Genomic DNA, 72,089 nt, shown 5'->3' with positions numbered 1-72,089 from the left:
TGGAGAGACTACAACAAACCCAAGTGTGCTAATGGCGGACAGGATGTTTTCAGAAATGTTCACAATGTTTAATTTATTTCATTTATACTGCTGACACTAGTGCAAGAAAGGAGCTTATTTTAGAAATTAAAATAAAATATAAAAATTAGTAAGGGGCTTAACTTACTACTTAACATTTCACACTGTTCGTCTGTTCCTTCAAAATGGCGTCTGATCACTGCTGTTGTTGAGATTCAAATGAAGGTGACTCAATCAAACCCGGATAATTGGGCCAATTCTCTTAAAATAAATCTTCTTCGTCTTTCGGCTGTTCCCTTTCAGGGGTCGCCACAGCGAATCATTTGCCTCCATCTAACCCTATCCTCTGCATCCTCTTCTCTCACACCAACTAACCTTATGTCCTCTCACTGCATCCATAAATCTCCTCTTCCAACCTCAGCATTCTTCTACCAATATATTCACAATCTCTTCTCTGAACATGTCCAAACCACCTCAATCTGGCCTCTCTGACTTTATCTCCAAAACATCTAATGTGGGTTGTCCCTCTGATGAACTCATTCTTGATCCTATTCATCCTTGTCACTCCCAAAGAGAACTCCTGTCTTCTTCAGCGCCACTGTCTCTAAGCCATAGAGCATTGCTGGTCTCACCACTGTCATGTACACCTTTCCTTTCATTCTCGCTGATATTCTTTTATCGCACAACACACCTGACACTTTCCACTCTTCATCCTCTTCAACGCCCTTCTCACCTCACTTCTACTAATATTTGCTACTTCCTGTTCCACAACAGTCACCTCTTCTACTCTTCGTTCTCTTTTGTTTTCCTCATTCATCAATTCCTTAAAGTACTCCTTCCATCTTCCCATCACCCTCCTGGCATCTGTCAGTACATTTCCATCTCTATTTTTAATCACTCTAACCTGCTGCACCGCTAGGGTTATTTTACACACCACCATTCTGTCTTGTCTGGCTACACTCTCCCCTATCAACACTTTGCAGTCACTGATCTCTTTCAGATTACAACGTCAACACAAGATGTAGTCGACCTGAGTGCTTCTGCCTCCACTCTTATGTCACCCTATGTTCCTGCCTCTTCTGGAAGAAAGTATTTACTACTGCCATGTCCATCCTCTTTGCAAAGTCCACCACCATCTGCCCTTCTACATTTCTGTCCTGAAGACCAAACCTGCCCATCACATTTTCATCACGTCTGTTCCCTTCCCCAACATGTCCATTGAAGCCTGCACCAATCACCACTCTCTCACCTCTAGGAAAGCTCTGCGTCACTTCATTTAACTCACTCCAGAATTTCTCCTTTTCTTTTAACTCACATCCTACCTGTGGGGCATAACCACTAACGACATTGAACATTATCCCTTCAATTTCCAGCTTCAGACTCATCACCCTATCTGATACTCTCTTCACCTCTAGAACATTCCTTACAAACTCCTCTTTCAGAATAACTCCTACTCCATTTCTTTTACTATCCACACCATGGTAAAACAATTTGAACCCTGATCCTAAGCTTCTGGCCTTGCTACCTTTCCACCTGGTCTCCTGGACACACAGTATATCCACCTTCCTTCTCTGCATCATATCAACCAACTCTCTTCCATTCCCTGTCATGGTCCCAACATTCAAAGTCCCTACTATCACTCCTAAATGCTTGCCTTTTCTCTTCTCTCTCTGCTTTCGAACACGCCTTCCTCCTCTACTTCTTTGACCAACAGTAGCCCAATTTCCACCAGCACCCTGTAGGTCAACAACACCAGTGGCGGTCGTTGTTAACCCGGGTTACGACCGATCCGGTATGGGAATTATATTTGTGATTCGCATCATTGATTTGGCAAATGTTTTACGTCGGATGCCTTTCCTAACACAACCCTCTGCATTTATCCAGACTTGGGACTGGCACAAGAAGACACTGGATTGCGCCGCCCCGCTCTTAAGATACATATGAAGCCTTTTTTCCTCAAAATTTTTGACTAAATGGTCCCTCAAATTAAGCCTAAAAATTGCACTTGTTTCCTTAATTTTATTAGTGAAATGTTCTCAATATATTATAAGAAACACAGAAAACCATTTTTAAAAATGAAATATGCACATTATTTTTAATGATTACATCAATTCTTTAAATGAAAATTACATTTTTACACTGTAAAAATTTTTTTTCAGTGTAAGTACCTTGTAAATGGCTTTAGCAGACTTCTAATGGATTTCTGGAAACTGAGTGTTAGCTGTTAGCTTAAATTAGGTATGTCTACTTGTTGCCAGCTAATTACACTAAGGTAACTTGGAGCCTAATTAATTAAACTGTGCACGATGTGTAGGTATCGTTAACTTGAAGTTTTCCATATTTATAATTTAGTTGTTAATAAACAGGCATGTCTGGGTGTTGGGTAAAGTATGTTTGGGTCACAAAGTTATCTCTAATTAAAAAAAAATACATGCTTGCAAACTTTGTTTAAAATCCAGCAGGCCGGTTTGCAGAAGGTATATAAAGTAAATTAACTGAACCTATTAGACTCTCTTCCCGTGAACCTGGATAAAAAATAAAAATAAATTTGGCTGGAGCAAGAAGAGAAAAAAATGTGTTTCTCTAAAAATCCTAATTTTGTATTTCAGCCATATTTTTTTTTAGCTTGATTTGTAAGAATTCAAACGGTTGTCAGAATCCCTTGGGGAATTCAGGAAATACTGTTAACTTTACCTTGATTGTAAACTTTACCTTGAAGGTAAAAGTTATTTTTATTTTTTTAAAGGAGTGTTAGGTAATGTTTTGGTCGTTTTAGATGTGTTTTTGTAACTTGCATGTAATTTACTTACAGGGTAAATTACTCATGAGTAACTTTGATTAGCATTGTGTATGGAAATTACATAATAATAAATAAGCATATCTGAGTCCTTAATGTGTCACTTGATCATTTAAAATTATAATTGTTTTAAATAATGTAGGATTAAGTGGGCAAGAAGCTTAAAAACATATCCGCCATGATGCTAAAAATTTTGTAAATACTTAACTATATATTAAATATTTTACTGAGTTAAAAGGGCAAATGTTTAAGTATCCATTTAAGATCTAATGGGCGATCTTCTCTTATGCAGGTTGTGGTTGGTTAGGGTATATTAGTGTGTGTGTGTGTGTGTATGTATGTATGTAATCATATTCTAGCACATGATAATTCCATCATTTCATTATTTAAGATGCACTGTAATCCAAAAAGTAATTAAATGAAAATTCCATTAATTTCATTTGGACTTAAACTGAGGTTTTAAAATGTCTTAAACAATAATGCCCCTGAACCTAATTTACAACTTGCTAATCAGTGCAGCAGGTGAACAAAATGATCCGATCATGATCTGTTCACTGTTACTCAGCATTGGCCAAATCAAGTATAAATTAATGAGGCAATTGGTTTTACAGTCACATAAGGCAACAACAGAAAAGGTTCTTTTTTTTCTGTCAGTTTTCCATTGGTGAACAGAGAGCAGACACATTTTATATGGGTTTCAGATTGTTTCTATAGATGCAGACCTCACAAGTTAACTCTTCTAGAACAGTTTTGGGTTTATTTTGTATATACTTTTTTCCCTCCTGCTACTGAAAATTTCACTCGTTCTTTTCTTTGTTGTACTGCTTGAGGATGTCAGATGCTATCATGAAATGTGTCATAAAAGGACTCTGGCACAAACTCACCACATACTCATGCAATAGATCATCAAGATCCTTCTTGAGGAAGATACCATGTAAGATGTGCTAGATTAAAAAAAAGGTAATTAATCTGTTTATTTTTTTATGTAAAAACTAGACTTAGCGAAGTTAATCAGGATTAAGGCTGTAAGTTATACTACACTGAAAAAATGAATCAGATGTTGTAAATGTAGCATAATTAAATCTGTGTATTCAACAATAAATAATCAAGTTTGCACGTTTACATAAATATATCTAAGTTAGAACTTAATCTGCATTTGTTTAGAATACAAGACAATGTGCATTTTTTCCTAAACATATATTTTTTACGTAATCCCTGACAATCTTTTTAAGTGGACACACACAACAAGCAATAATCTTGTTCATTTTACTCTGTTTAAATAAAACTGCCTCCCCATGGAAAACATCATATCAAATTAAAAGTGTACCAAAGCCTCATTGCAGTCGGAAACAACTCTTTGAAGCATTCTGTTCACCTCGTGTGCAAAAAGTTTTAACGGGTTGTTTTTTCTACCCAAACGCTGGGTTGCCTCTGTTGGGTCATTTTTCTGGGTTATTTACAGAGAGTTGGGCAGTTTTTGTGTAACCCAGCTGCTGGGTTGAAGTTTGCTTGGCCCCCCCCCACCCAAAGTTCACCGGTGGATTCAGCGGCTGTCAGTCAGAGCTTCGTGTCTCTCTTGAGCTCCCATACCGCTGATGACGGTTCATTCCTTCTCGGGCATTTAAGGGAAAATGGCGTTAAATACAAGGTCTGTATACACATGTTCACTCACCTAAGTCACATATGACTGAAAAATGATTATATAATTATTAATTATATTATATAATTATATATATGTGACATTTATTACTGTTACCGTGTTAAGGTTACACTTAAACTTTCAGGCTGGTCTGAGGTAAGATAATTTAGCTGACAATAGCTGCTATAGTTAGCCAAAGAACTCCACCTGTGTATGAAGGAAACGGCTAAGATGTCTGAGCTTTTTATCTTTCTCTGTAGAATGTTTGCGGAGTGACGAAGATGCTGAAGTGATGAATGAACGCTAAACTGTTAACTGTAGTGCTAGCATGACGCAGGCATTTAGTTTGGTTACTAGTGTTACAAACACATTAAGATTAGAACTTTACTAATCTCACTGCTTGAGAGAATAAAATGCTGGGGTGTTACAAAACACTGATCGTCTCACAAATATACACACCTGTTAGTAGTTTCACTAATTAGTAATTTACTCCGCGGTCAAATTTCTCCCGAGGTATAACAATATTTTACACCTTTCCCCATTTGATAAGTATGCAAATGTATCAACAGTAATTGCATGTAAGCTAACCAGGTAGCCCTCTTTAACCAAAGTTGCTTGTGACTCAGGCTAAATTAACTAGTCAACGCGCCAACTACAGGAAAAAGTACCACAGCTGAACAGGTAACTACTAGATGGAAGTATTAATATTTGGGTGACTGTAATGTGCCAGTATGACCCCAGCTATGACATTTTTTCGGTAATTAGCTTAAAATCAACGCAGACCACAAGATCAACTAGTCTGACATAAAAAAAAAAAAACTTTATCCTAAAAGCCATGCTTATTTTGCCGTTTTATTTTTGGTAGTAGCTGTCTCCATGTTTTTGTTTCAGGTTACCTATACCCTATCTTATTGGACAGCTTTGTTATTTTTTATTTAGTATCAATTCTATTACACACTAAATTAATAGTTTTATTCAGTTTAATCCTTGCTATTCAACAAAATAAGATTGTCTAAGATTGTGACCAACATGGTGGAATACCTCCAGCAGGCTGAAGTGTCAAGGCCGTACCCCTACATCCTGATGTTGGGAGATAATGACCAGCGCTGCTCTTAGGCATTCGTTATTCTGGTGGGACAGGCTCTGGAGCAATGCACACTACTTGGGGCGGTTGATGTGTGCTTAAAGGCATTTTATATTTTTGACATTAACTATCAAAAGCAGTGTGCTCCTGTATAGGACTTTTTGTAATGTTGCTATGAAATAGCGAGGCCTACTTGAAAAGTCATAGACAGTGTTTGTATGTTAAAATGAGACCAGGGCTGGATAGTTTTGTTCTGCAGAAAAGATATTTGGAGTCACAGAGAGATCCTGCTCTGTAGAAGCTGCCTCAGCCTATTTGTGCAATTACTCCATTCTGCCCTTGTGAGTAATAGTATGGTAATGATGTTGCTGTTGATTATCTGTTCTTGTGCTTTTGAAAAATAAATATTTTTTTCTAAGAACATTTAATATTATGATGTTTATTGCATATATGTATGGTTTGCAAAAGTTTTTTTGTAATAGACCAGTATATCAAAGTAATTTAACTGTTTAATAGACATTTTTTTATTCATAAATATATATATTTTTTTTTACAGATTCACTATAAACAAATAACCCATTTTGCTGGGTAAAATTAACCCAGCATTATAGTTAAATGTGACTTATCATTTGGGTTGAATATTTAACCCATCTTGCTGGGTTAAACAAATAACCAATTTTGCTGGGTTAAATTAACCCAGCAATATTTACCCAGTATTTTTTAGGGTGGTTCTTACTTCAAGTTTTGTGCTGGATGAAGTTGCAAGTACAAAATTACACAACTGGTATTTTAACTATAATATATAAGAAATGCCTAACTAGATAATGTGAGTATATATAACTTTAAAATGAGACTAGGACTTTTAAAAATAAAACAAAGTAGGCCCCACTCCAAGTAATATGGAAACTTAAAAAAAAATAGTTAAATTTCAATTAAAAATACATATTTGAAACTCTTAAAGTTAAGTAGAGCATGGACACAAAAGAATGACTAGGGAAATTATTAAATTAAGTAGGGTTTACTTGCGAAATTAAATAGACTTAACTAGAAAAAAATTAAGTAGACTTTACTAGCAAAAAATATTTGTACATAAAGAAATGTAAGTAGTAAATACAAAGAATAGTCTTGTTTGAACTACATAATTATCTAATGCAAAAAGTTACCTTAATTTTTTTAAGTAGATCAGGCTGGATATTTTTTTTCAGTGGAACATTCCTACACAGCTGCATAATAAAAAGCGAAAAAATAACTTGCTCCTAAATGAACTATTTTTATTTTATCAGGACATGACTGATATCAACACACTGAAGGCCACAGTGGGCACAACAATGGGGATCTACTATATGTTGCCAGGTGGACTTCCAGCAGTGACTGTCCTGATGCTGGAGTATCAGGGTGATTCTTGATTCGCTGTTCCTTCAGATGTCATGAGCAAAATTCTTTTACCTGTACATTCCTGGACTTGAGTGGTTTGACTGGTTCTCTCACCAAATTTAAGTTTACTGATGTTGTGCAGTTGTAATTACTGTCAAATCATTTGCATATGTAATTAATATTCCATATGCTGTTTTACCATTGTAATCCCTACAGTTATCTGCATGTTTGTTGTTGTTTATATTTTGTTTGGCTATATTCTATATATTGCAGAATAATCTTTGCATTGTTGCATAGCGCCTTAACGTAAACTTGTTCAGTGCATTTCTTGTTGTAACTTATATTTTCAAAACTTAAAAACACTAAAATGCAGTGTTTCAGCTAGGTGACATCAATTTGCTACATTTTTGTGTCATTTTAACTTTGCCCTTTTAATGTGCAGACACCTGCTGTTGATGAAGGATCTTAATTAAAGGTTTTGAAACAAAACTGTCATTGTTTTACATGGTGTGAAAAGTTTAAGTTGCTATGTTATGATCGATCAGAAAAATAATACTTTCAAATTAGACAACAAAATGAATACTTGCTGAAAATGTAATAAGAATCTATTTCATTCATATAAGATTTTATTTTAAATATGAGCATATAAAGTTTTATAGATTAATTTTAATAATTATAATTCATTAATTCAATTTGATATTTCTTTTAAAGTTTTGAAAACATTGGACTAACAAATGAGCTCAAATAAGTGATCAAATTATGTTGTAATAAAACCCTACCCTATATCTGTATATTTGCACACCTACAGTTTTTGGTGTTTCACCATCCAAGGGGCCATGTCCTTTTTAACACCTCAACATGTAAACATCAGTAAATGAAAAATTAAATTCCTATCTCTTAGTCATGTTTTGATATCAAATGCAAACATTCTGTGTATTAAAAAAATCTGCCTTGCTGTTCCAGTGATTTTGCAACCACCAATTCTTCTATTTCTTCATTATTAGACAAGGAAACAATATAGCATGTTTTCTGCATCTACATTTGTTTTTACATTTATAATTATTGCTATTTATCATATCTATAGTTGTAACACATTAATGGTTAGGAATGAAATCTACAGTGAAATCTACCATTTCTAGTTTGTGCTGTAAATGGGACACTGGGATGAATCTTTTATTCTACATCAGCCAGACCGGTCTTCTCTCCTACAGTACAAGCACATCACATGTTAAACTTGATATTTTTTGAGCTACCTAAACAAATGATCTTTGTATTCATCTTAGCAATAATCTCATTTGAACAGTTGATATTGAGATGTATCTGCTGCTCTATAAATCCTTCATAATGGCTCTAATTTGAGGTGCTGTTTGTTAATCAGTGATTTCTGAAGCTGGTGACTGTAAATGAACTTCTTTGCAGCAGAGGTAAGTTTTGGTCTTGCTTTCCTGGGAAGGTCTTCATGAGAGACAGTTTCATTATGAAGCTTGATGGGTTTTGCAAACACACTTGACAGTACTGTTTGTGCAAGAACTTCCAGAACAGCTGACCTTCATGTCTTAAAATAACTTAATGCCATATGTGTTATTTTCTTTTTTCTTTTTTTATCTCCAGTATTGTTAAAAATTATATTTTATATTATATTAAACTTTCTTGGCTAATGGATGACAAAATTGTAGATGCAGGGGAACACACTTTTAAAAGAATATTCAGAATCAGTCCTTTAAATAAACAAATTGGAATAACTGTGCTTATTACAATGTCTTTTGGTGCTGTGGTATTGCAAGAGAATGTAAGAGTCAAAAGACAAATATAGACACAAACAGACTGGAAGTAAAAAAAGAAAAATTATAGTATTTGACACCACAGGACTATAGTATATTTAGTAATCAGGAGTGTGGGTTAGAAAGACCACATGAAATAAATATTTCATTTCATTATCTAAATTACTAACTAAAATATTTTCCAGGGCATGTTTAATATTAACTTAATCCATATTTCATAATGAACAAAGTGGTGACATCATAAGTATCATATAAGATTATGAGATAACATTTATAGTGTATGATTTTATATTTTGATTGTTCTCCATACATACACAGAGAGGAACCCTTATTATTACTTCCCAGGCTCTATGGCAGGAACAAAATTCACCTACTTAGGATAAGCTACCCAGCTGGATAAAACCTACTGTATGGCAACTAATTAGGGAAGGCTATGCTGATTTAATATGATTTAAATATTGAGGTTACACTTGCAACACTCATTAATCAGAACAGAGAGTTAAGAAAATTCACTAATATATTATTAGTCACTCAAAATTTACACTAACAGAACAGAGGTTTCATGTGAGAGATTTTGCATCATACATCAAATAACCTTGTGGTCTAAATAAGCATTCCATCAACACAAGCAACAAGAAAATAAAAGCAAAAGCCAACACTGAAACGATGATCAAACAGTAGGCATCAGCACATCTGATCTTTCACCCGTTTTTCATGGCAGAAACTTTATCATATGTTGCAACGAGAAATCAGCTTTCACTCCCTACATCTCTGGTTTATTAGAAAATTGTTTCTCTGACCTACCTGACTATCTCCTTTTCCAGTGCTAAACCACACATGTGTAGTTGTGTTTCTCCTCCGCTGGGACTTTGAGTATGCTTCTTTTCTGGAAGCTTAGTAATGTCTCACTGAGCTCCACATCCTCATAAACATCCTCTCCATTCTTCCGCCAGGTCATATTTAATGGTTTGAAAAAGAAACCTGTAGCGTGACATACCACCTCTGGAGAAGACGAGTATTTCAGCCTTAACACTACAAAATTTTGGTTTTAGCATTCTAAAATATCTAGCAAAGTTTTCTAGCAAATACTAATCTGGATCACCTATTTTTGAGTGAGCATTATCAGCATTTTAACCAGAGTTGGGTATAACGCATAACTGTGTAAAAAGTAACAAAATTGCGTGTCGCAGAATTATTAGGCAAATTAGGAGCGATTTCCTACTCTGAGACGAATAGTAAATATGTTCCCTGATGTCTTTATGAGTGATATATTCTAAAATTGATCTAATAAAATGTTGACCGTAATCTGAATAAATGTGTTTCATTACTTGTATTTGTTTACAATTCAAGCCTGTTAGCAGTAACAGAGCAGATCATACACTTTTCTTCAAGAGGACTGCAGAGTACTTAAGAGAGAAACATACGCCTTCAAGCTCTGCTTTCTCATTAGCTACATGTCAGCTGAAAGTGCTCATAATAAGAAAGGGGAAATCTGTTCCATCATAACTGTACAGATTGTATCCTGTGGTGGTACCATTATCATGAAGTTTACAGCCATACATCCACTGCATTGTGTGATCTCCTGTCCATGGAAACACACACGCATGCACGCACGCACGCACACACACACACACACACACACACACACACACACACACACACACACAGAATGGTTCTTGTTATAATTTGGTAAATGGCTAGAACTTTGTTTATTAGTAACTGTTGTTTGCTATTCAATTACATCATGTGCACCAGTAAAGACACTTCATGCGATTATTAATTTCACTCTCTTATAGTAAAGTGTATAGCCTGTGTACAAAAATGAAAAAGCAAACCTAGTTCATCAGTTCCTCTTACTGTTTTGGAGACATTTTGATCCACTCGTCTTTACAAAATTGCCTCAGTTTGTTTGTTTGATGGCATTTGTTTTTGCGCAGCTTTTATGATCCCACCAACAGCATCCCGGTTGGGTTGAATTCTGAGCTTTGACTTTGACATTCAAACTCATACTTCTTAAGCCATTTAAATTTGTTGGTATGTTTGGGGACATTGTCCTGCTCCATGACCCAGTTTGCTACAATAATGTAGCATCAACTCAATGACTTACAACATTTTACCCTTCTCTGAAGCAGTGTTTCCCAACCTTTCTAGAGCCACAACACATATTTTACATGAGAAAAATGTCACACCACCAAAAATATGTCATAAAAAGTATATATATTAAAATATAATGATAATCCATTCTCAATTTACTCATTATGTACTTACTTAGTGAGAAGTATATATATATGAGCCACTATACCTCCGAATTTCGTACCCTTGCTGTGCAGACTTCCTGGGGGGAAGTCTGCACCATCATATGCACCATCATATGCACCATCATATTACGAGGGACTGGCTTCACGAATTAAGGACGAACTTGCCGGGCAAGAGCTCCCCGCCACACTGTAAGGGCTGATCCAGCTCACGCTCCGTATTGATCAGCTCTTTCTCTCTCGTCGAAGCCAGCCCCGAGGACCCTGCCGCCTGCACCCACCTTCTCCTACGCTGCACCTCGACCACCTACCGCCTTCACCACCGCCACCCCCGGACATGTCAGATCTCCACCTCCTGCTGCGGTTGACACCGGAGCCGGGGAACCCATGCAATTAGGACGCGCCTCCCTGACCGTGGCTGAACGCGAATGCGATTTCAAAAGGGATTGTGTACCTACTGTGGGTCGGCGGCACACCAACCGGGCGATCTGCCCACTCCGCCTGGGAAACGCGCAGCCCTGGTGAGTAAGAGGGGAGACTCACTGGGCCCTCTCCAAATCTCCACCACTATCAGCACCACCATCTCTCGCCTTACGGTTCAGGTATTCCTCCAATTTGGCCACAACCGGGTCCAAATCACTGCGTTTATCCATTCTGGTGCCGCAGGTAGCTTCATTGACTCTACTCAACTTTTACTCAAATTGACTGATGGTCTGTCGACGGTCGGCCCCTTATATCCAGCCCCATCACTCACCAGACCCAACCCACCACTCTCTCCATCGACCAACATCATGCTCCAGTTTCACCTCACCCCCATCTCTTCACCTCCCATCATACTCGGATATCCCTGGCTGCTGCAACGCGACCCCCTCATCTCATGGACTCGGAACCGGATCCTTCAGTGGGGGCCGACCTGCACCGAACTTTGCCTGCGGGCCCAGGCTGGGACATGTTCCAAGGAGTCCGAGGCCCCCGACGTCGACACCAACGCCATCCCTCCTGCCTATCGGGACCTGGCTGAAGCTATATGCAAAAGATGCGCTACCCACCTTCCACCTCATCGCCCATATGACCTGACGATAGAGCTTCAGCCACCTCTCTATCTTACTATCGGCCACCGAGACGCAGGCTATGGAGAAATATGTCGCTAGCGCCGTTTGCCATGGGACCATCCGGCCCTCCTCCTCACCAGCGGCCGTGGGATTCTTCTTCGTGAAGAAAAAAGGGGGCGAACTTCACCCGTGTGTCGACTATAGGGAGTTAAATAAGATCACTATTAAGAACCGACACCTGTTGCCGCTTACCAACTCAGCCCTGGACGTGTTCACAAACTTGGACCTCCGGAGCACCTACAACTTGGTGCTACGAGAGGGCGATGAGAGGAAGACAGCATTCATCACCCCAACCGGACATTATGAGAGCCTGGCCATCCCATTTGGACCATCGGCCTTCCAACAATTCATCAGTTCTGTCCTAAAAGACATGTTAGGCCAATGGGTGTTTGTCTATCTAGACGACGTCTTTATCTATTCTCACACCACCGAAGAACACATCCAACATGTCCGGGCTGTTCTAAAGAGATTGCTCGCTCACCAACTGTACTGCAAGCTGGAAAAATGTGCTATTCACAAGCACTCCACCACGTTCCTGGGTTTTGTTATCTCGCCCCAGGGTGTGGCCATGGACCCGCAGAAGCTAGGAGTTGTGCGTCATTGGCCCCTACCCAAACCTCTCAAACAGCTTCAATGGTTTCTCGGGTTTGTGAACTTCTATCGCCGCTTTATCCAGGGCTACAGTACAGTTGCAGCACCACTAACCACCTTGACCAGGCCCTCCTCTCACCCATTTCAACTCACTCCAGCTGCCATTTTTGCATTTCAAGAACTTTATCATCGTTTTACTATCGCTCCTATTCTATATATATCCGATATGGGGTAAGGGACCGCAATCTGTTGGGCATAAAGTGAGCCTTGGAGGAATGGCATCACTGGCTCCAGGGCGCCAGTGAGCCGTTCATCGCCTGAATGGATCACCAGAACCTCATAACTATCAGAAACGTAAAAAAAACTCAACCTACGACAGGCATGGTGGACAATATTTTTCAAACAGTACAACTTTCACCTGTCATACCGCCCGGGATCCAAAAACACCAAGGCCGATGCCCTGTCCAGACCACATGAGGAAGACTTTTCCCAGGCAGACCCTGTGCCTGTCATTCCCTCCTCCTGGATCATCGCACCCCTCCACTGGGACTTAGAGATGAGGGTTCGCCAGGCACAGGCTGCAGAGGCTGGAGCGGCAGGCGTGCCGCCTGGACGACTCTACGTGCCCTAGTGCCTAAGATCAGAGGTCCTTCAGTGGGTCCTCGCCCATCGCCGGACATCCTGGAACCCGATAACCCTTCTGTTCTCAAACGGGCGTTCTGGTGGCCCGCCATGAGAAAGGACATCACTACGTTTTTTCAGGCGTGCCCGGTGTGCGCCAGGGCCAGGCATGTAAACCAACCAGCACCTGGAGAACTGCAGCAACTTCCCGTTCCTCGATGGCCCTGGACGCACATCGCCTTGGATTTCATCACGGGCCTGCCGGTTTCCGAAGGAAAAAACACCATCTTAACCATCGTTGACCCAGTTCTCCAAGGCCTTGCACCTGGTGGCCCGCACCGGACTCCCATCACCTAAAAACACTGCTGAGCTGATACTGGAACATGTTTTGGAGATAAAGTCAGAGAGGCTAGATTAAGGTGGTTTGGAGATGGTGAATATATCGGTAGAAGGATGCTGAGGTTGGAACTGCCAGACAGGGGGTCTAGAGCAAGACCAAAAAGGCGATTTATCGATGCAGAGAGAGGACATGAAGTTAGTTGGCATAAGACAAGAGGATGCAGAGGATAGGGTTAGATGGAGGCAGATGATTCGCTGTGGTGACCCCTGAAAGGTACCAGCTGAAAGACAAACAAGAGGTGCTACCTGAGGTGCTACCTCACATGGGCAGAACTGTCTCACAATCTCCACGTTTCATCTGCCGCCAACCTAAGCCCATTTGAGGTGTGCTATGGTTTCCATCAAGAACCAGAGGTTGACGTACCATCGGCCCAACAGTTGGTCCGTAGGTGTCGACGGCTATGGAATCAAGCCAACCTCGCCATCCAACACGCCAACATTAGCTACGTCGCCCAGCATCGCCGTCGACACCCTCCAGGACGTTTGTACAAAGTAGGTGACAAGGTATGGCTATCAATAAAGAACCTACATCTGCACACCGAATCCCGAAAACTTTCACATAAGTTAACATAAAGTTCATCAGCCCATACCGCATCACTCTACGGATCAACCCTGTCACCTACCGGCTCCAGCTGCCTGTGGCGCTCCGGATCCACCTAATATTTCACACATCCCAACTAAAACCCTTCACTACTTTACCTATGGTGAAATAATAAATTTTTCTTTCCATATTTTTTTATATTTATACATATATTTTTATTTTTAGGTCATCAGCAGTCATTTAAGCATTTCAGTTTATATCATACTGTGTATGACTGTGTATGTGACAAATAAAACAATTAATTTGATCCTCTTTACTTCTTATTTTTTCCCAAAAATGTTTAGTAAAATGGAGCAATGAGAAACATATGTGCCATAATAGAGATTCGTCAGATACAGTCTCAAGACATTAATAATAATAATAATAATAATAATAATGTAAGATAATTTGCATTTGGTGTCACAGTGGCTTAGCACTGTTGTCTTGCACCTCTAGGGTTAAAAGTTCGATTACCACCTCGGGTCTGTGAGGATGGAGTTTGCATCTTCTCTCTATTTATTCACTGCAGTTTGATTGATGTGTGGGGAGACGTAATTCTACAAGCATGAAACAAAGTTACACAAGCGGTGTAACTTCCATATCCGGAAGGAGAACAGACAATTAACAGGATCTTTGACAAAGGTAACAGCATTTTTCACGCCAGTGCAGCAGAAAGGTAATAACAACCCTAATAATGCTGATAACAACACATTCGACGCTGCTATTGTCACTAGCAACACTAGGGCTTAGTTAAATCTGCAGGCTGAAGTGGCCCAAATCTGATTTTTTCCCCAAATGTGACCTATATCTGATTTTTTTATGGAAGTCTAAACAGCACAAATCCAATTGTTTTAAATCAGGCCCAGGCCACTTTAATATGTGATCCTAAGTCGGATAGATATCTGATGTTTTGCAATGCAGAACAACCATGTCACATTCATGCAATTTTTGTCATTGAGCATCTTGCTGTGAAAGGCTTGACAGATCCATTCAAACATTTCCCTTCTCCACACATTCCTCGCACATTCCTATGCAAGAACATTTGAGAAAAAATTCAGGCTAAAGAGGTCAGTGACATTTATTTAAGCAAGGATATTCAAAATGAACTCATCTCCCTGAGTTAGAAACAGTTAGTTTGGACCTTTCCAACTGTCGGGGCCAGTCATATGATAACGGGAGTATTATGCAGGGAAAAAAAAGAGTGCTGGAAGTAAATAACAAAGCATTATGTGTTCCTTGTGGAAGTCATACACTAAACCTTGTTGTCAGTGATGCAGCCACGTCATCTGTGACTTTTTTGTGTTTGCAACTTTATACTCTGTTTAGCTCCTCAGTTCACTGCTGGGCCAATCTCAGAGAACACGTCAAGGACCTCTCAGTAAAGGCACTATCAACAACCAGATGGGAGTGTCTGGTAGAAGCTATTCACTACCAGCTGCCTGAAATATTAAAGCCATTATATGCTCTGATGAAGTATCCCACAAAGAAAAGGGACACAAAAGTTCCTTCAACAGCTGGAAGCCTCCTCCGGGAGATGCAGAGGTGGCCATTTATGGTAAGTACCATTATGTGGTACAATGTATTGCTCCAGATAAATAAAGTCAGCAAGATCCTGCAGAGCCCCAAAATTTCAATTGAAACTGTGAGGAGAGAGATTACGGCAGTGACAGAATTACTTCAGAAATTTAGGGACCATCGATTCACCTCTGCTATACTGTATCAGATGCCAGGGAGATAGCAGAAGACTGAAACAGAGATGAGCTGGCCAAAGGTACGTCCGAAAAAAGAAAGAAGACAATTTGATTATGATGGAGAAGATCAAACTCAGTTAACTGATGAAGAGCAGTTTAAAACTTACTTTGTTCTTCAGTTACTAGATACAGCACTTATGACAATAAGTGAAATTTTCACATTTAGAGAGCATCCATGAGTTGAATGGCTTTCTCTACTTCATGAGATAGAAGGGCTGAACGAATGCTGCTGCAGACTGGCAAAAACAATGCAAGATGTTGATGCTGGTAACCTGAGGCTGGGGATCAAAAGTGCTATCAGATCCTTTCCCACAAACATCATATATTTTCATATGTTTGATCATATATATAAGAAGAATATCCTGGACATCTATCCAAATTTGAGTATAATTCTCAGACTGTTACTCACTCTTCCTGTCACAGTTGCTTCAGGTAAGAGAATTTTATCATTCCTGAAACTTTAGAGATACCCCAGGTCATCAATGTCACAAGAAAAAGCTAATAACATTTGAGAATGAGAAAGTTAAAAGATAACAAAAGACAAAAAGACAAAGGAAAAAAGAGAGAGAAAGAGAGATCCAAGCCAGACAGAGTGAAAAAGAATAAGCCGGAGACAAAGAGGGGAAATGCAGGGATCAAGATAAGAGGGAATAATTTTAATACCCAGATAGCACACACACGTTGTGGAGACGTCTATGCAACGTCATCTTTTTCATCTGGCAGATGTCTGGCAGAGGGCGTTTGCTCATCTGGCAGACGTTGCCGAGACGCCCATGCCAGATGTTAGAATGATGCTTAGCATACGTATTTACGACGTAAATGAATTAAAACGTCCCTGATCCGCTCTTTAGACGATGTTAATCAGATGTTCATACATCTGCCAAATGTCTGATTCACTTCGTATAGACGTCGTTTTATTAAAACACCCCCCTCCCATTATTTTAATTAAATACCCTCGGTACATCTATAATGCTCCCTAATGCATTTTACAATAAACAAAGATGATAATAAATAAATAAACCACACTCTCAACTATTAATAAAACACAGATTTGTTTATTTTTATAAAAAAAATACATTTTTTAACAAGCAAACATTTGATTAATTTATACAAAAACGAGAAAACGAGATGAACTTTATACAGACAAAACAATACACTTTATATTTATAACATACTGTATATACATGCATAACAAATAAAAAATTACATCCTCCCTCCCAAGCGAAGGAAATCTTTGATGAATATTTTAGCATCCGATTCTGTCGAAGACAGATGACAGGTAGATACGGTTGGTCAGGAAACTCTTGTTAGATGCAAACAGGACAGTCACTCACAAAATGCTGTGAAAAAATACAGAGATAGATATTTAATTAAAATTCATGATACTTAAATTAGCAAATGAACAAAATTTATACTTTGTTCCTCTCGCTTCACAACTCATAATAACAGACAGAAACCAGAACCGAACCGCAGATTAAGCACGTGCATATAACCGTCTGTATCTTAAGTGTGATTAAAAATACAGGAAAAAGCTTTAACCAAAATAACGTGACTAAACATTGATAAATATCAATATCATAATTTAGAAAGATGAGAATTAATTCCTGCTTAACTTTTCCACACACCCACCAAATGTTTGTCTTCTCAACAAACCGTGTTCTCTTCTCTCGATATCTTTTTGTGATGTTTGCTCTGATGATGCCGCAGCTTCCCGTTCACATACCAGCAAATTTCGGATGATAAAGATACGTCGTATAGACGGCGTATAGATGTAAAGATGATGTATCATATAACAGCTCAAACAGGCGATCTACAGACGATCAAAATACAGATGTTGCTATTAAGACTGCGCATGTTTTCCCACAAGATGCCGCAATTTAGCGTGCGGCGCGCCACGACTTGCCGGAGGCAACATTCGGAAATTTTAAATAAATGTTTTGTGCTTCACTGAACATCCGCCAGATGGCGCATAGAAGGACTTTATGAATGCAGAGGCAAACAGGAAGTTTATTTTGTTTTACAACAGATATTTCATAATGAACGTGTTCATATGTGCTTCATGTTATTTTCATAATGATGAAATGAGATGCCCAAATTTGTGCTTTAAAAGTTTTTTATATAGTTTTTGTAATGTCTTAACAAGGACAAAATAATGAAAGGCATGGCAATGCCTCGGTTTAAATGGTATTGAAATTAATTTTATTTCCTGATAGTACGCTATTTGATAGTGTTAACTATGCGAATGTCCTGATTCGTAAATATGCTAACATATCTTATTTAAAACGTTAAATATTGGCAGGGGGAATTGGCAGAATTTAGTTTTTGTAATGTCTTAACAGGAACAAATTAATAAAAGACACGGCAATGCCTCAGTTTAAATGGTCTTAAATTAATTTATTTACCTGATAGTAGGCTACCTTATAATCTGATAGTGTTAACTATGCGAATGTCCTGATCAGTGAATATGCCAACATATCTTATTTAAAGCATAAAAATGTGTCGCCATCATCGAAGACATGAATGAACTATATATATATATATATATATATATATATATATAGTTCATTCATGTCTTCGATGATGGCGACACATTTTTATGCTTTAAATAAGAATGTCCTGATCAGTGAATATGCCAACATATCTTATTTAAAGCATAAAAATGTGTCGCCATCATCGAAGACATGAATGAACTATATATATATATATATATATATATATATATATAGTTCATTCATGTCTTCGATGATGGCGACATATATATATAAGAGGTTACCCCTTTAATGTAGGTTATCAAACCGGTTTTGCGGATGGGGTATTGGCAGAGTTGAGGTGTTTAAAACTATTTAACAAGACCGAGCAGACGTCTCTGCCTAAAATGTTTTTCGCCAGCAAAACATAGAATAAATAGAAATAAAATGTTTAATGGTACCAATCAAATCAGACTTCATAATTACTTTGAGTGAAATTCACAAATTTCATAAAAGACATATATATTATGTTGAATATATTATGTTTTTATGTGTATACAGTATGTGTTTGTATGGGAATATATTATATAAGTATGTGTTTGTGTGCGCGTCTCATATGTAACATTCATATAAAATGCAATTCATGATAACACGGAGAGTTTCTGTTGATGAGTGTATGTGGATAAGTTGATATGTTGTGTGATATGTAATGTATTTGTGGACATATAGTTAGGAGGAAAATCTCAATTAAGGATGTCTTGAAACATAAAGCAGTAACTCTATAAGCCCGCAATCTTATTAACGTTAATTATCGCCAGCCGGCACGAATAGGCGGCTCCGTCCCTTTGCCGCTTATTCAGGGAGCCTATGGAGTGAGCAAGTAGCGATAGTAGATTTGGGCGCACGCCCATCACAGGCGCAAGCCGTCACAGAAAGTAAAGTTGAGGATCACGATGCTCAACATCCCGGAGCCCAAACCCCATTTAAATTTAAATTAACAAATATTGTAAGTAAATAACAATAGCCCACGTTTAGAAAAGCTTTTTTATTTAGATTATAAAAAAAATAATCCTGCATGTGTTTTAGGTGTTCCAGCTGCCACTGTTCTGGTGGCTCTGTCAGAGTAAATCATTCTGTAACAAACCTGTAAATTTTCATGTAAAACAGGAACATTTGTATGAATAAATTAATATGATAAGCTATTGATCAGTGACTGATGTAAACGACTCAGTTCAGATGTAAGTAAATGGAAAGAAAGTAAATGGCTGCGCTGTTTGGGGGAGGGACGTGCTAATGACGATTTGGTTTGCTGTGTGTGTGTGTGTGTGTGTGAGAGAGAGAGAGAGAGGTCTCAAGAGGTCTTACATACTCATGAAAAGTCAAGGATTATTTAGTGAAACAGAGGATCTGCTGAAAAATGTTAGGCACATCAGTCACTTAACTCCAAATAAAAGGTCTTTTTGAGTGTTATGATATAGTTAAAATAAGAGATGTACAAACGGTGCGCACTTAATACTAAACCTAAGCCAGGCACAAGGATTAATAAACCAAGATAGCCCCATACCCATTTTTATTTTTTAAATAAAAATACCAAAGAATATTATTCTGTATAGAGTGATTAAAAACAATGCAATTTATGCTATCATACGGAAAATCTCGATTTCTTCCATTCCAAGGATTAAAAGCGGTAACAATGTCAACTTTAGAATCTAGAATCCAGAAGATTAAAGGTACACAAATTGAAATCACTGAAAGTCTCCAGAAGAGCCTCAGATTCAAGTGTTTTTTAAAGTGTGGAGAGGTGCATTTCAGTTTCTCTGAATGTATAGGTGAGAACAGCTGATTCAAACCTGGGGAGGGTGCGACAACCCAGGATTAATAGGAATAAGAGGCCCTTACTGCATGAATATTATTTAGTACAACAACATTCATCCGTGCTCGGGAAAACATTTTGGTGCGGTTGAGCGCTGATTAGACTGTAGGAAATGTAGGAAATTATTATGTAGGAAATTAAAAAGGAGAATTTTTATTTAGGCTATTAAAAAAATTAACCTGCGTCTATTTTTAGGCGTGCCAGCTGCCACTTTTTAGTTATAAGTTTTCAATACAAATCTTATAATGCCCACATGACATCAAACATTCCCCTTGTTACTATTTTAGCTATTACTATTTTGTTTACTTCCAAATAAAATTAAAACAAGAATAAAATTTGGGCCGTGTAACGGGTTTGACTCAAAGTCCACGGGCGGCACCATGAAGCACGGACTTGAGGCGAGGTCTTACGGAAAAAAATGGGAAGAAAAGGGTTAAAGGAGTGAGGATGGAAAGGAAGGAATGTGCACGTGCAGGTTTGGTTGGCATGCGAGCACGGCCTGGTGAGCGGACAGAGTGGCAGTGTGGACCCGCGAGGACAGCAGCTCCAGCAGCTCCTGTCTCCGCCGCTCGCTCTGACTCTGCTCTCCACGGATGGCCGGACAGGCCCCTCCCATCTCTCGCTACGTTTGAAGTCCCTGGGGTGCGTTCCATTTGCCCAGCTTGCATGCTGCACTTGCGCGTCCAACTAAACCAAAATCCGCTGTAACCCAACAAACCCTGAGTATTTTATAGCGCGGGGTACAAGCCCGGGATCATTAGCAAGGAAATCTCACCAGCAGTGTCTAATTCCGCAGCCCCGCTTCTTCGCATATCTAAAGGGGAGGCCGCCTAACTAGTGAGCGAGGACTGATATTGATTTAGGCGCATGCCGAGACAGGCTAAAAAACCTATTGTCCTCAAAAATGTAACAGATGAGGACTCTGATTAATGTGCAAAAACTATAATAAAACTATATAAGACTACATAGCCTTTATAAGACTTTTATTTAAGCGCACTCACAATAACAAAATAATGTTATGATTTTGTAAATGTTTGAAAGCAAATAAGCTTTCAATAATAAGCAAATAAGCTGCGCTGTTCTGTATTGTTTTTGGTGAACTTCAGTCTGCTTGCTGTTTTTCCCGACGCATTCACAATCATTAGTACACTTCTGCCGGTGTGCTCTGGAAAACTTTTGACATGACATGACGGAATTAGGCACGGCTGGTAAGCCATTTTTTTAATCACTGGAATGGAAGAGATAGAAAGTTTCCTTATCGTGACATGTCTTGTATTGTTTTTAATCGCTCGATACACAACCCATCATTTGTTAATGCTATTTTACAAGGGTAAATACAAATGAAATAATTTATAATGGTTTATTTATTTATTTTTAAATAAAATCTAAAATTAAAACATTGTAGATTAATGATTAATTAAAAGCATGCATGTTATCATAAGAAAAATAACATCCCAGGAATTAAAAACGGTAACAATGTCAATTTTAGAATGTAGAATCCAAAAGATTTTAAATTTACACAAATTTAAGAAGAGGCCTGAAGCAAGATCCAAGATCCTCCACTTTGCTGAAACCGTGCACAGTGTGGAGGGGTGCATTTTAGTTTCTCTGAGTGTAAAGGTGAGAAAAGCTGATTCACACCTGGGGGGGGGGTTGTATAATTTGCATTTGAATGTGTCTGATATTGCAAAGCACACACAGTAACGCTTGGACAATGGAATATCGCCGAACGTGCGAGTTGACGCCCTTGCACCGGTCACTAACCTTTAAAATGTTGCATTTTAATTAAAATGCCACTTATATTTGTGTTTAATTGAATTCTTAAATCGTGTTCACCCATGGGTTTACTGCATAAACACTAGAACAAAAGGTCTAGGGACAAAACGGAAAAGTTTCTTTTTTTTTTTTTTTTTGCATTGAGTTTAATCATGCAGCACTTTTAGTATTCATAGCAAAAGCAACCCAACAGTGTGATTAAAGTACCCGAAATAACACAGAATTTTGACCCAGCATAAACAACCCAACGATGTGTTTACAGAAACCCCACTATTTTTTTGTGTACTACTACAGTACTAACGAATGAAGTGCAGTCAAAGCCCGGGGATTTTGCGTGCTGTTGCGCTGTATTCAGAGAGTAGTACATATTTTTGTGGTTATTTTTTCATTTCATGTCTGTTGTTTTATTGATAAATCTGCTTATATCTGCGCACGCATTTATCAGCCTTTTGATTAAAAAGCCGCATGTGCAACTCACTTTTACTTTGCACAAGACAGTGTTTATTGTTTAGTGTATATTTAAAGCACATAAACACAAAGAAACAATTGTTTTGGGCTAACATATCATACATCATTGTAGTCTTTTTGCACACGCGCGGGTGCGTTACAATAATAATAATAATAATAACAATAATAAATTCGGAGAACTACTACTAATAATAATTATAATACTGAATGAAGAAAGCGCAGTCGAAGAAGTATCATCATTGAAGGAGAGAAGAAAATGAAGAATAAATACATATTAGTATTTACAGTTTGAGCTCGACACGTTTATGCGCTCTGTCGTTTGCTGTCAATGGGAGAGAGAGAACACATTTTCGGCTTCAGTAGACACACAATACTTTAGACTGAAACACGACTGCCCCCTACAGGTAATGAGGGGCATTTTCACAGCTTGCCGTGCAATGCCGCGCAATGCCGCGACAAATCACGGGAAATCACGTTTTTCTCGAAACGTGCGTTTTTAATGGCGACATCTGTACGACTATAAAAAAACAAACGTGATGTTTACCAGATGATACGCTCTTTAGCAGATGTCTCCGCGATGTACCTGTGCTATCTGGGTAAGTATTCTTTGGTATTATTTGTGTCACAGACAGGACAGTCACAAGACAGATGCCTTTTACTAACTATTATTCTGCTGATCCTGCTGGAATACAAAGGTAACTGATCTGTACACATAATAAGTGCAATTAGGTAAAAATATAAATAATGCCTCTGAAATTTTGCGATTAGAAACTTTTTATTTCCCTGCCCAAAACAGATTTGTGCTCATATAAAATCATTGAATGTTTCTTTTGTTCGTACTGAACCTTTTATTTGATAATATGGAAATCAACATACACTCAAAAAAATGAACCTGGCTACCAGTTACATGTAATAAAAAATAATATGTGTTTTGTACATAATAATTTCATGTTTCCAAGATAAACATGAATAAATGATGTTATATTTACTTGAAATTCAACAACTTAACATGTATTAGATTCAATCATGTTGAGATAAACCAAAGAGATCTTGCCACTATGAAAAGTGGAAATATCAGATCAAACATCACAAAAAGACATTGCGAGAAGAGAACACAGCGTGTTGAGAAGACAAACGTTTGGCGTGTGGAAAAGGTAAGCAGGAATTAATTCCCATCTTTCTAAATAGAAACGAAATACTGAACATAAATGTCACCTGCTGTTTAGCGATGTTTAGTCACGTTATTTTGGTTTAAGCTATTTGTAAAGCGAGAGGAAGAAAGTATGAAATTTAAATTTACTCGAGTTGGATCAAATTAATTTATAACTGAAAAATTTGTTGTACCAACGCTATTCATTTATGTTAACAGTATTAAATTATGTTGGATGCACCTGTAATAAATAAGTTAAATGAACCTAATAAAATTAATTTGACTGAACCTAAGAACATTAAGTTGGGCCAACATAATTACTTCATGCTGAAAGAGAGCCATTAAATCAGGCGGAAATTCTTTCCATAATTTAATTATGTTCATTCAAGGAGTTATTTTTTCGAGTGTATAGGTTACAAACCATTTGTGTGTACAGTGGAACCTTGGCTCGTATTTTAAAACACTCGTAAATCAAAAATAATTTCCCTGTAAAAAATAATGGAAACTCAAATTATTCATTCCACAGTCTAAAAAAATAAAAACATAAAAATAATTAATATGAAGTAAAAATAAATCAAATTAATCTGCACTTTACCTTTAAAAAAAGTAAAAATAAAGCTCCACAGATAAGTGTTTCCTTTTATGCACGCAGGTGCTGTGTGTGTGTGTGTGTGTTTGTTTGTGGATGTGTGTGAAGCTAAAGTAAGAGGTGAGGAGAAATCAGACCCCCCCTCTCCCCCTTCTCGTCTTACACGCTAACCGCTCCTCCACTTATTAAAGGGGTCATACAGGCCTACATGCACTTTTTTAAGCCGTTTGGACTGAACTGTGTGTTAGGAAAATGCTTACACAACCACTCTACGATGATAAAAAGCCACCCAGTGGTTTTCTTTTCATTTATTACAATAACACGCCCCTTCTGAAATCAGGCCAATCTCAAATGCCTTGCCGTGTGACGCCACACCACAAGAGGTCGTTCCTACACAAGTTGATTGACACTGGTGTTTTAGCAAAGACCCGCCCCGAGTGAGAAGAAGCTGTCGGCCATTGTTTTTTGCCGCTGGAGCAAAATGGTGCCTAAGCGAGTGTTGTGTACAGTTGTTGGGTGTAATAGCGAACACAGCAGTTGTCATTCACTACCTAGGGTTAGTGACCTAGGGTACCTACCTAGGGTACCTACCTAGGGTTAGGTATCTGAGCCACTGAGGACGCAGTGGCTAAATTTAGTTTTTGAAGCTAACGTCCCCACCGATTTACCTAAATGCGTTCATGTTTGCGATAATCATTTTTCACCAGACTGCTTTATAAACGCGGGTCAATATAAAGCAGGTTTTACTAGGAAGCTGCTCCTGAAAATCGGATCTGTACTAACACTTCGTGTTCCTGCTTCATCTTCACCAGGCTCGGTGAGTGTAATTAATTTTTCTATGACTCTTTGCAGATCGCCTTTTCTAATAATCACGATGAATGCGGAGTGTAAGTTAACCTTATACTCTCATAGAACATGGTTATGGCTTCTTCTCTATGTACATCCGTCTCTATATAATCCCTAATCGCCCGTTTATAATAAACAATGCATTAAGGTGATTGTCTAGTTGCAAACTGTGTACGTAGTCGGAAAACTATATTATGCTTACCTTTGTTACGTTAGTCATGTAAACACATCAGTAAACACATCGCGTCCGTATCTCTCTCGGTAAGCTTCTCCGGTTTTTGTAGTTGTTGCTCGCGGCAGCGCAACAGCCCGTTAATTCATGCCCATGCAGTGATGAGAAAGACAAATCGAGTCGATGCATGTCCATTCTTTTAATTTCTGCGTTGTCAAGCGATATTACAAACTTCCGCGTAGGTTCCGTACTTAAATCAAACCAAAAACGACTAAAGAAAACAGACTCAGGCTCTATAATCCTGCGTTGTGGGCAATGCTTTGTGGGTAATGCAGTCCAAAGCATTGCCCGCACTGGACAACACTTCTGTGGCTATACCCCACGTGTGTTGTGAAGACAGACGTGGGGTACACAGAACTGGGGGGGGCGGGCTTAGCAGAGGTCATGAGCATTTAAATTAGCATGTACTGAAACAGGTTGCTGAGAACAGAGCTAGTTTTTACCAGGTAAAATTAGTGTTTTTTTTACACAATAATTTTGAATTTTTAATTAACGAATAATACAAACTTTTCATTAGGACCCTAAAGATCATATTAACATTTAATGAAAAATATGATGTGTAGGACCTTTAAAGTTTCACACACACACAAACACATTAACGGAAAGACTGTTTTTTGAAGAAAAAAAAAACAAGGAACTTCGCTTGGAACATTGATATCACTGCTGTATTACTGCTGTAAAGTAAAAATAAAACAAATAAACCTGCACTTTACCTCGAAAAGAATTGTGACAGAGCTCCAGACCATTGGAGACAGAAAGATTGTGTGTGTGTGTGTATGAAGGCGAGAGAAGGAGGGGTGTGTGTGTGTGTGAAGGCGAGAAAAGGAGGAGTGTGTGTGTAAAGGCAAGAGGAGAAGGCGTTTGTGTGAAGGGGCATGGTGTTTAATGAAGCAAGTATACACAAAGTGCAGGCTGATACAGAGAGAGGGAAAATGCCCTTTAACCTCACTAAAGAGACTTGCTTTTGCTTTACACGCATGCTGTACACACACACGTGGTCACAGTGTTATAGTAAACAGTACACACATGCACGGATGTTGCATGCTCCCAGCAGGGGAGACGATTACCCAAAATTCCACAGCGCAAGAGAGAGAAAAACCATTGGCTCAGTTGTGATCACGTGACGCTCGCCATCAGAACAAGAAGCGTATGCGTGATACATGATACTCTGTACTCATAAACCAAGACTTGTTTGTTTTCCAAGTCAAATTTTTTTGAAAATCTTTGCTCGTCTTGTGGTTCCACTGTACAGTAGTTATTTGGAGAAAAACTTACTGAGGTGGTTTCATGAAATATTTATTTTTATTACCTAAAATTACTTAAATTACCTTAAATGTTGATACTCAATCTCAACTTTTGATTTATTTGTTGTATAAATGGTTTCAATTGTGTGTATGTGTGTGCCTTGCCTGTCCAGGGTGTACCCTGCCTCATGCGCTAAGCCTCCTGGGATAGACTCCTGGTCCCCGCGAGGTAAAGCCGTATAGACGATGAGTGAGTGAATGAAAAAAATACTGTAGTTTCACTTTTTGAATTGTTACTAGCCTAGAACTAACTAACTAACTAAGCAAAAAGCAAACAAACAAGTAATAACTGCAAATAACTTATTAAAGTCAAAAAGTTCATGACAAACATATCCAATGATAAGAAAGCAAAAATTAAGGTGACAAAAGGCAAAACTTAAAGCATAATACTGTGTAATTCCATTTTAATAAAACTGACTTATAACTAAAATGTGACCTTGTGTACTGGCAGATGCCCGTTCAGCCTGTTAACAAGGGTGTAACATATTATACTGTATGTGTATGTACAACATGTTTTTACTTGTATTTTCATCTTTAGTTTACTTTTCAATCAGAAATTTTACAAACCTTAATTACACATAGTTACAAATCTGTATAAAATGATCATATTTCATTATTAATAATTATTTTTCCATCAAGACCCATAGTTTGTCAGTACAGTATAATGCACTGTTTTTTCATGCAAAAAGCAGACAATAAATCCATGTTTCTTGTTATTCAGTTGACAAATACAACAACAAAGTAGGATAGCAGGACAACCAAACCTCATCCAATAAGCATACAATAATGAACTAACAAAGGTTGGCATATGGAATGGATTCCAGAGAGGGGTAATAGATAAGGTACAGAAAAACTAGTTTTAGGTATACAATGCAAATAGCATGTGCTTGCTTTTTTAAATCTGTAAATGTTATGAAATCAATTCCATATAACTTGTAAAACATTACAGTGGTAGGTGTTTCGCCTGCCATGTGGAAGGCCTGGGTTCGATTCCCAGCCAGTGCCCAAAACCCCAGCCACTGCAATGCAGTGTCGGTCCCAAGTGCGGATAAAGTGGAAGGGGTTGTGTCAGGAAAGGCATCCGGCGTGAAACCTGTGCCAAGTTGTAGTGCGGACTGGGTATTCGATTGTGGCGAACCCTTGCCGGGAGCAGCCAAAAGACCAACAATGTTTATATAACCTTTATATAAAGAATATAAATTAATTATCTAAAAAAAAATAAAGCAACAGAACAGTAAAGTTACAGTATGTTACTGCTGACTACCGTACATACCCTACTCAGCCACAGTTGAAATTCCAAGGTAAAAACTGTCTGCAACTGGTGTGACCAAATCACCAGTGTGATGTAATCTGCATATTACAACAACAACTTTTCTATAATGAAACAAAATATTTATGGGTTCTGAGTTATAATACTTAAAAGTATGAGAGATTTAGAGAAATAGGCTTTTACTTTAGATTCATATAGTTTTAATAATGCCTTGAACTGTATGCCCACAGTTAAAGCTATAAAATAACTCGTAGAGTAGTCGAACAGTACATTTCTCTATGGATTATATTCTGGTAAAAGTAACATAAAATGAAAATACTCCATTAAAGTAATGTTCATAAGCAGGTCCTCCTTTCTGGGCTATGCATTCATAAAAATAATTTCTCCCCTCACACTATCAGGAACAAAATGGCTACAGTATATTTAAATTATAAATAGGACGTTATTTTGTAAAAACTGGGCTAGTACAGGTATACAGTGGAACCTCAGATTACGAGCATAATTCGTTCCGGAAGTGGGCTCGTATTTCAAAACACTCGTAAACCAAATTTAATTTTCAGTTTTTAAATTTTATTCGTCTTGCAGAACACTCGTAAACCGCGTTACTCGTAATCCGAGGTTCCACTGTATTTCAATTAAACAGTTGCTAAATAAAAACAATGACATACAGTTATCCCTTAAGAAATGTGTTTGCTGGTAAAGAGCAATAAAAATACATTCTTGAGATCTATATTTTAATCAAACTTGTATTAGCAACTAAAGTACTTCAAAATATATTTTTAGACAGCAAATTGACTGGGAAAGAGTTTGGTTAACGACTAATAAATATTACATTACAAGGTCTTTTATAAAATAACCAAATGGTGTACCTAGTTGGGGTCCTTGTTATTAACTGTTATAAAAATATTTAATAAGAATGTGAACGCTTTGCACATCCAGGGTCCGTGTTTGATTCCCACCTCTGGGTCTGTGTGTGTGGAGTTTGCCTGTTCTCCCCGTGCTTTCTGGGTTTTGGTGTTCTCCAACAGTCCAAAGACATGCAAATTAGGCTAATTGGTGTTCTCAAATTGCTCGTAGTGTGTGCATAAGTGTGTGAGTGAGTGTATGTGTGTAAAGCGGTATAGATGATTAATGAGTAAGTGAGAACATGAGGTAAAAGTGAACAGTAACAGTAATAGTAAAATTTTGCGACATGTCTCAAACAAATCAGTTCTATTTCAGGGTCACTGAAGTATGTCTTATGAAGTATGTTCAAATGAGTTTCATTCATAGGGTTGATGTTTTGTGTAATGTTCTGTATATACCAGGATATAATCATATACATGGTTGTGTGTCTTTATATAAATTTTATTAATATTGTTTTGGTTTGCAATTGTGTGTATATATTCATCCAATAAACTAATATGGGTTATGTGGTGTGCAGAAGCATTTTGATGTGTTTATTAAAGCCAGCTTATTATACAAAATATGAAGTAAATAATACCAGCCAGTATACATTCCAGTACAGCTTATTTAATCCTGTGACTGTTAATCATGATTAATCACATGTAGGAGCCTAGGACCTTTGTAGTCCTGACGGTGAAGGCCAATTACCATTCTATTTATTGACATTTATTATTATAAAAATTATTATTGTTGTTATTGTTGTTCCTCTTCTTTGCTTTCCTTTTCAATTGTTTTCATCATATTTGTCACTTTCAACTGCACAGTTAAATGTGTTTATTCGTATGCTTTTTATTTATTTATTTAAATGTTGTTATTTTGTGACTTGAGTGTAAGCTTTAACAATACAAATGTATGCAGAATCCCTCATACTGTACATTGTCTTTGTTCCATCGCTCCTGTATGACTGTTGCCTTTTACATAATATATTTTGTTGTATTCACTCTTAATCATGTTTGTTAGCCCTTGATTGGTCTGATAAATATAAATAGTGATGCATAATTTTGTCACTATTTATATTATTAGGAACAAGGATTTAGAGTTGTGTTAATCGTTATAATTAAACTCAATGCAAATATTGTAAATTTGAGTGTAAATTTTACTGCCATCAGGGATGTCATAGTGAGGTTGGGGGTGACTAACCAGGGCCCCAATTACAGGAGGGCCTAATGTGATTCTGGAATAAAATATGAGAGATATGGGTTAAGAGGAGAGGCCTCAGTAAGACTGCTTAAGTACAGGGCCCAGAGTTCCGTGCTTTCCCGTTGCTGCTGTACATGATGTTGCTGGAATGCATGTAGGTGGTTTGGCTGGTGGGTAAAGTAAGAAACCGTCTCTCATATGTGCTTGTAGCCTTGATGGGGGGAGTTCCCTATATTTGTATAATTTCTTTTCATATTTTATATCTATTTGAATACTCTTTAATGTATTTTTTGTTGCACAGTTGCTGGTGTACTGTACAATAAGTACAGCAGAGTGCTCAGAACACAACTCTGGGGGCTCCAGTGCTGAGAGTAAGGGAGGCTAAGACATCTGACGTCTGCCAGTTAGGAAGTTGGAGATCCCCTGACAACTGTTGCTACTGATTTGTTTTTACATCACAGGTGAATTAGCTGAGTTTTATCATACTCAGCATGTTCATTATATCAAGAGAAACACATCCCGATGGATAGAATTGTCACGGTCAGATACTGTTCTCACTATGCTTTCTATGTGAATAAATTCCCACGTGTCAGACTGTTACTACGGCTGTCTGAGTTTCATCATTCTAATACTAAGTATGTTCATAGGTTCATGTTCTAAGTACAGATGTTCCCACATCTGTCAAACTGTTACTGCTCACTTGTTTAAACAACAACAAAAGTAAATTAGCTAAATTTCATCATTCTAAATATGTTAATTACAGCAGCAGGAACACATCCTGATGGCTAGAATTCATGCTATCCCCAGCAACATCAGGACGATAATTGCAGAATGAATAAATAATTTTAAACGCCCACATTAATGGAACAGCGAAACACAACGTTTCTCCGGTAAACAGAACGACCTACACTACTATCATACTGCAAGTAAGTATAAAGACATTTGAAGTCTTTGTTGGTAGATATCAGTTGTTCAGTTAGTAAGCTCTAAGAGATCTGCTGTGCCTGATTGCATTCTGTTCTATATAATGGATGTGAGAAGCAGGATTCTGAGGGTCCTGTAGTACCGTGATATTAAGGATTCTTTTCATTTCAATCCCTTACAAAATACGTTACTTTTAATTGTCAGATAGTATTCCACTGTCACAGTATTTTACTACGAATTACACATTAATCAATTTATATAATAAAATTCTGCATACAGTGGAACCTCGGATTACGAGTAACGCGGTTTACGAGTGTTCCGCAAGACAAGCAATGATTTTTAATAAAATTTAACTTAAAAAACGAGCATTGTCTTGGTTTATGAGCAACGAGTATCATGTTTCACGCATGCGCTTCTTGTTTTAACGCTGATCGTCACGTGATCACAACTGAACCAACGGTTTTTCTCTCTTGCACTGCGGAATCATCTAGTGCTCGTCTCTTACTGGTATAATCAACATCTGTGCACGCGTGTACTGTTTACTATAACACTGTGACTACGTGTGTGTGTGTGTGTGAAACATATTTAATTTTGGGTTCGGAAGCGCGTGTACAGTGCGTGTACTGTTTCTTATAACACGTGTGCGCGCGAGTAAGGCAAAAGAAAATCTCAATACAGAGGTTAAAAATCTATTTTCTTCCTCATCACGGTGTGTGCGCGAGCGAGCGTAATTAGACACTGTGCCGGCTGTGTGTGCGTGTGTGAAACCACCCATTCACAAAAACACATGCACGCACAGAAATGAAGGCAACTCTTCGCAAATCTTTTCAGAGGTAAGGTGCTGGGTCATTTGTTTGTTTACTTTACAGCAGTGATTCTGTTAGTTTGCGCTCACACGAGTGTCAAGAGTCTCCACTTACTCTAGCCTCACACACACACATGCATACACACACACACACATACACAGCGCCTGGGTGCACAAAGGGAACCGCTTATCTACCGGGATTTTTAACTTTTTTGAAAGGTAAAGTGCAGGTTAATTTGTTTTATTTTTACTTAATATTTCGTATTAGTAATTATGTATTTATTTTTTTTGGGCTGTAGAACAAATAATTAAATTTTCCATTATTTCCTATGGGAAAATTAAATTTGGTTTACGAGTGTTTTGGAACACAAGCCCACTTCTGGAACGAATTATGCTCGTAATCCGAGGTTACACTGTATTCTTCTAAGGTCAGTATCAAACCCAGGACCCCAACAATATTTCGGAATTAAATCAGTCTTCCTGGCAGCACCAAAATCTTCAAGATTTGAAATTTTTAATTGATTCAACCTAGTGTAGAGGCTTACTTAAATTGTTTTGTAGCAATATTTTTTTTTTATCAGAAACTGAATGGGTTTTAAGATTCTTTTTCATCTTGGTCACGGTTATGCCAAAGGTGCTGTTTCAGTGGCAACTTGCTAAATGTATAAGTTTCTGTAAATGTATACTCTGAAAGAGTTTATCAGTTCTATCTAAATGACAGGTATATAAACCCTGTGGAGTTCGTAAGATCTTGACAGCCTAATGTAATTTTTTCACCCATTTGTGTCATTAGTGGTAAAAGTGTGAAAGAACTGCATTTGTCAAATTTGTGCATTTATTGGTGCATTGGACTGTGTACACTACATTGCTCTGCTGATGTCTGGGTGTTTTATTTTTGTGCACCAGCTCTGTTTTAGTCCTTTGCAAAGATTGAAATGTATTAGCTGTTAAAAATACTCCAGCAACACACGGCATAACACTTTGTAGTTCTTGTCACATCTATCTGCTGTGGTTTGATGGTTACTGGATTTTGTAGTTTTAATAAAATTCCAGTTTAAGTAGTCACATCTCTTGAGAGTTTTCATGATGTGTTTGTGTTCTTTAGCCTTGGGTTCAGTCCATGTGGTATCTCAGCCCAATGGAATCAGATTTGATTGCTCTTGGGTTGTTCTCCAGAGCATCGATACCCAACCACGGTGTGTCATGATTATTCAATTATCCAATTTCACTTAAATGACCTGAAAACTATTATTTATTCACTTCAAATAATTTTGTCTATGCCAGAAACATAGTAAATTAAAGCAGCATGTAGCTAATTAACCTATGTATCTACCTGTTGCCATTCAAACAATTGAATTAAATACAGAGCCCTCCAATTAAAAAAAAAAAAGTATACACACTTCCGCAAAAAAAAAAAAAAAACCTTGTATAAATATTTTAATACTGAATTTATTCAGGCATTATGAGATTACTACAAGTTACCTTTGGCCTTTACAATTACAACAGGTTCTCAACGTGGTGTCAATCTTTTCTTTTCCTGAAGTGTGTATAGATTTTTATGGAGGACTCTGCATTTGAAAGAAAAAGTACACAATCCAAACTGGGTCCTGGAGAATATTCAGACCCATTTGTATTCTTCTGACCCAGATGAAAGCCCTAGTATGAGTAGTGATCAGAAGAATGCAAAAAAAAAAAAAAAAAAAAAGGTAATATAATCCCAAGGCAATATAATGAAAGTTATCCTTCTTTTGGATTTTCTTTCACTGTGATGTATGGAAATGCTTTCTTTCCTTCCACTATTAAACATACCTTTTTTTTTGTTGATTTTTCGCCATATAACCTTAAATAAAAGTTTTTGTGGTCTCAAGTCATGATTTTTTTTCCCGATATTTCTTCCAAAAAGTTGATGGTTCAGCACTATCCTTCCAAGTATTTATATGTCTTTATGGTATCTTGTGATACGGCTTCTCTTCTGTGTGAATGCGCTGGTGTGTTTGGAGAGAACTAGCTGCGGTAAAACTCTTCCCACACTGTGAGCAGTAATACGGCTTCTTTCCTGTGTGAATGCGCTGGTGTTTTTGCAGGTGAACTGCCTGTGTAAAACTCTTCCCACACTGTGAGCAGTAATACGGCTTCTCTCCAGTGTGAACGCGCTGGTGTTTTTGCAGGTTACCTGCCTGTGTAAAACTCTTTCCACACTGTTTGCAGTGATACGGCTTCTCTCCAGTGTGAATGCGCTGGTGTGTTTGAAAATTATAAGCTGTATTAAAACTCTTTCCACACTGTAAGCAGTGATACGGCTTATCTCCAGTGTGAATGCGTTGGTGTGTTTGAAAATTAGTAGCTTCAGTAAAACTCTTCCCACACTGTGAGCAGTGATACGGCTTCTCTCCTGTGTGAATGCGCTGGTGTGTTTGAAGAGAACTAATTGCAGTAAAACTCTTCCCACACTGTGAGCAGTGATACGGCTTCTCTTCTGTGTGAATGCGCTGGTGTGTTTGGAGAGAAATAGCTGCAGTAAAACTCTTCCCACACTGTAAGCAGTAATACGGCTTCTTTCCTGTGTGAATGCGCTGGTGTTTTTGCAGGTTACCTGCCTGTGTAAAACTCTTCCCACACTGTGTGCAGTGGTATGGCTTCTCTCCAGTGTGAACGCGCTGGTGTTTTTGCAGGTTACCTGCCTGTGTAAAACTCTTCCCACACTGTGTGCAGTGATATGGCTTCTTTCCAGTGTGAATGCGCTGGTGTTTTTGCAGGTTACCTGCCTGTGTAAAACTCTTCCCACACTGTGTGCAGTGATATGGCTTCTCTCCAGTGTGAATGCGCTGGTGTGTTTGAAAATTAGTAGCTTCAGTAAAACTCTTCCCACACTGTAAGCAGTGATACGGCTTCTCTCCTGTGTGAATGCGCTGGTGTGTTTTGAGAGAACTAGCTGCAGTAAAACTCTTCCCACACTGTGAGCAGTGATACGGCTTCTCTTCTGTGTGAATGCGCTGGTGTGTTTGGAGAGAACTAGCTGCAGTAAAACTCTTCCCACACTGTGTGCAGTGATATGGCTTCTCTCCAGTGTGAATGCGCTGGTGTGTTTGAAAATTAGTAGCTTCAGTAAAACTCTTCCCACACTGTGAGCAGTAATACGGCTTCTTTCCTGTGTGAATGCGCTGGTGTTTTTGCAGGTGAACTGCCTGTGTAAAACTCTTCCCACACTGTGAGCAGTAATATGGCTTCTCTCCAGTGTGAACGCGCTGGTGTTTTTGCAGGTTACCTGCCTGTGTAAAACTCTTCCCACACTGTGTGCAGTGATATGGCTTCTCTCCAGTGTGAATGCGCTGGTGTGTTTGAAAATTAGTAGCTTCAGTAAAACTCTTCCCACACTGTAAGCAGCGATACGGCTTCTGTCCTGTGTGAATGCGCTGGTGTGTTTTGAGAGAACTAGCTGCAGTAAAACTCTTCCCACATTGTGAGCAGTAATACGGCTTCTCTCCTGTGTGAATGCGCTGGTGTGTTTTGAGAGAACTAGCTGCAGTAAAACTCTTCCCACACTGTGAGCAGTGATGCGGCTTCTCTTCTGTGTGAATGCGCTGGTGTGTTTGGAGAGAAATAGCTGCAGTAAAACTTTTCCCACACTGTGAGCAGTAATACGGCCTCTTTCCTGTGTGAATGCGCTGGTGTTTTTGCAGGTTACCTGCCTGTGTAAAACTCTTCCCACACTGTGTGCAGTGATATGGCTTCTCTCCAGTGTGAATGCGCTGGTGTGTTTGAAAATTATAAGCTGTATTAAAACTCTTCCCACACTGTAAGCAGTGATACGGCTTATCTCCAGTGTGAATGCGCTGGTGTGTTTGAAAATTAGTAGCTGCAGTAAAACTCTTCCCACACTGTAAGCAGTGATACGGCTTCTCTCCTGTGTGAATGCGCTGGTGTGTTTGGAGAGAACTAGCTGCAGTAAAACTCTTTCCACACCGTGTGCAGTGATACGGCTTCTCTCCTGTGTGAATGCGCTGGTGTGTTTGGAGAGAACCAGAAGTAGAAAAACCCGTTCCACACTGTGTGCAGTGATACGGCTTCTCTCCTGTGTGAATGCGCTGATGTATTTTCAGATGACTTGGGTAACTAAATCTCTTCCCACAACCTGAGCACTGGCAATTTTGGTTCTTCATTCCTTCATGATATGTCTTACGATAACCAGATAATGTTTTTTTAGTACTTCCTTTAAAGGCCATATCTTAAAGTGTTTTTGGAGGTAGATCTAAGTGCAGTAAACACATCAGGGTCAAGAGAAGACTTGTGAAAATGTGTTATCTGGGGAAAAAAAAAAAAAAAAAGATTATTTTCACACGGGCAGTACCTAAGAATATAAAGTTTTTTATTTTAAGTAAAACATTTTTTTAAATAAATTATTCATTAACAAGGTCAGAAATGCTGTGTTCCAAATCTGTTTCTTAGACTAACTGTCTATGATGTTATGTAAAAGTGGTCAGATTGAATTTTGCTCTGTTAAGACTAATGTTGGAAACATTTTTTTTCTTCCTTTGTCGAAGCAGAGACCAGGAGAGGAATCAGCCTGGTAACGGAAGTTCCCCAGCCCTGATCCCGTCAGCATTGCCGTTCAAATGCAAAGATGCTAATCTAATCAGTAGGGCTGGGCAATTCTTTAGATTTTTTAAATTAATTTGAATTTACGTTTTAAGATGATTAATTTTTTTTCTTAAATCGTGGTATTCTTTAATAAAAATTTTTGATACATTGTAATTGCACAAATGGCAGAATTCAATTCAACTCAATTTTATTTATATAGCGCTTTTAACAATGGTCATTGTCTCAAAGCAGCTTCACAAAAATGAAAAAAAAATTTTGAAAAGAAAATATTTAGAAGTTTGTATGTGTGAGAAAAATGTGTCTAGATAATGAGATGAATGAATGATAAATGAAATGTCTCTGATGAGCAAGCCAAGGGTGACAGTGACGATGGCAAGGAAAAACTCCCTGAAATGGCAATAGGAAGAAACTAATAATTAGATATAATTAATAGAATATTTAAGAGGCAATATTGTCTGACCACATGATGGCGCGCCTAATTAACCACTCACTTGTCAGAGAAGAGCACTCTATGAAGAAACGTAATAGGCTACAGAGAGATCATAGACATTAACGGCGGCTCTTCACGTCAGGATGACCTTGTGCCAGAGAAAGGTAGTAACGTTTCCTCTGTGGTTTGGAAATGGTTTAGATTTGATGTTGAACAAACTTTTGTCAAATGCTAAATACAGTGAAACTCAGAACTGCGAGTAACACGGTTCGCGAGTGTTCCACAAGACGAGCAAAGATTTTTTTTATAAATTTTGACTTGAAAAACGAGCAAGTCTTGGTTTACAAGTACCGAGTATCATGTATCACGCATACGCTTTTTATTTTGACGCCGAGCGTCACGTAATCACAACTGAGCCAACGGTTTTTCTGTCTCTTGCGCTCCAGAATTGTGGGTAATCGTCTCCCCTGCTGGGTCTTAGTGTGCATCTCTTACTGGTATTCAAGATGACTTCAATCATGTCATATGCCAAAAACCAGATACAGGCTTCAAGTATGAACGAGGGCTAAATGTAACAAGTTGTTTATTATAACTAAACTCTAAGCAAAATGGAAGTAAAATGACAGCACATATACTTGTAGTCTGTATGATGAGTGACTAAGTGCTTACTGAATTCTTGTTTAGTGCAGCTTTGTGTAAAAGCTGCACTAAACAAATCACTCCAGCTTAATGTATACGCCTGATCTGACCCTCACTCGTCTGTTTTACCCCTCTGCCTCAGGACTAGGGTTAGGTATCATTTTTTTTTTCTTTACAAAAGCCAGAAAATGATGGTGGATGACTCAAGAACAAATTTTTATTAAACAAAAAATTTAATGTTTAAAATTGAACAATATATTAAAAGTTTAAAGTATATATAAATATATAAAATTAGCCTTGTTTGCAATGGTAAATGAGGTCACAGTTGTAGTACTAGTGCTAGCTGGAAAGCCATAATTATAAACAAAATCCATGTTACATTAGTATTTTACAAATCGTTTGACCATTTGTTAGCATGAATGCAAGACTGCATTTTGCTATTAACATTACATTAGCCTAATACTAACCTGCGGAAAGGCTGCTGTCGGCATCATAATCGGTGGAATCGGTTCTTTTTTGCTACGGTTGGTATGACAGGGGCTGGGGTCATCCACTACGATAGTGCCAGCTGTTGTCCGCAAGCTGTCAAACAAGGTGCATCCCTCTGCTTTTACGTTTATTCCGCGTGCCCTCAAATGTTTCATTAGATTTGACGTGTTTCCCCCTTTACATGCAACTGTTGTAAAACATTTGCGGCAGGTCATGGTGTCGGAATACTTTCTTGTGAAATATAGCCAAACTTTCGACCGTTTAGTTTTAGGCATTTAAACGAAAGTTATTTAATTTAGCAAGCTAAGATAGCGGTGTGTAATGTTAGTTGCTGCATTCACACGCATCTCGGATGGTCTCATTTCCTAATGATTTGTGCTTTTAATTTATTAATTATTTTAAATAATTTATGTTATCTTTTAATCTACAGAAATAAAATGGAAAGTAACTATACTGCAACAATCTTTTGGATTTGTATTATTAAAGCTTTCCGAAGCTCTCAAGAATTTTCTAATTCAGGAAATAATTTATTTTTTCTCAGTGGCTATGCCCCACAGGTAGGATCTAAGTTAGAAGAGAAGGAGACATTTTGGAGTGAGTTAGATAAAGTGATGCAGAGCATCCCCAGAGGTGAGAGAGTGGTGATTGGTGCAGACTTTAATAGACATGTTGGGGAAGAGAACAGAGGTGATGACAATGTGGTCTTCAGGACAGGAATGTAGAAAGACAGATGCTGGTGGACTTTGCAAAGAGGATGGAAATGGCAGTAGTAAATACCAGAGGTGGGACAAAGTCATTGTTTGGCAAGTCATAATTAAGTCTCAATTCATTGCCCTCAAGTCCCGAGTCAAGACAGGCAAGTTCCGAGTCAAGTCCCAAGTCAAAGGCCAACAAGTCTCAAGTCAAGTCCAAAGTCCTACGGTTTGACTTTCGAGTCTTTTTAAGTCTTTTTAGCAGAAAAATAAAATGTATACAGATTATGTATGGTTGTAAGATCTGTATTTATTAAACAAACCTTTTCTTATGAAAGAACATTGCTCAAATACATAAAAATACAAATGTTAGTAAATGCTAGTAGCAATGTAAAATGGAAGCACATATTCTCAGTGAAGTAGGCTACTTCATACAAACAATAACGTTGTTTTCTTCACATAACATTAAAGGGATCATCCAGAAACATTTTTCATTAAATGTTAATATGATCTTTAGGGTCCTAATGAAAAGTCTGTAATATATTTAATTAAAAATTCTCAATGGTTGTGTAAAAAAAACACTACTTTTAACTGGTAAAAACTAGCTCTGTTCTCAGCAACCTATTTCAGTACATGTTCCCTTAAATGCTTATGATCTCTGCTGAGCCCCCCCCCCAGTTCTGTGGGGCGTGTCTTCACAACACACGTGGGGTATAGCCACGTGTAAGTTAACTTACACTCCGCATTCATCGTGATTATTAGAAAAGGCGATCTGCAAAGATTCATAGAAAAAGAAATTACTCACTGAGCCTGGTGAAGATGAAGCAGGAACATGAAGCATTAGTACAGATCCATTTTTTAGGAGCTGCTTCCTAGTAAAACCTGCTTTATATTGACCCGCGTTTATAAAGCAGTCTGGTAAAAAATGATTATCGCAAACATGAACGCATTTAGGTAAATCGGCGGGGAAGTTTAAAAACTAAATTCAGCCACTGCGTCCTCAGCGGCTCAGATGTCGGTAGTAAATGACGACTGCTATGTTCGCTATTACACCCAACAACTGTACACCACACTTGCTTGCTTATGTTATTGTAATAAATGAAAAGAAAACCACTGGGCGGCTCTATCATCGTAGAGTGGTTGTGTACGCACTCTCCTAACAGCTTAAAAAAAGTCCAAACAGCTTAAAAAAAGTGCATGTAGGCCTGTATGACCCCTTTAAAGAACTTTGCTCCCTACCTTGTGTGATACACTCACGTAGGCTACCTCATACAAACAATCCGGTGCTGTGTCGAAGTTGGTTCCCTCATCAGGATGCGTTTTTTTAGCCCCACGTGAAAAGGGCACAGGGCACGCGCATTTAGGAGAAGGCTCGCCCGCGAAGGGTTATGCACGGACCACTGAGATTCTACGGAGCGCGGTAAAGAATAAAAAGGACAGTTAGTGTTTAATCCCTGACAAACTCTAGCCAACAGGATGTGTTTCCCTTGTTATCTTAAACATATTTAGAATGATAAACCTTGGCTGAGTCACTTGTAGGCTGTAAACATGTCAGTATTTTGTCTGCCAAAATAGAGACCCGTCAGATACAGTCTTAAGACATTAATAATAATAATAATAATAATAATAGTAATAATTATTATATATAAATTAATAATAATAATTATTATTATTATATTATAATTAAATATTATATAATATAATATTCATAATTATTATTAAAATTAAATATTATATAATAATAATTATTATTATAATAGTAATAATAATTATTATTGTTATTATTATTATGCGAGATAATTAGCATTTTATCCGCGTGATGTTAATTCACTAGGTCACATTATTTGAATAAACCCAAACTGCATATGGTCCGCGCATATAGCCAATTTTTTATAGCCAAACGAAACTACCTTCGGTATCATTTCGCGAACTGGCGCGCTCACGTTGTTGTCACGTTGGACGCTGTCGAATCAAAAGAATCTACGGTACTTTGTTTGGATGTTGTGCCGAATGCGATTGAGTCTTTGTAGATTTAGAGAAGGCACACAACAGGGTGCCGAGAGAGGAGCTGTGGTTTCGTATGAGGAAGTCTGGAGTGGCAGAGAAGTATGTTAGAGTGGTGCAGGACATGTATGAGACCTGTAAGACAGTGGTGAGATGTGCTGTAGGTGTGACAGAAGAGTTCAAGGTGGAGGTAGGTCTGCATCAAAGATCGGCTCTAAGCCCCTTTTTGTTTGCTCTGGTGATGGACAGGACGACAGATGAGTTTAGACAGGAGTCTCCATGAACTATGATGTTTGAAGATGACATTGTGCTTTGTAGCGAAAGCAGGGAACAGGTGGAAGAAAATTTGGAAAGGTGGAGATACACTCTGGAAAGCAGAGGAATGAAGGTTAGCCGCAGTAAGACGGAATACATGTGTGTAAATGAGAGGAACCCAAGAGGAATGGTGTGGATACAGGGAGCAAAGGTAAAGAAGGTGCAGGACTTTAAGTACTTAGGGTCAACAGTCCAGAGCAACGGAGAGGTTGGAATGGGTGGAAAAAGTTTCAGGTGTGTTGTGCGATAAAAGAGTATCAGTGAGAATTAAAGAAAAGGTGTACAGGACAGTGGTGAGATTAGTGATGCTCTACGGCTTAGAGACAGTGGCACTGAAGAAAAGCCAGGAGGCAGAGTTGGAGGTAGCAGAGCTGAAGATTTTAAGGTTCTCCTTGGGAGTGACAAGGATGGATAGGATCAAGAATGAGTTCATCAGAGGGACAACCCTTGTTAGATGTTTTGGAGATAAAGTCAGAAAGGCCAGATTGAGGTGGTTTGGACATGTTCAGAGGAGAGATTGTGAATATATCGGTAGAAGGATGCTGAGGTTGAAACTGCCAGGCAGGAGGTCTAGAGGAAGACCAAAGAGGAGATTTATGGATGCAGTGAGAGAGGACATGAAGTTAGTTGGTGTGAGAGAAGAGGATGCAGACGATAGGGTTAAATGGAGGCAAATGATTCGCTGTGGTGACCCCTGAAAGGGAACAGCCGAAAGACGAAGAAGATAATTTATTTTTCCAATCACTTCTGACACCCCATGAATGCAGTATGTAAATTTTACTAGTGATCATGTGTGTTGATGAATCTGATGCATATTACAACTGTGTCATCATAGCTCCAGAGAATAAATATTTCAATCGACAGTTCAGGCATTTAGGTGGCATCGAAATGAGGCACCGAAATTCGCGTTCTGTTTCGGTCCGGTACATACCGGTTATATAGGTACCGGTACCGTGTCGTATCTGCACCGGTTTTTTCGATACCCAACCCTGCTGTGTAATTTGTTAGGTAAAACTGATGTCAGAATGACTGTTTTGTTGTTAGAGGTAGTCTGTGTTCCATGTGGCCAGCAATATAGTTCAGTATAGTTTGGTGTGTGTGTATGTATAATACCTTAAGATGTACAGTACTAAACATCTTTACCCCCAATTTTCCCCTCATCAGATCTATCCCACTTCTTTTCCCCCATTTCTCCAGATCTATTACAACACCTGCAACCAAGCACACTGTTAACACGCTGTTGCCATAGTCTTGTCCTAACTGACCATTTTACTGATCCCCTTATTTCTTGCATGTGAAGAATGCCTAATAAACACTGCTCCTGCTGTGGTTAAACTAGATAACATCTATGTGATCTTCAACTCTGGTGTCTCTGTCATTTCTGTCAGACATCTTAACTTGTAAATAAACAATAATAATAGACCTGGAGAAGTAACATTTGTGCTTTTTAAAAACCTCATTCATGTTTTATGAGCAACATAATTCCCAGCTTTATCTGTTGAACTTTACAGCTATGAGCTATGATTTCTCTTAACTTTAGAGAAAGACGTTTTGTCAGCAAAAATGTCATTAAGGTTTGCAGAGGATACAAAAAAGAAAAATATAAGACATGACACACATTTGGTTTGTCACCAGTCACCACACGCATTCCATGCAGACCACAAAGAGGCATTTTCAGAAGTCACCGTGTCTTTGATAGACACTTAAATCATTTGATTAAACCTTCACGATAGATTCCAAATAACCAATCCACAGTCCACTTAGTACTGTCAATGGTGCCAAGACTAATGAGCAAGTCTGATACAGACAGAGCACAGATGCCAGCACAGCTATATAGAATGATGCATCCAGTAAAACAAATACCTTTTTCACATTGAGACATGTTTTAGTAATGTTTTTCAAATGGAATAATTTTTTACATTCACATTTATGTTTACCTCATCAGTAGCAGCCTACGTCCAGGGTAAATTTCGAAACCTGCAAACAGATAAAGACACAAATCATTTGTAAACTGCAAAACCTAACAGACTAAGTCTTGGAATAAGAATAAAAAGTAGTAAAGAGCTAGCAGCATCTGGACAGAGGGAGAATTTAATTTCACCATCGTGGAGCTGAGACCTTAAAGCAGTGAGATCTCACCATACACACACGTCACATTGAATATCTGTAACTGTTTCATTAAAACTGACCACCTGATAATCGTTTTCACAGATATGAGAAGATAAGCAATGTGTACAAACAATCCAGCACTAAACACTGAAACAGCTCACTTCTCCCCTGTGCACATGTGAAGCTAAGAAACATTAACTAGCCACTGTGCTGCCAACAAGTTTATAATTTCACACATTATGATGGTGTTTGGGAGACTTATCCTGGTTGTCCGTGGTTCGCCAATCCTCCTTGGCTTTCCGTCAGTCGTCCTGCTTTCTGGCTAGCGGGCGACTGTTCATTTTGTGACGACTGCGTTCTTCTTTTTTCGTGTTTAAGCTTTGCTGCATTTAGTCTGTTTTGTTTTTGGGTTATTCGTTAGCCTGACTTTGTCAAGAGTTTGAACAAACAAAGGCATTCTTGAAATATAAACACCTGCTATTACATGATGTTTGTAAGGAGCATTAAGCACCGCTTTGCTTTGGCTAATCTAGCTTCGATTGTTATTTACAGTGGTGTGAAAAACTATTTCCTGATTTCTTATTCTTTTGCATGTTTGTCACACTTTAATGTTTCTGCTCATCAAAAACCGTTAACTATTAGTCAAAGATAACATAATTGAACACAAAATGCAGTTTTTAAATGAAGGTTTACGTTATTAAAGGAGAAAAAAACCTCCAAATCTACATGGCCCTGTGTGAAAAAGTTTTGCCCCCCTTGTTAAAAAATAACTTTACTGTGGTTTATCACACCTGAGTTCAATTTCTGTAGTCACCCCCAGGCCTGATAACTGCCACACCTGTTTCAATCAAGAAATCACTTAAATAGGAGCTACCTGACACAGAGAAGTAGACCAAAAGCACCTCAAAAGCTAGACATCATGCCAAGATCCAAAGAAATTCAGAAACAAATGAGAACAAAAGTAATTGAGATCCATCAGTCTGGTAAAGGTTATAAAGCCATTTCTAAAGCTTTGGGACTACAGTGAGAGACATTATCCACAAATGGCAAAAACATGCAACAGTGGTGAACCTTCCCAGGAGTGGCCGGCCGACCAAAATTACCCCAAGAGCGCAGAGACAACTCATCCGAGAGGCCACAAAAGACCCCAGGACAACATCTAAAGAACTGCAGGCCTCACTTGCCTCAATTAAGGTCAGTGTTTACGACTCCACCATAAGAAACAGACTGGGCAAAAATGGCCTGCATGGCAGATTTCCAAGGCGCAAACCACTTTTAAGCAAAAAGAACATCAAGGCTTGTCTCAATTTTGCTAAAAAACATCTCAATGATTGCCAAGACTTTTGGGAGAATACCTTGTGGACCGACGAGACAAAAGTTGGACTTTTTTGGAAGGTGCGTGTCCCGTTACATCTGGCGTAAAAGTAACACAGCAATTCAGAAAAAGAACATCATACCAACAGTAAAATATGGTGGTGGTAGTGTGATGGTCTGGGGTTGTTTTGCTGCTTTCGGACCTGGAAGGCTTGCTGTGATAGATGGAACCATGAATTCTACTGTCTACCAAAAAATCCTAAAAGAGAATGTCCGGCCATCTGTTCGTCAACTCAAGCTGAAGCGATCTTGGGTGCTGCAGCAGGAAAATGACCCAAAACACACCAGCAAATCCACCTCTGAATGGCTGAAGAAAAACAAAATGAAGACTTTGGAGTGGCCTAGTCAAAGTCCTGACCTGAATCCTATTGAGATGTTGTGGCATGACCTTAAAAAGGCGGTTCATGCTAGAAAACCCTCAAATAAAGCTGAATTACAACAATTCTGCAAAGATGAGTGGGCCAAAATTCCTCCAGAGCGCTGTAAAAGACTCGTTGCAAGTTATCGCAAACGCTTGATTGCAGTTACTGCTAATAAGGGTGGCCCAACCAGTTATTAGGGTTAGGGGGCAAGTACTTTTTCACACAGGGCCATGTAGGTTTGGATTTTTTTTCTCCCTAAATAATAAAAACCATCATTTAAAAACTGCATTTTGTGTTTACTTGTGTTATCTTTGACTAATAGTTAAATGTGTTTGATGATCAGAAACATTTTGTGTGACAAACATGCAAAAGAATAAGGAATCAGGAAGGGGGCAAATAATTTCACACCACTGTTAAGTCTTGTTAAAATAAGACTTTGTTAGAGGAAAAAAAAGACAGGTTACCTTGTAGCTTAAACTTAGCTTCCTTTAGTTAATAATAGGTAAGGAGTGACAACCACCTTTGTACTTTGCTTTAGTTGTTAGAGTAGTTTAGTTTGGGCGTCGCATGAGCCAAAGCTTTCGTTGCTTTTCTAAACCATCTCACTTAAATGTTACAGGCCATCCCCAATAACATCTAACACGTAACATTTATTAATAGATTTTGAGGCAATAGGTCACATGACCTGAAAGGTATTGAAATAAAATTTAGAATTATTAGATATTAATGACTAAGAAATATGAAAAGTGATAATATTGAAAAAAATGTATTAAACTGTTTTAATATGAATGTTTTATATTAATATTATCCGTATTTCAGTCGGACAGTAAATGGTAGACGGTCCCAAACTCGAAACTCGTCGGACTCTGCTACAAGTCTGGTGGCCGAAGCTCGAATATCTAACGTCCAACGTCTAACCAAATTCACCGCGGTTGAAAAATCCCTTTAATTTTGTTTATTGTCCGCAAAGTGCTCTCTTACATAGTAAACTGCTATCCTTACTCACATACACATTTTACCTATCATTTTACACTCTGCTAAAAAAAAACTAATGTTTGGAAATTTTAAATGATTGTGTACTGAACCATTCATTAAAAACAATTAGGTAACCCCCCGTTTTCAGCTGAACTTACCTCAGACACAACAAGCTTGGAGTTTTAATTCATCGCATCAAACAGTCTCTGTAAAAATCCGTCAGTAACATCTCAGTGTGGAGGCGATTATCGACATCGCACAGCAAAACCTGAGGAAAAATATATAACGCTGACGTTAATTATTAATGCTGAGGTAAAATATCAAAACAAAATGTTGAAGCGAATGAACATCGTGAGTCAGCAGATAACGCAGGAAAAATACAAACCGCTTCTACTTTAAACAGTTTCATATTTTTCTTCTTTGATTTAACTGGCGGGTCGCAAACCGATGTGTTCAGGTGCATACCGCCACCTACTGTCCGGGAGTGTATAACAGAAGGGGTTTAGGTACTTGTACGTTCCCATAACGTTTCCTTAACGATCTCTTAACCTCAGGAAACGTTATGGGAACGTACAAGTACCTAAACCCCTACTGTTATACACTCCCGGACAGTAGGTGGCGGTATGCACCTGAACAGAAGAAACATAAACGGACTTAGCGGACGGTTTGTATTTTTCCTGCGTTATCTGCCGACTCACGCTGTTCATTCGCTTCAACATTTTGCTTTAGTATTTTGTCTCAGCAAACGTCAGCGTTATATATTTGTCCTCAGGTTTTGCTGTGTGATGTTGATAATCGCCTCCACACTGAGATGTTACTGACGGATTTTTTACAGAGACTGTTTGATGAGATGAACTAAAACTCCAAGCTTGTTGTGTCTGAGGTAAGTTCAGCTGAAAACGGGGGGTTACCTAATTGTTTTTTAAATTAATGGTTCAGTTCACAATTATTTTAAATTTCCAAACAGTAGTTTTTCCGGCACAGTGTAAAATATTAGATATAATGTGTGTATGTGAGTAAGGACAGCAGTTTATCATGTAAGAGACCACTTTGCAGACAATAAACAAAATGAAAGGGATTTTGTTTGTAACATCTTTACAAACAAATTAAGCTTTTGACAAACAGCTGTGGGCGTTTCTAGGATTTTCAGTTAAGGGGGGCTCAGCCCCCATAGATGTTTAACACATATTTACATTTGGCAGACGCTCTTATCCAGAGTGACTTACATTTTTATCTCATTATACATCTGAGCAGGGAGGGTTAAGGGCCTTGCTCAAGGGCCCAACAGTGGCAACTTGGTGGTTGTGGGGTTTGAACCTGGGATCTTCCGAGCCGTAGTCCAATGCCTTAACATATTTGTCTTTAGAATCAGTACTCAAATGAGTCTTCTTGATCACACACGCTGTTTACCGTATAAATCTTTTTCTATGTACAGGTACAATCAGAAAAATGTAACTAGAAAACAGCATATAACTTTTTAAACTTACATTGATTAGCAATATAAACAACACACCTATGAGGCTGGACAATGGAATAAGCTGTGTGGGTGCCAATAAGGTCAAACATTTATCTGTTAATTATTTGACAATACTGCTGCTTTTTGTTGGAAACTGGCAGACATAAAAAATGTGAAAAATAGTTTCTGATGCAATGACTTCAATCAATGTTGGAAACACAGTGGTAATGTGCCTGAGAGGCTGCGCTTTTAGAGAACTGAACTGTAGAACTAAACAGTGAACTGTAGATGGAAGGTTTATCAAGTCACATGAGCAGCAGATAAGAACAGAACATCTTTTTTTTCATGTGACTTGAAAAAACTTCAACCTACAGTTAAATATAAACAATAAAACTTTGATCATCATGTTATCTAGTTTAATTAAGTGTTTTAGCTACATACAGTAAATAAGACAGTAGGTTCTCTATTCAACCCCTTGAATTTCAGCTTTTAGGATATTTATTCAAATTCAATAAAAAAGACAAACATTGTTTTAATGTAATTAAACAAAGTATTCTTTTATTGTTTCTATTCATTAAAAAATAACTTTCTCTAAATCAAAGTGACAAAAAGCCTGCTCTAAGGCTAATAAATGTATTTTATGATTTGGGACATTATTTAAGACAATACAATATTTATTACAAAAAAAAGGATTTTTCTATCTCTGTAAATCACACTGCTATGCAGTTAAAACGAGTGCACTGCAATGCTGTCTGTCATTATTATTATCATTTATGTGCATAACTCTATGGTAGGTAATGCCATATGCACTGTGTAATGTTTTATACAGACAGTTAGGTTTTCCAATTAAAACAGCAACGGCATGATTGTTTTATAAAGTAGACTATAAGTTGAGAGTTTGTATTAAGGGCTTCATTTTCACTAAAGGAAACAGCTGGTGTAATGAGGGTGAACACAGGACTCACTGATGCATATATAACAATTTACTGAAAAACACACACCTTGCCTTAATCCTCCGTCTGTGATGTCGAATAGAAGACCGCGCTGAAAGACGGGAAGGAGCCGAAGTCTGCTGCTGCTTTCATATGAAATTTAAAGGGGACGATGGGCGATCACCAATTTCCAAGTTTATGGAGAATTTTTAGGGCGGCTGTGTACAAATGTTAGAGGGGCTAAAGCCCCCCTAAAAATGGCCTAGCGACGGCCATGGGCAAGATTCTATTTACAAATACAAATTAATATCTCAAATGTTCTCACATGTTAATATAACATGTCTGCAAAACTACAAGCTAATTCTCTAAATTGCACTTACATTTAAGAGTTTTTCCAAAACATTAAACCTTGATTCACAAACTTGGACACAAAATCAGTATAAGAACACAACTTGTATGTAATAATATTAAAGTTATGTTTTAGTTTTGCGTTGTTGGTGTGAGGTTTTGGTCGTTGAATGCAAACTTTAGGCCAGTGTTTTCCTTTAACAGCAAACTTACCAGGTGGCTGGGATTTTGCTGCTAATGGCAAGCTTGTGCAAACCAGTGGTAAACATGTTTACTAGGAGTTGCTGACTTTTCATTATCGCCAGAAGGTTTTTGGAAATGTGTCGCTAGTAGAAAACACTGGCAAACCTGTAACAATTTTTTCCGGCGGTGGGGGGTTAGCGCATAACCCTGGCTTCTGAGTGTTCATTTTGTCCGTGTTGGCCTCAAAATCCCATAGTGCCTTGCACATTAGCTTTAGCGTTTAGCTTGCAACTTAAACAAGAAAGTTAGTTCTCGCACACGGGAGAGATGCTTTGCCCTTCTGGGGCATGTTTTTTTTCCCCCCTTGTGGTGTATTATTTTTTCCGTGTAAATGTGTGCTTTTTCCCGTGTACGTATATTATTTGTCCCATGTAAGTGTATTATTTTCCCCCTGTAAATGTGTGCTTTATCCCGTGTACGTATATTATTTGTCCCATGCAAGTGTGTGCTTTTTCCTCGTGTGTGTACTGTATATTATTTGTATTACTTGCATGATATTCAGATTGTTTTAGATAAACTGTATTTCAAATGTCATACTCATTGTTTACAAGTGTATTGTAATTATTTGTCAATTTATGATACTCTTATTCTTAAACATTCCATTCACAGTACATAGATATAAGTTGTTACTATTCATAAGCCTACATGTTTTTAGATAGTTGGTGTTTTTATGTAAACACCCTGGTTATGTTTGCAGATCACACTTGAAGCATTCAGCTTGTAAATTTATCCCAGATTTCAGCTCATCCTTTCCATAAAACGTAAGGTCAGGTGACATGGCCAGCCAATCAAGCAACTAAATGGTCAGCGAAATAGTTAGTGGTAAAGTTTGACCTTAGGGGGCTTACACTTCTACTGGAAGGTGTAGATAATCATCTTCTGGTCAACTTAGGCAGCAGTCTTCCCCATGATTGCAGTGAAATATTTAAATTTTTTGACATGCTAGATTTTTGATTTTCATGGAGGTGTAAGCAGTAATCATTTAATGAAAACTAAAAGTTTTACCTTTTGAATACCAAAAATAAATTTTTGGAAATGCACTATAAGTAAATGTATGCAGAGGTGTTTGTTTTACAGTTGAACATGTAGGATTAATGTATTCATAAATATTATGGAATATGTTGTTCGAACTGAAACAGAGATGTCACTAATATCTCCAAGCCAGCATGCTTTAGTTAGCAGAAAAACATTATTGATGCTAAAATCACACTGTATATAAGCCTGTGCCCTCACACAGAGTGGGGTAACATCTGGTTCTATTCAGTGTCATTTGCAGCAATGCTTTACATGCACTTTAACTGTTTTGCTAAATAATAAGCAAACTAGAAATAAATACTCAACTATAAATTACATTTAAGACATTATTTACAAATTAATAAAATACATGTATGTATTGGTGGTGCAAGAAAGCAGAGCATCAAGGGTCCGTCCTCGCCACGACAATTTACAACAGGGGAGAAATAAAGACATGTTAATATAAGTGTCTAGTAAAAAGACTTCATGGTGTTACTATGCAGCTCCATGGCATCTCTGTAATATACATCCACATATGGATTTATAAGCAAGTTAATATCACTTCATGATGTTTGACATCATATGACATCAGCTTGACACACGCAGGCAGACAGGCACGCACACAAAATTTCATAGAATGCAAGCTTTTAGTAATGGTGTGTATTAAAACCAATTATTTGGTTTTGCTAATAAGGATTGCTGCATAAATTTGGCCCCATCTCCACTATTTGTTACCACACACATCATGTCCATGAATAGAAATGTGTCCCTGTCCCCTGATTAAGATGTGCTCAGTGGTGTTCTTGAAAAGAGAGGTAAATACTTCTGAGCACTCACCTTCTGCTCAGGATGTAAAGCTGGTGTAGAAATCAGCTGATACACAGGCAGTTGATGATTTACACACAGTTCACTGTGAGAAGAAAAACACAATCATACATATTATAAGGAGTATAAACATATATTTAATGACTTTATAAAAAGAATAGATAGAACCTGAACAAAAGCCCCTTTTCTTGACTGTTACATACATTGTGTAAGAACATAACTAACTATTCAGAAGATCTCTAGCTATGATAAAACCACTACATTATACAGCAGTATACATTATATGGCACTCATGAGCTCCAATAAACTGCATACATCAATTCGTTAACCATCTGTAACTTTTAGCACATAACAGGAGCAGCTCAGGGATAATTAGCAATAGTTGATAGGCAACAGTTTACATTCTGCTATCTTAGCTCTTTTAGTAACCTAGCGCTTATCATAATTATATTAACTTGCTTATAGATTCATATTTGGACAGGCATTTTACAGAAACACTGGAGCTAACTGTTTACATCACATATGTGTGTCCAAATACACGATTAATATATATTAGTGAACTAGCTAGTTTCCCCATGCTAAGCGCTAGCAGTTAGCATAGTGATATTAGCTTGCTTATAGATCCATATTTGGACAGGCATTCTACAGAAACAATGGAGCTAACTGTTTACATCACGTGTATGAGTCCAAATACACTATTAAACTAATATATATTAATGAACAAGCTAGTTTCTATGTGCTAAGTGCTAGCGGTTAGCATAGTGATATTAGCTTGCTTATAAATCTATATGTGGATGTATATTACCATGCCATGCAGCTGATGGTTTACATCAGTATTTAATGGTCTAAATGAAATGATATCCCTTTTAATCACTGCCATTTACACTCGGCTCGGCATTTCCCCCAAACACTCCAATAGTTTTAACACTGCTTCAAAGTTATCATTAGTGCCCAAAACAGTAACATCTGATTAATTTTATATATTAAACATTACATGGTAAGTGTGTGCAGTTGAAAATTTAGTGAAAATTATAACGTTATCACGCTATAATTCACTGTATACTCCATGATGTTGAGTCCTGGAGCTGATATCCGGAAAGGTTCCGTGTTTAGTTGCGTTTTGATCCCACTCCCATAGTCCTTTGCGCATTAGCTTTAGCTTTGAGCTTGCAAAATACGGGAGAAAGAGAGTTCTCAGACGGCAAAAAAGTAGTTGCGCACAAACGGAAAAGAGCAGACAATTACACGGGAAAAAGCACACATTTTCAAGGGAAAAAACACACACCATATATGGCCACCATATAAAAGTGAAGCTTAGATGAATGTAAATTAATTAAAGCATTTAACCATTTTAAACAAAAAATATAGTGTTTTATCATAGCCATAACACTATAAACATCTGCTCATGTGCTCAGTATTGCTATTCATGCTAACAAACTTTGAAGAGAGAAACCCCTAGTCTGCAGTAACAAAGTAAATACTCAACTCATTTGCTATAAAGATTTTGTTTCCACCAAAACCATATAAATGATTTTGAGACAGAAGATGGTATTTCTCCGGTGGTGGTGAACAGTATTTGACCTGGACCTTCTACATTTTTGTGGTGTTTTGGATGTTTTTTAATAACCTAGATAATGTTTTTTAATAGATTTAAGATTTTGTGGGTTTTTGAGACATCCTGCTCCTGCTGCCTCACAAATCAATCATTTTCTATTTTGTGATGCCCATGATGTTCTAGGAGTTTAATGTAGGACATGAGCTAACAGTTTAATGAAAGGGCTAGATGCTCTGTTTTTTTGTGCTGTAGTGATCAAATGTCTGGAATTTATTGTCTACTGTACCTGATCTCTTGTTTGTTGTTGAGACACAAGTCCATGCAGAACTGATTGTTCATACAGACACCCAGTTACACTACAGTTCATAAAAAACATGTTCCAAAATTATAAACCTGTCAGCAGCCCAGTGGCTAGTTAATGTTTATTAGCTTCACATGTCCACAGGGGAGAAGGGAGCTGTTTCAGTGTTCAGTGCTGGATTGTGGTCAGTTTTAATGAACCAGTTACAGATATTCCCTGTGACGTGTATGGTGAGATCTCGCTGCTTTAAGGTCTCGGCTCTACGATGATGGATTTAAATTCTCCCTCTGTCCAGATGCTGCTAGATTTTCACTACTTTTTTTTATTCCAAGACCTAGTCTGTTAGGTTTTGCAGTTTACAAATAATTTGTATCTTGTGTCTTTATCTGTTTTCAGGTTGCAGGAAAACCTATTCCATTAAAAAAAAAAAAAAATTACTAAAACATGTCCTTAATGTGAAAAATTTATTTGTTTTACTGGATGCATCACCCTACATAGCTGTGCTGGCATCTGTGCTCTGTCTCTATCAGACCTGCTCATTAGTCTTGGCACCATTGACAGTACTATGTGGACTCTCAGATTGGTTATTTGGAATCTTTTGTGAAGGTTCAATCAAATGATTTTAGTGTCTATCAAAGACACAGTGACTGCTGAAAATGGCTCTTTGTGGTCTGCTTGGAATGCGTGTGGTGACTGGTGTCAAACCAAATGTGTGTTATCTTTCTTTTTTGTATCCTCGGCAAACCTTAACATTCTTGCTGACTTCTCCAGCAAAGCCACAAAAAACGGCTTTCTCTAAAGTGTCTTATCTTCCCATAACTGTGAAGTTCAACAAATAAAGCTGGGATTATAATGCTCATTAAATATGAATGAGTTTTTTTAAAAAGCACAAAAATGTTACTTCTCCAGGTGTATTATTCTTTGTGGCAATGTGGAGATCAGTTGGTTCATTTACAAGTCATGATCTCTAACAGAAATGCCACAGACACCAGAGTTGGAGATCACGTAGAAGTTATCTAGTTTAACCACAGCAGGAGCAGTGTTTATAAAGCATTCTTCACATGCAAGAAATAAGGGGATCATTAAAATGGTCAGTTAGGACAAGACTATGGCAACAGCGTGTTAACAGTGGTCGGCGGTGATGCAGGAGGTCACCTGGTCCGCCTTTAAAGTGCTGCTGCGAAGAAGTGAGGAGGAGAGATGAGAAGAAAACAGCACTGTATTTTACACAAGAGTGTGGAGACCCTGACAAAATGGATTTATCGTTTTTTGGGATTAATACTTGCCGGATTTTTCATTACCCTCTTGCTCCGTTGCCGAGCTGCCAGGTTGTTTCATACTGCCAGTGAGACCGACACATCGCTCCCAACGTACATACACACACACTTGCAATAATCCGGACATTGGACATTTATCTCACTCACTCGCGCACACACATACTTTATATTTGTATATATTTTGTATATATTATTTTGTGGTGCACCTTGTTTTGTGGTAGTTGTTTTTTCACTTAATACACTTTTGGTTTGTTGTGGCGTTTCATTTCTTGTTCCGCTACGCTCGCGCAACAACGGAAGTTAGATTCGCGAGCCCACATAAGTGTAACTAGGTTAAATAACAAAGCCGAGCGTTACAAGGTTGTAATAGATCTGGAGAAATGGGGAAAAGAATTCAAATTCAAATTTTATTTGTCACGTACACAGTCATACACAGTACGATATGCAGTGAAATGCTTTTTCGACTACCAGTGATCTTAAAATAAAAGCTTAAACATAAGAAAAAAATATAACATAAGAAATAAATATAAAAAAAAAGGTAATATGGTAGAAAATAAAGTTAAAGTTAAAATTATCTTTAAAAATAAAGATATATTACAGTAAAAGAAATATTGCAGAAAAATGAAGGTAACTAGTAAAAATACGGTATACTGTGCCAAATAAAATAAAAATGTACTGTACAAGTAAGAACAAAATATATATAATATAGAAATTTAAAAGAAGAAAATAGAAAATATGTCCATATAAGTAATGTAAAAATGGCTGAGGTGTGCAAATATGCATAAAGTGACTTCTTAAAGTGTCTTATTATTAAAGTGATTTGTGCAGTGGTCCATAATGAAAGTATAAGTATATAGTGCAAAAAGTGTGCATGAATTTGTCCATAGTGTCCATGAATGCCCAGTGTTGGATGTAAGAGAGATGATATTAGTCCTGTATTGGGTGGTTGAGAGACCTTATGGCCTGCGGGAAGAAGCTCCTCCTCAATCTCTCTGTATTGGTCTTTAGGGAGCGGAATCGCTTTCCAGACTGCAACAGAGAGAACAGTCTATTGTTGGGATGGCTGTGGTCCTTCACCATCTTCCTGGCCTTAGTCCAGCACCGTTTGCTGTAGATCGAGTGCAGGTCAGGGAGCTCGGTGCGGATGATTCGTTCAGCTGAACGCACCACCCTCTGTAGAGCTCGTCTGTCCTCCATGGTGCTGTTCCCGAACCAGGTTGTGATGTTTCCCGTCAGGACGCTCTCTATGGTGCAGGAGTAAAAGTTCCTGAGCACCTTGGAGGGCAGTCAGAAGTCTCTCAAGCATCTGAGGTGGTAGAGATGCTGCCAGGCCTTTTTCACCACGGTGTTGATGTGACAGGACCATGACAGGTCCTGCGTGATGTGAACACTGAGGTATCGAAAGCTGTCCACTCTCTCCACTGGGGTCTGGTAGTTCCTCTCCTGCTTTGTACAATCAGCTCCTTTGTCTTGCTGACGTTCAGGAGGAGATTGTTCCTCTGGCACCATTTCTCCAGATTTCCAATCTCCTCTAGGTAGGCCGACTCATTGTTGTTGGTGATCAGGCCCACCACCACAGTGTCGTCAGCAAACTTGATGACGGCGGTGGAGTTCGTAGTGGCCACGCAGTCAAATGTGTACAAAGAGTACAGCAGGGGGCTCAGAACACAGCCCTGGGGTGCTCCAGTGCTGAGAGTGAGGGAGGCTGAGACATGACCGCCCAACCTTACTGCCTGTGGTCTGCCAGTTAGGAAGTTGGAGATCCACTGGCACATAGATGACCTAGGCCCCAGGTGCACCAGCTTGGTGGTGAGTGTGGAGGGAATTATGGTATTAAATGCAGAGCTGTAGTCGATGAAGAGCATTTTAGCATAATTCTCTTTCCTAGTGTCCAGGTGAGTGAGTGATGTGTGGAGGAGGTGAGAGATGGCATCATCAGTAGAACGGTTTGGGCGATATGCAAACTGTAGTGGGTCGAGTGTGTCCGGTAGTGAAGAAATTATGAAGTCTCTGACCAGGCGTTCAAAGCACTTCATCACTACTGAGGTGAGGGCTACAGGGCGATAGTCATTAAGAGGAGCAGGTTGAGGTTTCTTCGGGACAGGAACAATGATGGACTCTTTGAAGCATGTGGGGATTACCGACTGAGTTAAGAGAGGTTAAGTATCTCAGTGAACACAGGTGCTAGCTGATCTGCGCAGGCTCTGAGGATACAACCTGAGATGCCGTCTGGTCCTGCTGCTTTCCTGGTGTTCACTCTCTTGAAGGCTCTCCTCACGTCATGCTCGGTGATAATGAACGTGTTTCCGGTGCTGGCAGTGTTTTCCTGTATGTAGCCGTTAGCTCTGCTAGCATTAGCATTGCTAGTGTCTTTAGCTGCAGCCTCGAAGGAAGCATAGCTCGTCTGCCAGAATCGCGTTCGCGTTCGTCATACCGGTTGTTGGTGCTTTACATTTACATATACATTTAGGCATTTGGCAGACGCTTTTATCCAGAGCGACTTAAATTTTTATCTCATTATACATCTGAGCAGTTAAGGGTTAAGGGCCTTGCTCAAGGGCCCAACAGTGGCAACTTGGTGGTCGTGGGGTTTGAACCTAGGATCTTCCGAACCGTAGTCCAATGCCTTAACCACTGAGCTTTATATTCCGTAATTGTCCTTAATCCCTGCCACAGGCTCCTAGTGTCACTCTGTTGGAGCTAAGACTCTAGTTTCCTCCCGTAGCGCTGCTTCGCCTCTTTCACCGCCTTTTGGACGTTGTATGATGCAGCCTTGTACGGTTCCATGTCCCCGACGCAAGTCCCGTGTTGTAGGCAGCGGTGCGAGATCTCAGAGCCTCGCGGATGGTTTTATCCACCCACGGCTTCTGGTTGGGAAACGTTCTAATAGTCTTTTTCTCCTCGGTATCATCCGCTAGTTTCCCGATAATTCCCACAACCGTTTCCGTAAACACGCTGACGTCATCATCGGAGCTGTTTCTGAACATGTCCCAGTCTGCGTCATCGAGTGCGTCCTCTATCGCGGCCACCGATTGGTCCGTCCACCGCGCTACCTCCCTCTGAACCGGAACTTTCTGTTTCAGCCCTTGTTTGTATTTTGGCATGGGGAAGATGGCGGCGTGGTCGGATTTACCAAACGGAGGGCGAGATTGTGCCCTGTAGCCATCCTTGACCATTGTGTAACAATGATCTAGTGTCCTTTCGCCCCTGGTGGGGGAGGTGATATGCTAATAGAAGTTTGGTGCTGCGCATTTGAGGTTGGCACTGTTAAAGTCCCCCGCCACAATGAGCGCAGCATCCCGATGCTGTGTTTGGTGCTGTGTGAGTGCCTCATGCAGCTCACATAAGGCAGTGTCCGTGTCCGCTTGTGGTGGAATATAAACTGCGCTGATTATGACCGATGTGAACTCCCCAGGTAGATAAAAAGGACGACACATGATGGACAGTAGTTCCAGATTTGGTGTGCAGGAGCGTGTGAGAGGAACAATGCTCGTGCTGTTGCACCAGCTGCTGTTTACCATTAAACACACGCCGCCTCCCCTGGACCGCGTCCTGTCCATGCGGTGAACCGAGAAGAACTTGGCCGGCTGGATGGCGTGGTCCGGCACCGCTGGGTTCAGCCATATCTCAGTGAAGCAGAGCAGATTGCAGTCCTGATTGCACGTTGCACGTGAATTGTGAGTACATTGTACACCAGTAGAAACAAGAGTGTCTCTATCATAACTAATGTACTCCATGGTGTTGAATTAACCGGTTTAAAGTTACTGAAAGATAACTTAAAAGACAAAAACAAAGTAAAATAGCAGTCGTGACGGCAGCCGACCTCACTGGCGCCATCTTGTAAAAGTGGGATAGATCTGATGAGGGGAAAATTCATTGGTAAATATGTTAAGTACATCTTGAGCTACTACCCACACATACAGTTGTGTTCAAAATTATTCAACCCCCACTGAAATTATGTGTTTTGGCCAGTTTGACATTGATTTGGGATCATTTCAGTCATCTTGTTTACAATTAAATTAAAGAGGCACTTGTAAGTCAGACAAATATAACATAACATTTATAATGAAATAACCACAAATGTCTTTTCTGTGCCGACATCATTATGAGTTTTATTCAATCCCTCAAGGGACATTCATTCTTAGTACTTAGTACAACATCCTTTTCCAGTTATAACAGCTTTTAAATGTGAACCATAGCTTGACACAAGTGTCTTGCAGCGATCTATGGGTATCTTAGCCGATTCTTCATGGGCAAAAGCCTCCAGTTCAGTCACATTCTTAGGCTTGCGCGCTTTCGTTTTGGAAGCGGGCTCGTATTCCGAACACTCGTAAATCAAAGCACATTTTCCCATAAGAAATAATGGAAATTAAAATTTTTTGTTCCACAGCCCAAAAAAATAAATACATAAAAATAATTTACACAAAATATAAAGTAAAAATAAAAATTAACCTGCCTGTTACCTTAAAAAAAGTAAAAATAAATCCCGGCAGATAAGTATTTCGATTTCTGTGCAAAGGCGCTGTGTGCGTGTTTTTCTCTCTGCTGCGCTGCTGAGTGTGTGTTGTGTGCGCACGTAATTTGAAACCGTGCCGGTTGTGTGCGAGTGAAGCACCCCCTCTCTGTTTCTCACACACACACAATTAAAGGCGAGAGAGAGAGAGTGAACCGGCACAATGTCAAATTACGCGCGCGCACACATACAAACACTGACACACGGTAAAGGCGAGAGAGAGAGCGTGTATGTGTGTGAACCGGCGCAGTGTTAAATTACACGCGCGTGCACACATAACACACACACTGCGCAAGAGAGAGAAAAAAACACACACTCAAACACTGACACACAGTAAAGGCAAGAGAGAGAGCGTGTTTGTGTGTGAACTAGTGCGGTGTTAAATTATGCACGCGCACACAACACACACTGCAGCGCAAGAGAAAGAAAAAAAACATACACACACAAACACTGACACACAGTAAAGGCGAGAGAGAAAGAGTGTGTGTGCCGGTCAAATTACGCGCGCACACACAACACACACACTCTTCAGCGCAAGAGAAAGAAAAACACACACACACGGATGTTGATTATACCAGTAAGAGACGAGCACTAAGACCCAGTAGGAGAGATGATTACCCGCAGCGCAAGAGAGAGAAAAACCGTTGGCTCAGTTGTGATCACATGACACTCTGTGCTTGTAAACCAAGACAATGCTCGTTTTCCAAGTCAAAATGTATTAAAAATCTTTGCTTGTCTTGCGGAACACTCGTAAACCGCGTTACTCGCAATCCGAGGTTTTTCTGTATTGTTAGTGGACTGGTCACAAGTCCTCAGAGAACAGTTGTGTGCATTAGCCGTTCCAGAACCATCTTCATGGTTAAGTAGAATCATCCCTGGATATCTATCACCACATGCATCTCAAGCAGACCACAGGGGCATCCATGTGATGAAGCGGGACACCAGGTTGAGTTAGACAGGTCCAGAGGGCAAAGGGAGTCTGGATCACCGGCCGCAAATTAGCGGCATGTTTCTCGACAGTCAGGGAGGGGGGAGAGGGACAGGAGCAGGAGAGATAGGTCGGTTGTGTATGGTCACAGTCAAGTAATGTAATGTATAAGTAATGTAATGTAATGTAATGTAACTTGTCCAAGAGTCCCCCAGATCTGCTCATTTATTCAAATCTCTTGACAAAAATACCTGTCTAAGTAAAAAGATTTTTAGCCTAGATTTAAACACTGAGTCTGAGTCCTGAACATTAATTAATTAAAAGGCTATTCAATAAGGGCTTTGAAAGAAAGTAGGCGTAGTCGTGTTGTAAGACAGTAGCAGTTCACTCGGAGACCATTGAAATTTCACTGGAAGCCCTTGCAGTGTGCTATACAGTGGAACCTTGGATTACGAGCACAATTCGTTCCGGAAGCAGGCTCGTATTCCAAAACACTCTTAAACCAAATTAAATTTTCCCATAAGAAAATAAAGGAAACTCATATTATTCATTCCACAGCCCCAAAAAATAAACGCATAAAAATAATTAACCTGCACTTTACCTTAAAAAAGGTAAAAATAAATCGCGACAGATAAGTGTTTCCTTTTGTGCGTGCAGGTGCTCTGTGTGTGGGAGAATCTAAAGTAAGCTCCCCTCTCCCCCTTCTTGTCTTACAGTTACCCTTCCACGCTTTTCACTCACACGTTTGCGCACACAATGCAAACACTGTTTTATCTAAAAAATAAACAAAACTCTTACATTTACACTGGATTGAGCGACACACTAACGGAATCACTGCTGTACAGTAAAAATAAAACAAATTAACCTGCACTTTATCTTTGAAAAGAATCGCGAGAGAGAAGAGTTTGTGTAAAGAGCAAAGAGTGTGTACGCGTTTGTGTGTCTGTGAATGATGCGTGCAGACAGACATAGAGCAGGCTGAGCCTTGAGCAGAGAAAAAAAAAATTTTTTACTTCTCTAAGAAGACTTGCTTTTGCTTCACACGCGTGCTGTACACATACGCTTACAGACACAAAATTAAATGTTTTATGCACACACGTGGTCACACAGTGTTATACTATATGTGATTAAGTAAGAGATGCGCACTAAGACCCAGCAGAGGAGATGATTACCCACAATTCCGCAGTGCAAGAGAGAGAAAAACCGTTGGCTCAGTTGTGATCATGTGACGCTCGCCGTCAAAACGAGAAACGCATGCGTGATTCATGATACTCGGTACTCGTAAACCAAGACTGGTTCATTTAGAGTCAAAATGTATTAAAAATCTTTGATCGTCTTGCGGAACACTCGCAAACTGTGTTATTGTAATCCGAGGTTTCACTGTACTGGTAATGTTATCTACAAGAACTTCAAATGAAAGACTGGACTCTATACCAACGTCTTTTACTGTTGCATTTGATGGAACAGAAAGGAGATCCAAAGTTACACTATCATCAAAAGCTTGCTTCAAGCTGCATGTGGTCCTATGACTAGAACTTCAGGACTAAGTAGAAGGAAGTTAACATCCAGTCTGTTATGTCCTTCACACATTGCTCAAATTTATTAAGGTACTTTTTTTCATTTGCTGAGACATATAACTGTGTCTCTGAACCCTGTGGAAAATCAAACTTCACTTGAGAACAGGCAGAATAGTCACCATTTAAATCTACAAAATGATAAGTTAAATAGGATCTGAGCCAGTAAAGGGAAGTTCCCTTAGTATTCTTCTTCAGAGATTGGAAAATGTAGTAGAAATAGTGATCATTGGTGTCAAAAGCTACACTGAGGCTATGCAACACAAGCAATAAGATGCAACCTTGATCAGAGGCCAGTAGGAGGTCATTTACTACTTTAACATGTTCTGTCTCTGTGCTGTGATGACACCTAAATCCTAACGGATACAGTTTGTGTATGCTATTCCTATGCAGATATCATAACTGCTAGTAGTGAAAATCAGATTAATAGCTCTTTAATTTTTCACTACTGCCTTTCAGAGTCTTAACAGTATGAAATTGGAGCACAGTACTCCGTGGACAGAGGACAGTGAAATGTCTGATAACACTTTGGGTGGGATCCATCAGCTCAAGTAAAGCGAGAAGGAAATTTACAGAGACAGGTTGGAAAAATTAAAAAATTTTGTGCTGCATGCGAGCCTCTGGTATCATTACCACCGCAACTAATACGGATAGGTCAACATTGTGTCAGATTTGGGCTGCTAGTGTAGGATTACAAATTTATAAAAATGTTTAATCTAGATTCTAACGTAATAGTATATAAACTAAAAGAGTTATGTACAATTTTGTTTAACATTTGGAGTTAAAGATGGTGACATTCTAAGATGACCAAGTCTGGTAGCCCAGGTGTCTGGGACATTAACTTTTTGTCTTTATGGACTTCCTGACCACTGAGTAGGGTCCCAAAGTAAATGTGAATGCTAATCTTAAGGCCAGGCTGTGCCTTTGTCTCTGTGATAATGTGAAGGTCTAGGTGATACTGTAAGGGTGATTAGTAGGGCTGGGCGATATGGCAAAAAAAATAAATAAAGTTTGGCTAATTCACAATTTCATTTTCATTTTTTTTTTGTGTAACTAGTCAACTTAAAACATTTTAACATGACTGAAGTAACATTATCTTTTTAAGTAACTTGAAAAACCATTTTGTTAAGGAACATTGTATTTTTAATAGCCATGCCATCCATAAATGATGGAAGATAGCGGCACACACTGATGTAGCGGCTTCTTAACCCCCCCGGAACGAAGCCTCTAGATAGCACATTAGATACAACAGATATCGCTTGTTAAGCGCTGAAAACGCGAGTGAAATATAGTGTAACTGAACTGTTCTGCTTCAGAGACAGTGGCTCATGAGAACAATCTATTTGCGTAGCAGAGCACGGGGGACAGCGGGCAATAGGAAACGATGCATCACTGACAACGATGAATCCTATAACAGAGAGGAGGTGGAACAATTGGTACAGTGGTGTAGAAAATAAAACCTCTGTATTAATGTAGAAAAATAAACAAAGAGATGGTGGTGGACTTCAGAAAGGACAAGCGAACTCCTCTCCCCTAGACATTGATGTAGCTGCTGTATAAGTGGTCTCCAGCTTCAAGTATCTGGGCGTTCAGATAGCTAAGGACTTAACTTTGAGCGTCAACACCTAGGTCCTGATTTAAAAAAAAAATAACTACTTCCTCAGGAAGCTAAAACGAGCTGGGCTTTGAAGCCTGGTTCTGAAAAGTTTCTATCGAGGAGCGGTAGAAAGTATTATCAGCTTCTACATCACTGTGTGGCACAGCAATAGCACCACAGCTAAGAGGAAAGCCCTGCAGAAGGTAGTTAAGGCTACACAGAGGACAGTGGGGACACCTTTGCAAGAGGAAGAGCTTCAGCAGAGCAAGTAAAGACACGCGACAACAACAATTCCAAAACAAACTCAAAGTGTATTAAGTGAGACAGAAACAAACAACCAAGGTGCACCAAAAGCCAATATTTACAAAATAAATACAAAATAAGAAAATTGTGTGTGTATGTATTAAAGTCCAAAGTCTGTGATATTGGTGTGCGTGTGTGTATGTGTGTGTGTGATGGTGGTGGGGAGAGATGGCTTGGTCTCACCGGTAAAAGATGTTTAATCCGGGAGCACAAGAAAAAGGAACGAAAGGGGTATTGAATGAGTCCATTAAAAATTAATTCACTAAGGAAAAAATTATTCCTCGGGTACGACAAACAATCGCCCTCTCTTACAAAATTCAACGCCCTGTCTCTTCATATCTCCACCTCAAGTCCTTTGCCAGTTCCTCTTTTATCCTGGCACACATGACCTGACACGTCAGCGGCATACCTCGCACCATACCTGCGCATGCTTGTGAGCGCTTAACCCCAAGCACAGTCCTTTAGACAAAATAACCCAATAGGAGTCACTAATAAGGCCTGGTGGTTTTATTTCTATTTCCCATCTTAATGTGGCCTTTTTAAAAACCCCTCTTATATGGTCTCCAGTGTGTGGGGAGGACGACCGTACTAGCGCACTTCTAGGTTTTGTGGGTTGCCCCAAGTCATAGTGTAATTTATTGGTTCTGTTTAGTCTTTTTCTTGCTGTCCCTCCCACTGGGCGTTAGCTCAGCTGACAACTTTTGATTGGCAGAGGAAAGAGGTTGAGTCGCTCGCCAAACTAGCGCGCCCGGAAGCTCTGGCGCCTTGGTCTGCCGGGAATAATGTTAGCTGGCTTGTCTGGCTTGCTGACTTTTCGGTTGTTATGTCTTCCTCTGCTGGGATCCTCTGGCTGAGCTGTCATGGATACCTACTAAATAAAAGACAAAAAAAAAAATAACGGGCCAAAAACCAGGAGAAAATAAGAAGCCACCAAAACTAAAAAGGCAATCCCCAACCTACAGCTTCCGATTCGAACAGGAGAAAAAAAACAGATAGGCTATTTAAATAAAAAGTAAGCCACAATAAATAAGTTAATCGTCCCGAAGGACTGGCAGTATCAATATTCTATTTTTTTACACTTTTGTTACGGGGTAACGAAACTAGTTAACAACACCACACAAAAGTTGTCTGGAGCAGGAGACGGAGGGCAAATCGATAGAGAGAGAGAGAGAGAGAGAAAAACTGCACACACTCCAAGGCACGCAACATTTACACAAATCCATTCAATTCAATCAATTTAATAAGTAAACTACGTCCAGGGACGTAACAGGTGGATGAATGGTCGGTATGCTGGTCCTCTAGTCCCGGGGGAGGTCTGCCGAGTGGTAACTCCAGGGTTTTCCCCCTGGTTTCCGGAGGGGCAGAGTTAAGGGCGTGGCTGACCTCTGGTGACCACTGTTTCCCTTACTCCGTCTCTTGGTGCTTTGACAGACCTCACATGCTTGTTCATACTTACAGATGTCCTTGCGGAAGGTGGGCCACCAGGCGCCGTCAGGGAGGCTCAATAGGGTTTTTAACCAAAGCGGTGGCCACCCTTTGGCTTGTGATGAACGTCATGCAGGAACCTCTGGCATAAGTCTAGGTCGGACTACAAGTTGAAGTCCTCCTCCTTTCTTTCTCGGAACTCTATGATGTGATGCCCCTTAGTGGTGTTCGAAGTTGACCCGCAGGTACTGGGACTTTCCAGGTTCCACTACAGTGGGCAGTGGAGCCACCATGAGATCTTTCTGCTGCGCTCGTACTACCTCAGCCAGGTCTCTGGGTGGAGCGGTGGAGAAGTTAGAAGTAATTTGCAGAGGGTCCGTCTCCAGGAGCAAGGCGTTGTAGAGCTGAGAGGCCGCAGCGTGGGGCTGAGCGTTGGAAGGTCGGGCCTGGGGCAGTGTAGAAGCGTGCTCTGGGGCTCTTTCCTGGTTACTTCCTGTGTTGGTCTTCCCTCTTCTGCTGAAACTTTTTCGCTCCCGTACAGTCCTTTTCTGTTAGTGAGGCGCAGCTTTATGAATGAATAAATACCTTTATTGTCACTATACACATGTAGAATGAGATTAAAGCAACTCCTACAGTGCAAACATATAGATCACAAAAAATAGGGTTATAGGGTTAACTATATAATGCTATCCAATCAATGCAGGTGTGAATTTAAAATAGTTACTGCTTTTGGAAAAAAACTGTTCTTGAATCTGTTTGTCCTTGCGGTGATACACCTGTAGCGCCTTCCTGAGGGCATCAAGTCAAACAGATCAAAACCCGGGTGCGATTTATCTTTAATAATATTTTTTGCTTTACTAAGGCAGCGGGTGATGTAGACATCCGTCAAGGAGGGGAGAGGGCAGCCGATAATCCTCTGTGCTGTCTTTACTATTCTTTGTAGCCTCACCCTGTCTGCCATGGTGCAGCCTCACGCAGCAAGCGAGCATGTTCGTGAGAGCTAAACCCCGGAACCAAACACAGTCATTTGGGGAACAAAATAAACCATATAGTGGTCACTGATGATGCCTGGTGGTTTTTTTCTATTTACCATCTTAACCCCCTTATGTGGCTGCGCTACATAGACAGCGACGCATGGCGAGTTCTCAATAAAGTGAAACTTTTGCGTGAAAGATATCCCAATGTCTCCTGAGCTCTGCTTCGACGAAGGAAAAGTTTCCAACACTTGTCTAAACAGAGCCAAATTCAATCTGACCACTTTTACATAACATCATAGAGAGTCAGCCTAAGAAACAGATTTGTGACACAGCATTCCTGACCTTGTTATCATGAATAATTAATTTAAAAAAAGGTTTTACTTAAAATAAAAAACTTAATACTCTTTGGTACTGCCCTTGTGAAAATAATCAGTTTTTTTTTCTCCCCAGATGACACATTTCCCAGGTCTTCTCTTGCCCCTGATATGTTCACTGCACTTAGATTTACCTCCAAAAACACTTCAAGATATGGCCTTTAAAGGAAGTACTAAGAAAACATTATCTGGTCATCATGAAGAATATCATGAAGAAATGAAGAACCAAAATTACCAGTGCTCAGATTGTGGGAAGAGATTTAGTTACCCAAGTCATTTAAAAAGACATCAGCGCATTCACACAGGAGAGAAGCCGTATTACTGCTCACAGTGTGGAACGAGTTTTACAAGGGCTGGTGACCTACGAAAACACCAGCGCATTCACACAGGAGAGAAGCCATATCAGTGCTTGCGGTGTGAAAAGAGTTTTTCTACTTCTAGTTCTCTCCAAACACACGAGCGCATTCACACTGGAGTTAAGCCGTATCACTGCACACAGTGTGGGACGAGTTTTACACAGGCAGGTCACCTGCAAACACACCAGCGCATTCACACTGGAGAGACGCCGTATCAGTGCTTACGGTGTGGGAAGAGTTTTACTGCAGCTACTAATTTTCAAAAACACCAGCGTATTCACACAGGAGAGAAGCCGTATTACTGCTCACAGTGTGGGAAGAGTTTTACTGCAGCTAGTTCTCTCCAAACACACCAGCGCATTCACACTGGCAATAAGCCGTATCACTGCTCACAGTGTGGGAAGAGTTTTACTGCAGCTAGTTCTCTCCAAACACACCAGCGGATTCACACTGGAGATAAGCCGTATCACTGCACACAGTGTGGGATGAGTTTTACACAGGCAGGTCACCTGCAAACACACCAGCGGATTCACACTGGAGATAAGCCGTATTGCTGCACACAGTGTGGGATGAGTTTTACACAGGCAGGTCACCTGCAAACACACGAGCGCATTCACACTGGAGAGAAGCCGTATCAGTGCTTATGGTGTGGGAAGAGTTTTACTGCAGCTACTAGTTTTCAAACACACCAGCGCATTCACACAGGGGAGAAGCCATATTATTGCTTACAGTGTGGGAAGAGTTTTACTGCTGCTAGTTGTCTCCAAGCACACCAGCGTATTCACACAGGAGAGAAGCCATATCATTGTGCACAGTGTGGGAAGAGTTTTACACAAGCATGTCATCTGCAAATGCATCAGCGTATTCACACAGGAGAGAAGCCGTATCAGTGCTCACAGTGTGGGATGAATTTTACACAGGCATGTCACCTGCAAACACACCAGCGTATTCACACAGGAAAGAAGCTAAATTAGTGCTCACAGTGCGGGAGGAGTTTTGGACATGCAGGTCAATTCAGAAGACACCAGTGATTTTACACAGGTGAGAATCCATAACACAGTCTCAATATGGGACGTGTTATATGCACTGCAGTCACTCCTAAATATACTGCCTATCCACATTTCATCAGAAGGGTCAATTTATTGGGCTGCATCAAGCTAAGAAAACAACTGAAGAGATTTTAAATTACTGGAAAAGGATTAAGAAACCATAAAGAAATATAAATACTTGGAAGGATAGTGCTGAACCATAAATATTAAATAAAGAAATATTGGGAAAAAATCATGAATTGAGACCACATAAACACTTAATTTTTTTGCCATGTAACTTTATAATATAAACAACAACAACAACAAAAAAGGTATGTTTAATAGTGGAAGGAAAGAAATTATTTCCATACACACATAATGTGATGACAACTTACAGGATTGGGACTAAACAGCTGTGTCCATAAGAAAACCACTTGATAGCGAGAACCATCAGAAAGACTTGAATTTGCTGGGGATCATAATGATTTGACATTGGAGCAATGGAAAAAGGTTATGTGGCCTGATAATTCCAGATTGAGCGTTTTCCAGAGTGATTGGTGCATCAGGGTAAGTGAGGTATCATGTAAATTCAATTTTATTTATGTAGTGCATTTTAACAATGGTCATTGTCTCAAAGCAGCTTCACAAACATTTATGGAACTGTGTATGTGTGAGAAAAATGTGTCTAGATGATGATGTTGTCCCCTATATAAGCCTCTGGAGGCAGTGTTGCACTCTAAAAACTGAACTGCTGGGTCACTACTGAATACTAAACATTTCTGTGGTTTTTATTGACTTTTTGCCACATAACTTCACAAAGTTTTTGTGATCTCCATTTGTTCTGTTTTGTTTTCCATTGTTTGGGTTAATCTTTTGCCTAACAGCCATCTAGTGATCTTTTTAAGGAACTGCTGATTTATAAAACCAGGAAGTGAGTAGCTGAGCACATGGCTGATGTAGTGTATATGGTTAAAATTGAATGTATATATATATATATATATATATATATATTTTTTTTTTTTTTTTTGGGGGGGGGGGGGGGTAATCCTCATCAATCCATGTTTTTGAAGAATTTGAAGGGCAATAGCTGTAAGTTTACCTCTTGAGTGATGTATAATTCTGGTATGAATGTGTGAAGTTAATAGAATGTTGTCATTTATAAACATGATGTTATCTTAAGCTATTTCATTGCAAATGTTTAATAGAAAAGTCTGTAAAATTAATTGCAGTCTTGTAACCTGAATTATTAATCATAATTTGAGTTTATTTAAACATGTTTCAGTCATATTATTAATAAGAGATTATACAGTGAAACCTTAGATTGCGAGTAACGTGGTCTGCGAGTGTTCTGCAAGACATGCAAAGATTTTTAAGAACAAGTCTTGTTTTTTTCCCCTTTTTGGTTTTAGTGTGCATCTCTCACTGGTATAATCCACATCTGTGCACGTATGTACTGCTTACTATAATACTGACCACATGTGTGCACGTACAACATCTTTTATTTTGTGTTTGTATGCGTGTTTGTAAAGTGTGCATATAAGCAAAAGAAAGTCTCATTAGAGAGGTTAAAGATCCCTTTTCTTTCTCTCCCTGGGTCAACATGCTGTTGTGTGCGCACGCGCATGTAATTTTACATACAATTTACCCCTTTACAAATTTTACAATTTACCCCTTTGCACACACACACACTTTTTCTCGCCTTTACACACACGCTCTCTGCTCTACACAGAAATGCGGCTCTGTCTGTAATTTTTCCAATAAAACAATCTTTCCGTTAGTGTTTGTGTGAATTAAGAGAGAAGTGTTACTGTGTAAGATGAGAAGAGGTGAGGGGCTGATTGTTTCCCTCCTCTTACTTTACCCACACACACACACACACACACAGCGCCTGAAAAAAAATCATATTTGTCATTTCTATTCAGGATTTTTATTGCGTGTTCTTTTTTTGGTGTTGAATTACCAGATTTGTCTATGACACTAAAATCTCTGACATCAGTCCTGACAGACATGTGCTTCAAACCCATCTCTGTCATCTTCTCACAGACCAAGATGCTTTTTTAACAAACCATTTTACCTCAGATTATCGCCCGACTATAAGACTACTATGCCCCTGATTTGCTGTAGAGCCATAATTAATGTGATAGCATTAAGTACCTTTCATCCCTCCCCTCGGCTGCAGGAGGTTACCGCATCACCTGGTGATCAAACTTATTTATTTTTTATTTTTTTGGACTTTCTGAAATTGACACTGTAAGACGTGCATTGTAAACCCAGATAGTACTACTTACTTATAAAGATTATTAGGGTATATTACAGTGTGTGTGTGTGCGTACAGTATATTTATAATCATATTCTAGAATAATTCCATTAATTTCATTTGGACTTAAACTGAGGTTTTAAAATGTCTTAAACAATGATGCCTCTGCACCTAAATTACAACTTGCTGCTTAGTGCAGCAGGTGAACAAAATGATCAGATCTGATCACTGTTACTCAGCAATGGCCAAATAGGCAATTGGTTTTACAGCCACATAAGTCAACAGCAATGTGTTTTAAGTTTTGATGTGAGCAAATGGTTCTTTTTTTGATCAGTTTTCCATTGGTGAACAGAGAGGAGACTCATATTAAATGGGTTTCAGATTGTTTATGTAGACGCCAACCTCACAAGTTAACTGTTATAGAACACTTTTGGGTTTATTTTGTCTTTTGCTTACCATTTTCCCTCCTGCTACTAAAAATTATATTTTTTCTTTTCTGTACTGCTTGAGGATGTCATAGATATTATTATGAAGTGTCATAAAAGGACTCTGGCACAAACTCACCACATACTCCTGCAATAGATTGTTAAGATCCTTGTTGAGCTAAATACAAAGTAAGATATGCTAGATTAAAAAAAGATTTAAAAAAAAAAACATTCATGTAAAAACTAGACTTGGCTAAGTTAATCAGGATTTGGACTAAGTTATACAAACATTCCTACACAGCTGCATAATAAACACTTAAAAAATATATAACTCGCTCCTAAATGAATTATTTTCATTTTATCAGGGCATGGCTGATATCAACACACTGAAGGCCACAGAGAGCACAACAATGGGGATCTACTATATGTTGCCATGGGGACTTCCAGCAGTGACTGTTCTGATGCTGGAGTAATCCTCGAGGGTGATTCTTGATTCGCTGTTCCTTCAGATGTCATGAGCAAAATTCTTCTACCTCTACATTCCTGGACTGAGTGGTTTGACTGGTTTAAGCAAATTTAAGGTTACTGATGTTGTGCAGTTGTAATTACGGTCAAATTATTTGCATATTTAAGTAATTGCATAAATTAATATTGCATATGCTGTTTTACCGTTGTAATTCGTATACAGTTATCTGCATGTTTGTTGTTTCTATTTTGTTTGGCTATATTCTATATTTTGCAGAATAATCTTTGCATTGTTTCATAGCGCCTTAACGTAAACTTGTTCAGTGCATTTCTTGTTCAAGGAGTTGTGTAAACTATAATATTTTCAAAATTTAAAAACACTAAAATGCAGTGTTTCAGCTTGGTGACATCAATTTGCTACATTTTTGTGTCATTTTAACTCTGCTCTTTTAATGTGCGGACACCTGCTGTTGATGGAGAATCTTGATTAAAGGTTTTGAAACAAAACTGTCATTGTTTTACATAGGGGGGAAAAGGTTAAGTTGGTATGTTATGATCGCTCAGGAAAATAATACTTCCAAATTAGACAACAAAATGAATATTTGCTGAAAATGTAATTAGAATTTATTTTATTCATATATTTTTTCTAACGCTAATTTGAACTGATCTTTGCACTAAACCATATACACCCTCCCACAAAAGTGATGCACTTCTCAAAGGACGATACTATAGAAATGAGTCAATTTACCGCTTGTATAACAGTTTAGATTTACTGTCCTCTGAAAATAACTCAAAATGCAGCCATCATTGTCAAAATAGCTGGCAACAAAAGTGAGCGCATACTAAGTGATAACAGCTGTACCTCTGATGATGAATAGGACATGTGATTTAACATGGTTAAAGTGTACCTATTATTCTATTTTAAAGGTTGCTAATATCGCTTTATGAGTCTCTTAAAACAGGTTTACATGTATGCAAGGTCAAAAAACACTTTAGTTTTTTCCAAAAATAGATTTACTTTTACCCCATTTCTAAATTATTCGTAAACGACTCGTGTGAAGCAGTTCGAAGATACACATACACAGTCATACACAGTACGATATGCAGTGAAATGCTTGGACACCAGCCCGTGACCTTAAAATAGAGACAATGAATAGAAAATAAATATGAAAAGGAAAACAGAAGGTTAATTTGACTAAGAAAAAATAAAATATAATTGGTAATTGGGTAATTTAACCCAAATTTGGGTAATGTGACAAGACCATGACAGGTCCTGTGTGATGTGAACACCGAGGTGTTTTAAGCTCTCTATTCTCTCTACCGGGCTTCCGTTGATGATGGGGGTCTGGTAGTTTCTCTCCTGTTTAGTGCTGAAGTCCACTATCAACTCTTTTTTGTCTTACGGGCGTTTAGAAGGAGGTTGTTCCTCTGGCACCAGTTCTCCAGATTCCCAATCTCCTTCAGGTAGCCGATTTGTTGTTGTCAGAGATCAGGCCCACCACGACGGTGTCATTAGCAAACTTGATGGTGGTGGAGCTGGTAGTGGGCACACAGTCATACGTGTACAAAGAGTACAGCAGAGGGCTCAGAACACAACCCGGGGGGCTCCAGTGCTGAGAGTGAGGGAGGCTCAGACATGTCCACCCATTCTTACTGGCTGTGGTCTGCTAGTTAGAAAATTAGAGATCCACTGGCACAGAGATTGGTTGAGCCCCAGGTGCTCCAGCTTGATGGTGAGTGTGGAGGGAATTATGGTATTGAATGCTGAGCTGTAGTCGATGAAGAGCATTTTAACATAATTCCCCCTTCTAGTGTCCAAGTGAGTAAGTGATGTGTGGAGGAGATGAGAGATGGCATCATCAGTATAACAATTTGGACGGTAAGCGAACTGTAGTGGGTCAAGTGTGTCTGGTAGAGATGAAATGATGAAGTCCTTGACCAGCCGTTCAAAGCACTTCATCACTACTGAGGTAAGGGCTACAGGGCGATAGTCGTTGAGAGAAGCAGGATGAGGTTTCTTTGGGACAGGAGCAATGATGGACTCTTTGAAGCATGTAGGGATCACCGACTGAGATAAAGAAATGTTGAATATCTCAGTGAACACAGGTGCTAGCTGGTCTGCGCAGGCTCTGAGAA

At 39.0% G+C, this 72,089-nt stretch overlaps 3 protein-coding genes across 10 annotated transcripts in view; 2 read left to right on the top strand and 1 right to left on the bottom strand.

The window, feature by feature from the left end:
• LOC128509380 (zinc finger protein 3-like) overlaps positions 1-7,748 on the top strand; it is a 15,721-nt gene extending 7,973 nt beyond the window's left edge. For 2 of the 5 annotated variants that reach the window (XR_008356039.1, XR_008356038.1), the window contains one exon: positions 6,822-7,745. The gene's annotated coding sequence lies outside the window, so the exon portion shown is untranslated. Of the gene's footprint in view, positions 1-4,277; positions 4,464-6,821 lie in introns of all 5 variants that reach the window. The other 3 variants (XR_008356036.1, XR_008356035.1, XR_008356037.1) reach the window with 2 other exon arrangements.
• A 9,455-nt stretch (positions 7,749-17,203) lies between these two features.
• On the bottom strand, positions 17,204-46,191 carry LOC128509369 (zinc finger protein 850-like). 3 transcript variants are annotated; one of them, XR_008356030.1, is made up of 4 exons: positions 45,939-46,128; positions 42,898-42,937; positions 33,602-36,094; positions 17,204-17,342 (listed from the first exon to the last, which is right to left on the bottom strand). XR_008356030.1 is itself a non-coding variant. In XM_053481081.1 (4 exons), the coding sequence occupies exon 4, from the start codon at positions 36,013-36,015 to the stop codon at positions 33,736-33,738; it is 2,280 nt and encodes a 759-aa protein (XP_053337056.1). In that variant the 5' UTR covers positions 36,016-36,094; positions 42,898-42,937; positions 45,939-46,048; positions 46,166-46,191; the 3' UTR covers positions 32,366-33,735. The 3 variants fall into 3 exon arrangements, 2 of the variants coding, with proteins under 2 accessions (XP_053337056.1, XP_053337055.1); XM_053481081.1 differs by lacking the exon at positions 17,204-17,342 and adding an exon at positions 46,166-46,191 and having other exon boundaries at positions 32,366-36,094; positions 45,939-46,048; XM_053481080.1 differs by lacking the exon at positions 17,204-17,342 and having other exon boundaries at positions 32,366-36,094.
• A 265-nt stretch (positions 46,192-46,456) lies between these two features.
• On the top strand, positions 46,457-70,454 carry LOC128509372 (zinc finger protein 420-like). Of its 2 annotated transcripts, XM_053481087.1 has the most exons (4): positions 46,457-46,663; positions 65,499-66,819; positions 67,204-67,373; positions 69,854-70,454. In XM_053481087.1, the coding sequence occupies exon 2, from the start codon at positions 65,499-65,501 to the stop codon at positions 66,750-66,752; it is 1,254 nt and encodes a 417-aa protein (XP_053337062.1). In that variant the 5' UTR covers positions 46,457-46,663; the 3' UTR covers positions 66,753-66,819; positions 67,204-67,373; positions 69,854-70,454. The 2 variants fall into 2 exon arrangements, with proteins under 2 accessions (XP_053337062.1, XP_053337061.1); XM_053481086.1 differs by lacking the exon at positions 67,204-67,373.
• Positions 70,455-72,089: the final 1,635 nt, after the last annotated feature.

The sequence above is a fragment of the Clarias gariepinus genome, chromosome 21 (assembly GCF_024256425.1).
Source record: "Clarias gariepinus isolate MV-2021 ecotype Netherlands chromosome 21, CGAR_prim_01v2, whole genome shotgun sequence".
Lineage (NCBI taxonomy): Eukaryota > Metazoa > Chordata > Actinopteri > Siluriformes > Clariidae > Clarias > Clarias gariepinus.
Note: the sequence above shows the minus strand (reverse complement) of the source record. Positions and strands in the feature narration are given on the sequence as shown.

Bases quoted from the DNA above. Each gene is read 5' to 3' on its own strand.
- LOC128509369 (XM_053481081.1), bottom strand. From the start codon at position 36,015: ATGGCCTTTAAAGGAAGTACTAAAAAAACATTATCTGGTTATCGTAAG.
- LOC128509372 (XM_053481086.1), top strand. From the start codon at position 65,499: ATGACACATTTCCCAGGTCTTCTCTTGCCCCTGATATGTTCACTGCAC.